Here is a 72,089-nt window from a genome sequence, read left to right as displayed (position 1 = left end):
CCTCTTGGATTCTTGGACTACTTCTGTTTGATGGGTTCTTTTTGACCTCATTCAGGATCCAATTTTATCATAAGGCCTCCTTTCACAGAGAACCTTGGGTCCCTCTTGGGAATATAAAAGGTTGTTTTTGTTTTTGTTTGTTGGTGAGCCCTTTCTGGTATAAGGGCAATGTCTGTCTGGTTTAAGTACTCTGCTTTCTACAGAATTTACATTCTGTCTGGGAGGCATGTCTTTCGGGGTGACTTCACGTCTGGTTCTGTGTACCTAGTTTAATACTTTGTTTCATCTGCACAGCTGGGCTAAAATTTTTGTGAGCACTCTGATTTTGGTTTCATTTTGGTTTGGTTGGTTTGGGTTACACATGTCTGGAAATGAATTGACTGTTTTTTTCCCTTGCTTGTTTCTGAACATCTTCTGAGAACAAAAATAAACATTCTTTCTTATGTATGTATTTATTTATGAGACATGGTCTTGCCATGTCACCCAGGCTGGACTTGAACTCCTGGGCTCAAGTGATCTTCCAGCCTCAGCCTTTCAAGTTGCTGGGTCTATAGTTGTGGCCTACCATGCTTGGTTCAAAAATAAACATTTTAAATGGTGGGCATGAGATGGCTAATTAAAATCCACTAGGGTGGTTGCTGCCATCTAAGATACTGATCCAAACTCCTTGATAGGATTTTCTTTCCTCTCAAGAGATTAACAATAAATGAAATGGGTTCCTCAAACATTAAGGAATGCCAACTTTCTAGGACTCCAGCTGGCTAAAAGTCTTTCCTTGTGCATGTTTTTAAGTCAGTGGCCATCATGGGGCTCATTCAAGTTCCCCAAGCTTGTTTTTCCCTTAGAACTGAATTTAAAAACTGCAACAGACTGTAGCGTCAACATGTAGAGACTTCTAACTTCTCTGTCTCCCTCTCCTTCTATTTTTTTTCTGTCTGCTTTGAATCTGCTAACTTTTTTGCTGGTGTTGAGATAATTTCCCTGCTTATGGCATTCCAGCCAAATTTCTTTTTTAATGTCTTAAAGGGCTTTCAAATTAATGGCTTTACAAATTACAACAGCTGTATGGTAACCAACAAACTAGATACCTTTTGGAAATGTTAATTTAGGTTTGCCTGACTCACAATTGCTTAGAGTGAATAGTTAATTGAAGGACTGATACTCTAAAATAAAATAACTAGATAAATGTTTATAAAAGTTGGGCTGTCTTAGATCAAACGGGTCAAAATCTTGGGTTCAGAGCAATAACATAAGCTATCTTTGTCCAGCATACAAATTGATTTGTCTGCTATATAGGGGCTACATGGCAAATGTTTCTCCATCTACATTGACTAGTCAAGCAAACCAGACTAGAAACAAAAGATAGATTAATTCAAGGCCACTTGGAGATTTTGCTTTTTGTATATAATTCAGCTAGTTTCAGCTGAAATATAAACATTTAAATATTTAACCATAAACTCATTTGGAACTGGAAAAAAAGGTTAAAAGAAGTATTTTTTAGTAAAAAATCCAAAATTTCGGTCCACAGCCTTTGTTAGACTATTTATCAGGAAAAATAAAATTTAGCCATGTGGACAGGTCCCACTTTATCAGAAATATAATTTAGATCTGACTGTCTTTTGTAAACTGATGTATTTGTATTATTAAGTTTTACGGTCTCATGACTAAAGTTCTAAAATTAAAGCTGTAAGATCTTTAATTATGTGTATGTGTGAGTGTATTTACACATGTGTTTAGTTGGCAAAATGTGGCATAGTCGGCCAGAAATCCCTTAAGGAATTTTACTCAGATTAGCTTAGATAAATGAGCACTCATGTAAAATATATATTAATTAACCCGAATGACTTTTAGTTCACTTGACTTAGGTAAATCTTTGAGCTAGTTGTAAATTTGTTGATAAGATGAAAATAGAATGTCTTCAGAATTATCAGCAGATGCTTTTGCCTGATTTTACTGGTCAGGCAGGGCTATATTTGTCTCTGCTACGTGTTTAAAGGTCACAAAACTATAAACCCAGCCTAAAAACAGGACAATTTTTGTGTAACTCTTTGATAAATAAGACCAATGAAATATTACTCATTTCATAAAAACAGCTGTATCTCCTGAGTTTTTGAAAAAATATCCATATATTTAACTTTCAGGTTTTTTCTTAGGTGAACACCTGGTATTCACAGGCTATAAAAATGGTTAACAGAGAAATAGCTTGAAATGATGATTAGCTTTGTTTGATATCTCCGTTTTCATAAGTAATCTAGGTAGAATTATTAAAAACAAATAACTTAGGTAAATGTAAATGGGATAAACATTTATAAATGAACTTTTCATGTCACTTAAAACCTTGAAAGTTATGTTATATTAAATTAAATGGTACTCATTAAATGTCTGAGTCATTTCCAAACAAGATAAAACACTGAAGCATAAGTTGCTGCCCATAAATGTTTCTTCTTGACTTTTAGTATTTCATAAAAAAGACTAAATATATTTTGTTCATCAATATACATAACAACTATATTTTGGGGAAATATATTTCAAAAATTACAAAATGGCTCATCTCTATAAAATATATGACAGTCTAACATTTCTTGCTTCCTTGGTTTTCACTGGAAATTAGTGTTACTACCAGTTAAAAATTCTAATTAATATACATGATTCTGTATACAAAGTGTACAAAAATGTTTTTGATATAAAAATGATAAGGAAAGCATAATATATGTTCTTTATTGAGAAAAAGGAATAATTTTGTCTAACTTCAGAAGTTATTAAATGTTGTTTCAAAATATGCACTTAGGAAGAAAATACAATAGAAACAAGATAGAAAGTAGGAGAGAGATGTGAAGAAAGTTATCGGTATAAGGATATATTATTGGTAAAGAATATTAGAAAGAGAATAATTGTGTATGATAAAGAATATTTCATGGTAAATTTTTGTCCTAAAGTAAACTGGTTAGTTATTTAAGAAAGAAGAAGTATAGGACAAAACTAAAATTCTAAGCATGTTGTGGAAGGTCTGTTAAATAAAGGAAGAAGACCTGTTCATAAAAGGTCTGTGTAGGATGAATTTATGAGAGAAATTTTTGCATGTGATCAAGTTGGCTACAATTAGAAGGAAATTGTTTATAAGCCTTTCTTTTCTTTTCTTTTCTTTTCTTTTCTTTCTTTCTTTTTTTTTTTTTTGAGACAGGTTCTCGCTCTGTTGCCCAGGCTGGAGTATAGTGGCACAATCTCAGCTCACTGCAACCCCTGCCTCCCGGGTTCAAGTGATTCTCCCACCTCAGCCTCCCGAATAGCTGAGACTACAGGCATGTGCCATCATGCTTGGCTAATTGTTGCATTTTTAGTAGACAAGGGGCTTAGCCATGTTGACCAGGCTGGTCTTGAACTCCTGACTTCAAGTGATCTGCCTGCCTCGACCTTCCAAAGTTCTGGGATTACAGACGTGAGCCACTTCGCTTGGCCATTTATAAGCCTTTCTAAATATTGAGCTTTGATATTAAGAATACACTAACACAAACATAAAAATTTGGTTCCGTATGATGCTAGAACAAGAAGGCTTTCTTGAACTATTGAACTGCTCTTAGTAAAATTTGCAAAAGTTTTGATTTAATTCTGAAACCTGTTTTTTAAAATACATTTTCAATCATCTTCCAAACTGTAGCTTTAGAGTTTGGAGCAATGTCTTTCTCTAGTATAACTTGAGTCTTACTCTTGGCTTTTTTTTTTTTTTTTTTTTTTTTTTTTTTAGACAGAATCTCACTCTGTCACTCTTGCTGGAGTGCAGTACAGTGGCAGGATCTCGGCTCACTGCAACCTCCACTCCCGGGTTCAAGTAGTTCTCCTGCCTCAGCCTCCTGAGTAGCTGGGACTACAAGCGCCTGCCACCACGCCTGGCTAATTTTTGTGTTTTCAGTAGAGATGGGGTTTTACCATGTTGGCCAAGCTGGTCTTGAACTCCTGACCTCAAAAGATCCACCCACCTTAACCTCCCAAAGTGCTAAGATTACAGGCATGAGCCACGATGCCCAGCCGAGTGTTACTCTTGGCTTTTCTTGATGTGTCAGAATTGTTCCATATAACCAGAAAATTTCCCATGCTTTTACTAAGAGCCCTGTATTCCCCTGCTCAAGCTGCTACCTTTCTTGTTTACATTTGTCTATAATGTGGCATACACTCATAATCTTTGGACATACATTCTTCCTGTGTCTGACTAAATTCACATATCTTTGTAATCAGGTTTGACTTCTAGGTTATCCAAACAGGCGCGCCATAAGAAGAAGCAATCACACTGCAGGAGGTTTTTCTTTACCTATTTGGTAACTTTCCTAAGAAAAAAATATTTTCTGACTTATTAAGATGATTTCCTGTGTTGCCTGTATTAAATTTTTTGATCAGTCAGGAAATCAAGCAGAACAAAAATAATTACATAAGATTAAACAACTGATGAAGGAAATGTTTTTATGACTCTGTTTAAGACATTGTTGGCTCGTTACTTAAATGTTTTGTTTTTCAGATTTCATAATTTTTTTCTCTTAAGCTCTCTATAGTTTATAGTAACTGGTAAAATACACTTTTGTGAACACAGACAGAAGCATTTACTTTTTTTTCCTACTTGATCTCACCAGAATTTGGAAACTATTCATGAGTATTCTTATGGCAATATGGTTATTTGCATACATTCAGTAAGAATTTGCTCTCTTTTTATAATAGGATACAGTTGGAAATATTGGTTGTATTACCAAGGCTTTGACTGGAATGTTATATCCAAGAATGTACATAGCATACTTACCTGGCTGGGAACAAGGGTTCCCAGCATTGCAGCAAATGAGTAAAAATTGCCACTTCCTGGAAAGGCCCAGGAATCTTAAGACTGTATGTAAAGTCTCAAATCTACCTTGGTTCAGCTTTCTAGCCTCAAGAGCCTTTGAAATCTGAGATTCTTTTGTGATCAACATAGAAAGAAAAAAATATGTTTCTAAATAAAAGCGATAGTACACCTGTAATTAGACTGTAGTCCTGAACACTGTTTTTGAGTTCTCATTATTTACCTATAGAGTAAGCTAGATCCTGAATTCTTCTAGATTCCTCCAATCCAACTTTCTTCCATGGAATTACTAAAAACAGGAACTGTTCTGTTCCTGGAGCATTATAAACTGAAATTAGATGAATTTTAATGAGTAAGTCTAGCGCCTGATGTATGGATCACACAGAAAGTTCACCAAACTGCCTGATACCGTAACCAGAAACGTTCACCCTGCAAGCCGGGGCAAGAAGCTGACAGCTTCACCCTGTAAACAGCTTTTCCCAAGATGCCCAAACTTAATGACTCCATATTATAATGAAACTCTTACCATTCTTAATGCCTACCTTGCCCACTTGGCAGGATAATGGTATCGTTGAAATTTTACAACCAGTGTCTTCTGCTGGTAACTTGACAGAACCTGGCCTAAGAGATCCTTTAGTCGGCCTAGTAGGTGACCTCGGCAACATTCCTAATACAACTGTTGCTTGCTCTGCTTTAATTCAATCCAGCCATAGGATACTAGATGCTAAAATTACTCTATAGGCCAGGTGCGGTGGCTCATACCTGTAATCCCAGAACTTTGGGAGACCAAGCGGGGAGGATCACCTGAGGTCAGGAGTTTGAGACTAGCCTAGCCAACATGGTGAAACCCTGCCTCTACTGAAAATACAAAAATTAGTCAGGCATGGGGGTACATGCCTGTAATCCCAGCTACTCGGGAGGCTGAGGCAGGAGAATCACTTGAACCTGGGAGGTGGACGTTGCAGTGAGCCAATATCACACCACTGCACTCCAGCCTGGGCACCAAGAGTGAAACTGTCCAATAAATAAATAAATAAATAAATAAATAAATAAATAAATAAAATAAAATTGCTCTACAGTATGTGTTGGTTAACTAAGGAAATGCCTGCACTATTGCTAATGCTACATGCTGTACCAGGATAAATTCCTCCGGGAAAGTTGAGACCCACATACACAAAATAAGAAAATGGACAACATACTTACTATAAATCTCACTTAATTCCCTGTGGTCATTTGATTTATTCAATTTGATTGTCTTTAAGCCTAGGTTTATGGCTCAATTATACAAATTGAGGTTATCATTTTACTTCATATTTTCCTTTTTAAACTGTGTACTTGTTACTTGTTAAATTTCTGCATAAGTACAGCAGAGTAATGCTGGCCCAGCACTTTGAGAGGAAGCAAACAACTACAGAACAGACAAAATTGAGCTGCACAGTGGACTCCGGGTCCACTGTGGGCCTAACATGAGATCCACTCCCTCCAACCTCTTTTGTTGCTCAAATGTAGCTAGAACGGTTTTGATGCTGACTCCTGGTTACTAATCACTTCCTTCCAACAGGACCAGACCAGACCAAACTGGGACAGGTCTGTCCCAGCACCAAAAGACAATCAAAATCTAACCACAATCCAGGCACAGTGGCATGTGCCTGTAGCCTCAGCTCCTCAGGAGGCTGAGACAGGAGAATCACTTGAGCCCAGGAGTTTAAGGCCATCCTTAGTAACATAGCGAGACCCTCATCTCCAAACAACAGCAACCTAACTACATGATGATTGATCAGCAATGCTTTTGGAGAAAAATTTTGATCAAAAGGGGAAAATGTGAAAGTTGTCAGACTCAAAGAAGAGTCACTTGTGTTGAAAACCTTGACAAACGGATCTAGGGAAGGCCACGGAGGGAAGGTTCTCATGCATAAATGTCTGATAACAAGAACTATCACAAGAGGTTCTACAATACCTGACATCTTACCCCAAAACTATTGCATCCAAAAAACAAACAAATACCTCTTCAAAGACATCTACCCAGCTATTGCCTGTTCAACCTTGGATTAGCACCACTCTTGTTCATTGATCCTTATAAGCCAGGTAATTATCTGACTCAACAATGATATGATCCTCCTAATTTTCCCTTTAAAAATCTTAGTCTTCCTTTACCTCCCTGAATACACACATAGTTTACTATAACACACATACTACCATTACAATGCCTATTCCCAATTAATCATTTTCTTTTAGAGCATCTCCCTGTCTGTTATTTAGGTTGACAAGACTAAACGAATACAGTTTACACACAATGCATAGGGTAGAGTGAGTGTGCAAAAAGTACCAGCTCGCATTACTGGTTATATTCCCCATCTGCTCATCCATCTCCTTCATCCCCACCTTCGTGAAGTCCACTCACACCTGTGCAACCCTCCTTTTTGCCCACGGTGTGCACACATGTCTGCAAAGGACTAAGCACTCTTCTGATGACTTTCGCCTGAAAGTCTCCATCTGCTTGTGTGTTATTTTAGAAGCAGAAGTGCTCAGGGAATAGAGTGAGACCAGCAGACTTCCTGGCTGGCGAAGACCTCTGAAGGATGTGTGGGAAACTCCCACTCAAGAGAACACGAGAAATAAAGGCATGGACACAGGAGATGGGATGGTACCATATTTGAGGAGTGGTGAGGACCCCAGTGTGAGCACAGCCTAGAGTGCAGGGCATGAAATTGGAGATGAACACACTTTCAGAGATGGTGGGGGGACTTGCAGAGATGGGGGAGTTTCCGACATGCCACATAAATGGAATCACACAGCGTATGGTATTTTCTGACTGGCTTCTTTTACTTGGCATAAGTGAAACCACTGGAACCACTTCAAGTTTCATCCATGTTGTAGTGTTATAGCTGAGTAATATTTCTTTTCATACTTTCTTTCTTTCTTTTTTTTTTTTTTTGAGACAGAGTCTCACTCTGTCACCCAGGCTGGAGTGCAGTGGCGTGATCTTAGCTCACTGCAACCTCCACCTCCCAAGTTCAAGTGATTCTTCTGCCTCAGCCTCCCGAGTAGCTGGGATTACAGGCGTGCGCCACCATGCCCAGCTGATTTTTGTATTTTTAGTAGATACAGGGTTCCACCATGTTGGCCAGGCTGGTCTCAAACTCCTGACCTCAGGTGATCCACCCGCCTCAGCCTCCCAAAGTGCTGGGATTACAGGCGTGAGCCATGGCATCCAACCAAGTCATATTTCATTGTATGTATAGACCACATTTTGCTTCTCTGTTTATCTGTTGATGGACATTTGTGTTGTTTCTGGGTTTTGACTTTTATGAATAATGCTGCCCTGAACATCCAAGTACAAGTGTGTATGTGATATATGTCTTTGTTTCTCTTGAATATATATCCAAGAGAGTAGAAGTGGCTGAGTCATATGCTGGGTCATATGGCAAAATGTTTAACTTTTTGAAGTGAGGCCGAATAGGATCTGGAGGCAAGGAACCTAAGGGTGATTCACCCTGACTTCCTAGAACTGAATCAAAAGAAAAATCCCAACTTTCCACGCCGAAGTAACAAAAGGACCAGAGGCTACTCCCTTTGCAAACCCCCACCTTCTCTGCCAGGCAGATGGAAAATTCAAAGTACCTCTAGTTGGTTGCTTTCTGCAACAAGACGTTTGCATAGGAAGGTAACTGTGTAACTTCAGACTCTGGTTGTGGGCTAAGTCTTCATTTGCATAGGAGTGCATCTTTGTAACCTCACTTTAGCTTTGGATTGGTTGCTTTGTGTACCTAATCAGACTGATTGCAGGCCACCACTTCGTTTACATGGGGTGAACGCCAAGCGGCCAACGGGAAACCTCTAGAGGGTATTTGGACCCAAGAAGATTCTGTATTCGGGGCCTTTGAGCTGCTGCTCGGGCTGCTCCCACACTATGGAGTGTACTTTCATTTTCCATAAATCTCTGCTTTCGTTGCTTCATTCTTTCCTTGCTTTGCTGTGCATTTTGTCCAATTCTTTGTTCAAAACGCCTAGAAACTGGACAACTTGCAGTCAAGAGCCTCCACCAGTAACAGAAGAACTACCAATTTTTTTCCCAAAGTGGCTGCACCCTTCAATATTCCCACCATCGATGTAAGACAGTTCCAATTTCACCACATCCTCACCAACACTTGATAGTGTGTATGTTTCTGATAATAGCCATCCTTGTGGGTGTAAAGAAGGCTTTCATTCTGGTTTTGGTTTGCATTGCCCTAATGACTAGTGATGTTGAACATCTTTCCATGTGCTTTGGCCATTGGTATATCTGCTTTGGATAAATGTCTATTCAAATCATCTGCCCATTTTTAAAATCAGGTTGTGTTTTCATTATTGAATTGTAAGAATTCTTTATATATTCTGGATATAAGTCCTTTGTCAGAGACATGATTGGCAAAGATTTTGATATAGACAACAACATTTTTTGTGCATTGTTTTTCCACTTTCTTGATGATATTTTGTAGCACAAAAGTTTTTAATTTTTATTTTTTTATAGAGACAGGGTCTTGCTATGTTGCCCAGGCTGGTTTTGAACTCCTGACAAAAGTTTATCATTTTGATGAAGTCTAATATATCTGTTTTTTCCCTTTGTTGTTTTGTGCAATTGGTGCCATATTTAAGATGACATTACTCAAAGTCACGAAGATTTATTCCTAAGTTTTATTCTAAGAGTTTTAGTTGGACCTATTTTGACCTAATTTATGTGTATTATGTGAGGCTGGGGAACTGACTTTATTCTAGACATCCTATCTTTACCAAATACTTGAGTATCTATTACTGAATGAAAATTGTTTTAGATTTTTGACAACTGTTCTTGAATTTCAGAGCAGGGACTTGGCCTCATTATCTTTGAGGCCAAAGGTAGCAAAGGATTCCTTTTCACAGTAAAAACAAATAAAACCCTGATCTCTTCATTTGTTGAACAGTTTCTTCTTTTCTGTCTTTAGTTCTCTCTCTTTGTCAAAATACTGAACTTTCCATCTTTTCTTTATTCTTTTTTTTCACTTGTCATTATACTGTAATATCGCAAGCACATTCCAATATTAGAACACACACACACCCACCCACTCTCACACACACACACACACACACACACACACACACACACGTGCATGGCCCCATTTCTCCGACTTCTTCATCTATCCTGTGCTTTCGTTACCATTCTCTAGGTCAGCCCAGGGTTCTGGTCAGCAAATGAGCCTGATGCCATCACTCTCTCATTCAACCCACATCTCTTTGGGGCAAACCAGAACCCCCACCAGACTGACCTCCAGTTTAGGCTCTGCCATGTGCTGAACGTGTAGATCTGGCGAAGTAGCATCCACGTCAGGCCCCATGCAGAAAAGGGAGGGTTGGATGGGATCGATCACAGATATTGGAAGGATATGATCCCTCTTCCGATCACTCACAGTGGGTCTTTGCTCACCTCAGGTGTGTATTGACCTTACAACAAACTGCACAATGGATCCCTCCCAACCCGAGGCTACCTTCCTTTCTCTTGGGTGAAAAATTGCAGTTAGCATGAAGCACAGATCCCTCTCCAAGGCCTGCGAGTCATGTGAGCCACTTACCTACCTTGGCCACTGTCCTCTGCTGGCCGGGGCACATCTGGCTGGCTTCTGCTCCCGAGCCCTGCTGGGGCCTGTCCCCTGGTCTTCTTGAGGCTGCCCTTCCCCTAATGTCTTGGCGGGCAGGCCTCTGTCTCGGGGGCGTTCTCTGAGCACCTAGGGAGGTCACAGCCCCTACCTCGGCTTCTTCACTTCTTCCTGTGGCCACATGTGCATCCCCTCAGGCCCCGCTGCTCCCTTGCACCTCCTGTCCGTGTCTCCTGCAGGTCAGCAGGTCAGCCTGGAGGACTGGGACCCAGCCTGCCTCACTGGCAGTGCCTCTCTCCATTCCAAGCTGGGACTGGCACTCGGAATGAGCTTAGATAACGCCTGTTAACAATCATTAACTAGGCTTTTTTTCCTAGGTACCCATGCAGCCTCTCTTTTCCTTTCCTTTGGCTTCCGCCTGTCCTGCAGGGACCACTAAGGGAGCAGTCAAGGTTGGGGAGCATGGGTGGAGGGGGAGGAGGATGACCCTTCAGATCAGCTCCATAGCACAGATGACAGGGGACAGATGGCAGCTCACTGCAGCTTGCCAGGCCGGACAGCGAGTAAGGACGCCGGGGACAAGTTAGCATGGCCAGTTGCAGCCTGGGTCCCGCACCTGCTCTCAAGGGCGTTGAGCGACCTCTCCTGCTGAGTTGAACCCACCTGCATGTAGGGGCGAGTTGGGGGGCAGCCGGTGCCAAGGGTGTCAGGAGTCAGTCACTGGCCATGAGGCCTGCACAAATCATCTCCCCTGTCTGCATCTGGGATTGCCTGTTTCTCAATCAGCATGAACAGTGCCCATCTCCTCGGTTATGGTCAGGGTGAAGTCACTGTGACACACGAAGCCCTGAGAATAACACCTAACAACTAAAGGGGTGAGTTTGCTGTTATTATCACATGAAGGTGTGAGTTCGCTGATATTACATGAAGGTGTGAATTAGCCGTTATTCCATGGAGAAGGAGAAAACGAGTAATATAGAAGTGGTGCAGGCAGCCCCTCTCCCCAGGCATCCGCCCCAGGGCCTCTGCACTTTGCATACAGCTGGCGCCTAGCCCCTTAGAAGTCACCGAGCTGACAGCACAATGGGGCAAAGAAAGGAGCGGCTGAGAATAAAGACTGAGCTGGCGACCGTGGCCCGGGGTTCCTATTGTCCAGGCACATTCTCCTCACGCCTCCTCCCTTCAATTTTTTTATTTTAATTAGCATAACTAAACTGAGCACCCAAGGTCTTTGTCCTCATCGCCAGCCTAACCTGCAGGCTCTTCGGGAACATGGTTGGGAGAAGCAATGGTCCGAATTAGAAACACAGGGTTTTGCACAAAGTGCCAATGCAAGGAGCATGTTCATTTTCATCATTTTCAAATCAAAAGCACTTTCCAGCCTCCTTCTGGGGGAAAGCAATGGGCACGCGTGATCCTTAAACAGGCTCCTCACAGAGGCAGATGCGTATCAGGTGGACCGGGTAGGACTGGGCACCCTCAATCAGCAGCAGCAGGATTGGATTAGCTTTCTGTCCTCCTGCGAGGTCACCCGAAGCCCAGCTGCGAATGCAAATTTGCAATGAGAAAGGGTGCGGTTTCCAATCTCCACCAGTCAGCGGGAGAGCCAGTTACCTAGGTGACAGGCTGTGCTGTTTTCCTGGTTAAATTCACAGGAAGGAGAGGAAGGGGAAAATATTTAAATGAGCCTGAGCCATAAGCTAACCCTCCTCCCTGGTGAAGGCTGACCTCCAGCCATCGCTGAGAATCGCAGAGTACATTTTAACCTGTTCTCTCACTTCCTAATCCTTCTTGCAGTCAATGCCATCGACTGCAAGTTTGATTGTTCCTGGTGGATTTTTCAATTTGTATCAATAGGCAAAAGAAAGCAAAAGGCATCAGGGCAATTTGTGTTTTCACAAGTGAGTTTTATTTGCTTCCTATGTAGCAATTAATGCTAAATTCTCAGGTTACAATATGAAAAAGAAGCTTGTATGAGAGAGTAGTGACTGCTCTTTCTCTGTCCCAGAGTTATAAAGAAGTAGCAATACTTGAATAACTGTAAGGTTGTGGTTTAAATGCATCTATGTATCTATTTATGTACCTACACAGACACATCATGGCTGTATACAATTTTCTTCCTTCGTTCCCTCCCTTCTTCCCTCCCTCCTTCCCTTTTTCTCTTCCTTCCTTCCTCTCTCCTGCTCTTTTTCTTGACAGACACATTTAGACTGAAATGTCCCCTGTCCTTAAACACTTCACAATCTAGTTGGAAGACAGACCAAGAAGTAGTTATATCTCAAATGTCAAGCAGCCTTTTCCAGCCCGCTGAGTCAGGAAAATCACATTAACATTGACAACCCACAGTTTCCATTCTCGTCCCCTCCTCCACCCACAGGGCTTCACTCCCAAGTCGCCTCCCCTCCAGTGTGGCTGATCAATGAGGCAGGCTGGACAAATCGAGGGACAAATAAATAAATGAACAAAAATTATATAGGGTCCAATCAGGTATGCCTTGATATAGGTATGAATATGTTCCTGAAAATTGATTTGATTCATTTAGATCATCTATTTTAAAACACAGGATGAGAACTTACTATCTAAAGTAACTTAATAGTGAATCATTTTGTAAAGCACAGAAATTACTTTCATTTTGTAATGATCATGATTAATTTTTTTTGGCATGGATTTTCACATATGGATTTTTCGTTTTCTTTTTGTTAGAGACAGGGGCTTACTGTATCACCCAGACTGAGTGCAATAGTGTGATCACAGCTCACTGTAGCCTTGAACTCCTGGGCTCAAGCCATCCTCCTGCCTCAGCCTCCCGAGTAGCGGGGACTATAGGCCTGTGTCACTAAGCCTAACTAAATTGTTTTATTTTTTGTAGAGACAGTGTCTCACTATTTTGCCCAGGCTTGGAATTTTCATATACAGGTCTCATAATATTCTAGAGACTCTGTGTACCCACGAAAATTAAACATATTTTAAAACATTCTAGAGACTCATCCAGGAAGCTATGACGAATCCCAGACAGTCAGAAGCCAAGGTCAGGAAATCCCACCTGAATTTGCTACTACAGTTACCCATCAGGAATTTGGTAGGAAAGCTTTTTTTTAAATTTATTTTTTATGTTTTTAAATGAAGTCTTCTCTTTCCATAAGTTAGTACTGACTGGCACCTGCAGGATGGTTAAGCTCGGTGAGTGAGCAGCTCACAGGCCGCCCATACCAGAGCAGGTAGGAACATAGCCAGTGAGTGTTTTGTAAAAGCCCAACCATGGGATACCTTGCGAGTCCACTTGTCTAATACTCAACAGCTGCAAAACTGGTGTGTGGTGGTAGAAGTCAGGAGGTATCTTTGGAAGAGAGGGAAGAGCTAGTCAAACCAGAACACGATTAACGCTTCAGAAGTGTTAATCAGATTAACGCTAACAGAAGTGCTTGCTGCGTGCAGGATGGGAAATACCAGATTGGATGAACGTGCGAGGAAAGCCTGGCGCAGGTGCTTATCTGAGCTCGGAGGGACGCGCCTGCAAACTTCGGTGGCTGGAGCTGGGAAAGGAGTCTGAGCTGCCTGTCGCTGGGTGACCCTGGGCACGTCCACGGCCACTTTGGAGTTCCCCTCTCTGTGAGGTGGGGCTGGTAAGCTCTTCCCGTGGACTTTTCAGGGTTTGGGCTCCCGGCGAACTGTTGGGAAGCGCAAGGCCAGGCGAGGCTCTCCCAGGAGCACCCACAGCCAGGCACGGGGCTCCAGCCCCAATCCCACAGAGCCGCTTGTCCTTCCTCTGACACTTCAGTGAAGGACTTATGCATGGCTAAAGCAAAGTCTTGAAAGCCAAGGGCCTGCCTGGATTTCTCTGGTCATCTGAGGAGGGTGGAGAGGGTGCTGACATGGGTGGGGGCTGTGCAGGGAGGGGACGTGCGGCCCCCTCACAGCCAGAGGAGACCTGGCCCCCCTGCGAGCTTGACCTGGAGCCCGCCTGGCCTCCGGGGAGCAGGACCTTCTTCGCGGCAGGAAAGGAGGGCGTTGGAACCTCTCAGCCCGCGTGGCTGGGGCGCTCACAGGTGCGTCTCCTCCCCACAATCTCATCTTACAGACAGAGGGACTGAGGCTTCAGAAAATCCAGCGCATTTTCCCAGTTCACAGTCAGGAAGGGCAGGCTTCCAACGCACATGGAAATCTGCTGGGGTCCAGGCGTCTGCCCCGGCTCGGGCGTTCTGCGCGGGGGCTGCGTCTCAGGCCAGCCCATCTCCAGCGGCCACTTCTGTCACGGACGGCCTGCGAGGAAGCCGAGTTTCCATCTGAGCGTGGTCATGGATATCAGCCCCGGGAGTCGCCAAGATACATGAGGGAAGAGTAAGTCCTTTTAACTTCATCATCTGCAGGTGCCCAGACGACTGTCTCGTCGGGTTGGGGGGGGTTTCTGGGGAGGTCAGGCTGGTGGCCGCGCCTGGCTGAGTCATCCAGGCTGCTGTGACGGCGCCTTTCTTCCTACCCCCTCTGCCCCCATTCTGTGGTGCTTCTCTCCTGGCCACTCTGCCCCAGAGCCTTTGTTACAAAGTGGTATATAGGTGATTGAGCCTGTTCATGATGTGTTCAAGCTCCTTCACCGAGAAGCTTTCCAGAGAGAAATTCCACAGTGGCGCCATAGAAACCCTTCCCTAGGACAAGCAGCTACTCCTATAGTTTAAGAACGGCAAGATGTTGAAACACAATACAAACTACCCTTGCAAATGTCATAAAATCTGTGTGGTTCCTCCCTGCCCCAAATTTCTTAGAGTCCTGTTCTCTTCCCTGTCCCCAACTAGATTCCTTATGAAGACACAGAGACCATCATTTCAGCTCAAAAGACATTCAGTCTTTTTTTTTTTTTTTTTTTTTAAAGAGAGGGCCTCACACTGTCACCCAGGCCAGAGAGCAATGGCACAATCATGGCTCACTGTAGCCTCAACATTTTGGGCTCAAGTAATCCTCCTGCCTTAGCCTCCCAAGTAGCTGGGATGACAGGTGTACATCTCCATGCCTGGCTAATTAAGTGCTAATTAGCCAGCTAATTAAGTGCTGCCTGTAATCCCAACACTTTGGGAGGCCGAGACGGGCGGATCACGAGGTCAGGAGATCGAGACCATCCTGGCTGACACGCTGAAACCCTGTCTCTACTAAAAAATACAAAAAAACTAGCCGGGCGAGGTGGCGGGCGCCTGTAGTCCCAGCTACTCGGGAGGCTGAGGCAGGAGAATGGGGTGAACCCGGGAGGCGGAGCTTGCAGTGAGCCAAGATCACGCCACTGCACTCCAGCCTGGGCGGCAGAGCGAGACTCTGTCTCAAAAAAAAATAAATAAATAAATAAATAAAATAAAATAAAATAAATAAATAAAATAAAAAAAATAAATAAATAAATTTTTTTTTAGAGATGGGGTCTCACTATGTTGCCCAGGCTGGTTTCAAATTCCTGGGTTCAAGTGATCCTTCTACCTCAGCCTCTCAAATTACTGGCATTATAGGCATAAGCCACCACACCCAATCTCATTCTTGACTTTGCAGTAAACCTACTCTGAGGACAGAGTGATGACAGATTTCTCTGCAGAGAAAATACAGAAAACTTTCTGCTGCCCTTCACCTGGGGTGATCTTCGTCCCCACATGTAACTGAGTCAGGACGGGTGAGAACTGAGAGCTGGTAGGATCCTTCCAGGACAATGAAGGCGCTATCTAAGGGGGTCATTTCAAGGCAGTGCTAAGGGAGGTTGGCTGCTGGACCAACTCCCAAGGCCAGGCAAGCATACCCTGAGCTTGCTGACTTGGCAGGTTGCTAGTTGCCATGGCAACACAGCAACCTCCAGAGATGGGCAGGATGGGGCCAGAAAGGAGGAAGGCCCAGCAGGTAGCTAAGCTATTGCATGGGGGTGCGGTGGGCTCAGGGGTTCCGGAAGGAGCTCCAAGTATATGTAGGACCTTACAGTTTATTTTTTTATGGTGAAGGAAAAATACCATAAATGGTGATGATGAAGAAAGTTGTGTGATAATGGAGAAAGGAAAAGGTCACCATAAACACTAGAAAAGAACCAAATGAAGGCAAGGGACAGTGAGAAAACAATACCTTGGTGGAGTTTAAAATCTTGCCGAGGAGGAAAGGTAAAGGAGGAAAGCAAGCAGCAACCTGGATCTTTGGAGCCGAAAAGAAAAGAAATGAAAGCATCTACAAAGGCCCCTGTGCCTGCAGCCTGGGGCAGTGCGTGACCAGGGAGGCCCAGGGAGTGACCTTGGTGATGACAAAGCCAGACTTGTGTCAGAAATGGAACAGCGGCAGCCGCCCTCCGCAGCCAGAAGCACACAGCAGTTTTATACTCAGTGCTGATGGTGGCTGGAGACTTTGCTCTGCCTTGAATTTAAAGCATTTCTTCCTATGAAATCAGACCTTTCCTATAATGGGAAAATGGATTTAAGTGGCAGTTTCAAGTAGTAGTCACAGGTGATGCCAGGCACAAAATGCAAAAAAGCGTTAGGCTGGTTCCGAGCAGGCAGACTTTACTGCTGGATTAGGCCAGTCGGCAGGTGCTCCTGGCTCTCAGGAAATCTGCTCCTACGTGCCTGCTGTCACCCACCTCGTCAGAGATGAGACCTTCAGAGGGCCAGTGGGTGTAAGTCATTGCCTTGCCCTGGGCCCTCACTGTGAAGTGATTAAGAGGATGTGTGGACAGCCTGCCAGGAGTGTAAACACACATTATGACTTGAGTCAGAGGAGCCACCACCAAGACAGTCCCTAGCCTTCCTGACGATCTCACAGGGACTACCTGAAAAGCCCTAACTTCTGAGTGACCACGGCCAGGGTTAACTTTCTCTGTAAATTCATCTGAGCAGAAAGTGAGCAGAACCAATGTTATTATTTCCAAATCAGTGAAAACAAGGTCAAGGTTCTGTGTAGCGCCTGTTTGCGCTCATTTGGTATCATTAGCCATATATGAATCATTCTTTTTTTTTTTTTCTTTTGAGACAGACTCTGTTGTCCAGGCTGGAGTGCAGTGTCACGATCGCAGCTCACTGCATCCTCTGCCACCAGGGTCCAAGTGATCCTCCTGCCTCAGCCTCCAGAGTAGCTGGGATTACAGGCACATGCCACCATGTCTGGCTAATTTTTTTGTATTTGTAGTAAAGATGGTGTTTCACTATGTTGGCCAAGCTAGCTTCTGATCCAAGTGATCTGCCCACATTGGCCTCCCAAAGAATCATTCTTGTTATGCCAATCAGTCATTTAGACCACAATCTGAAGGAACACTCTATTGGAAGATGCTGCAAACAGTTGTCCGGTAAAACACAAAGTCACGTATTCATTGGATTGAGTTTAACTTGAGCCTTGGTTCTTGGAATTGATCCTAGCAATGGTGTCGGCATCTGCTACTCTCTTCCAATGACTGTCCAGGGAAGCCCAGCTGCCAAGGAAGGAGGCTGGGCATGCCACAGCTTCCTGCAGCAACACGGGTGACTCCCACAAACATCACGCTGGGCAAAAGAAGCCGGCCCAGAAGGGCGCTCCATGTGTGGTTCATTTCTGTCAAGTTCACAACCCAGCAGCCGAATCCAGGGGGTCAGGAAGGCGTGCGGGGGCACTTCTGAGGTTCTGATCTCTTGTCCTGGGCGTAAGAAGACTCATCGTGAGGAAAATCTATCGGTTGAACAACTCATGATTTGCATTCTTTTCTTTATGTATATTATACTGCAACAACAGCTACCAATACAAAACAGAACCAAACCAAAATCCCCCAGGGGAACTTGCCCCCGAGACACCCTGGTTCCCCCAGCCCAGAGGATCCTGGGCCCCCGGGAGCCACAGCTGGCCTCCCTGATGGTTCCCCGCTAAGAGGCCAGGAGAGAACTGTCTTTTTCTCAACTCTATTTCTTACCACCTACCCCTGCTCACCCCACAAAGGCCTGTCTAAGCACACCCTCTGCCTAATCTCCATTGCCCAGGAAAGAAACCGGAGCAAAGTTAGTATCTTTCCTGACTTCCTAAACCTAATTATTACTTGCCTATCATTAGATAGCAGGAGAAATCATGCTCTCCTTTAGCTGGTGTTAGTTAGATCCCAACTCTATGGTATCCTCGCCCAGGCTACCTCCATACAGAATTCATCAGAGCATCTACTTGATTCTCCCTCTTTGTCCTTTGCAGAGACTTTTTGATACTCCCAGTCTCTTTGCTGCTGACACTGTACTTGAGAGTGCTGAGTCCTCCTCCTTCCTCCTCTTCCTCCTCTTCTTCTTCTCCCTTCTTACCTCTTCTCTCCCCTTCTCCCCCATTCTCCCTCCTTCTCCCCCCTTCTCCCTTCTCCTTCTCCTTCCTTCCTCTTCCTCCTCTTCGTCTTCCTCCTCCTCCTCCAGCTCTTCCTCCTCCTCCTCCAGCTCTTCCTCCTCCTCTTCCTCCTCCTCTTCCTCTTCCTCCTCCTCCTCCTCTTCCTCCTCCTCCTTCTCCTCCTCTTCCTCCTCCTCTTCCTCCTCCTCCTCTTCCTCCTCCTCTTCCTCTTCTCCTCCTCCTCTTCCTCCTCCTCCTCCTCCTCTTCCTCCTCTTCCTCTTCCTCCTCTTCCTCTTCCTCCTCTTCCTCCTCCTCCTCTTCCTCTTCCTCCTCCTCCTCTTCCTCCTCCTCCTCTTCTTCCTCCTCCTCTTCTTCCTCCTCCTCCTCTTCTTCCTCCTCCTCCTCTTCTTCCTCCTCCTCTTCCTCCTCCTCTTCCTCCTCCTCTTCCTCCTCCTCCTCTTCCTCCTCCTCTTCCTCCTCCTCTTCCTCCTCCTCTTCCTCCTCCTCCTCCTCCTCTTCTTCTTCCTCTTCTTCCTCCTCCTCCTCTACCTCCTCCTCTTCTTCCTCCTCCTCTTCCTCCTCTACCTCCTCCTCCTCCTCCTCTTCCTCCTCCTCCTCCTCTTCCTCCTCTACCTCCTCTTCCTCCTCCTCCTCCTCTTCCTCCTCTACCTCCTCTTCCTCCTCCTCCTCCTCTTCCTCCTCTTCCTCCTCCTCCTCTTCCTCCTCCTCTTCCTCCTCCTCTTCCTCCTCCTCCTCTTCCTCCTCCTCCTCTTCCTCCTCCTCCTCTTCCTCCTCCTCTTCCTCCTCCTCCTCCTTTTCCTCCTCCTCCTCTTCCTCCTCCTCCTCCTCTTCTTCCTCTTCCTCCTCTTCCTCTTCTCCTCCTTCTCCTCCTCCTCCTTCTCCTCCTTCTTTCTTCTTCTTCCTTCTTCTTCCTTTTTCCTCTTCTTTCTTCTTCCTCTTCTTCCTTCTTCCTCTTCTTCCTTCTTCTTCCTTCTTCCTCTTCTTCCTCTTCCTCTTCTTCTTCCTCTTCCTCTTCTTTCTTCTTTCTTCTTCTTCTGACAGAGTCTCACTCTGTTGCCCAGGCTGGAGTGCAGTGGTGCAATCTCAGCTCACTGCAGTTCCACCTCCTGGGTTCAAGCAATTCTCCTGCCTCCCAAGTAGCTGGGACTACAGGTGCCTGCCACCCACCCAGCTAATTTTTGTGTTTTTCATAGAGACAGGGTTTTACTGTGTTGGCCAGGCTGGTCTCGAACTCCTGACCTCGGGTGACCCACCTGCCTTGGCTTCCCAAAGAGCTGGGATTACAGGTGTGAGCCACCACGCCCAGCTGGGTCTTTAAACACTTTCCCAGTCTTGTGAGGACAGTGCCACTTTGTGGAAACTAGCCCTTGACTACTACTCATCTTTTGTGGATTCTTTATCTACAACCCTCCCCACTGTGTCACTGACAGACCCCCACTCCTGTCCTCAGCAGGTCCTGTGATATACGCCAAGGTCATGAGTCACCATCTTTGAGTAGAGTCCATGACTAAAGTTTAAAAAGAAAATGCCAAGTAGATTTAGTGAATAAAATAGTTTCGTCTTCCTTAAATGGCACCTAGAAAAAAAAGCAAACAAGAAATGTTATCAAAAGTTACCTTTAAAAATTATTGTACACTGTCTACATTTAACAATTCCTTATGCTTAAAAGTCTTCAGCCTTCTATTTAGGAAAATTCCCCTGAGTTCCCACTGAATTCATTATGTCTGTTCAAATTGCAGCTAAAATGTAGGGCATAATTTTTAAAATTTATATTCCTCTTCTAAATTATACCACATCCACATAGTCAAATGATCTATTTTACTTATATATGTTTTTTAAAATAATAAAGATTCTAATTTAGAAAATAATTGTACAACGTATAAATGAGAGTAACCTGAATTTTTATCATTGGTACTCTGGCTCCTCCTAGTGGAATCTTTTTATAATTGCACCTACTCTGCAATTATTATAGCACCAGAATTTTTTAGAGTCCATATAGTTTCCCAAGAGATTTGAGGTGGCTTAATGGACATACACACTATAACAAAGTAAAATGAATAAGTTGAAATGCAGGTTTACAGTGTGTTCACGAAAGGTAATAATGGATTCCATGAGAGGTTTCCTAAAGTTGTTTCATTTTAGATGAAGGCATGACACCAAGTCAAGACAATTCCTGGAGTCAAGACCATGGTTTCCTCACGCAGCTCTGTCCGAGCTATCTTGACCTGGGAAATAATGCTAAAAGAAAATAGCAGAGAGTGCGACTTTCAAACTGTGCTTCACAGGATTTTCGATAAAGTTGAGCAGCAGATATTTGAAGCTGGTATTCAATTTCAGCAGCTTGGAGTGTGGGCAATTTGTGTAGCTGATTAAGAGCAATCCGTATGTTTTAAAAGCACCAAACAGATGGTAGGACTGCTGTCATTTCTGGTGGAAAATTAAGAACCTAATGAAAATGCTAGACTCAAGAGATGACCAGCCTGGTCTTAGTATTCAGTTTATTCACAATCACTTGATACTTCCATTGCTTTGTCAAATAGGCTGTGGTAAGTTATTTTGGGATCGGTCATGGGGGGAAAGAGAAGGAAACTGACAAAGCAACAGATATTTAAAAGAGCAGGGACTGTGTTAGCAACCTGCATTTTCCTATCTCACTTATCATCGTAACAATTCTATCAACCTGCCTCACAAAGCCAAACGGGGTTAGGACTTTGCTGGAAGAAAGATTTCTCCGTTTTCTTCTAGAGGATTTTTAGCTTTAAGTGTCATGCTTAGGTCTGTGATCTTTTTTTTTTGTAGAGAGTGCAAGGCTTAGATTGAGGTACGTTTTTTTTCCATATGAATATCCAATTGTTCCGGCACTATTCACTGAAAAATCTATCCTTTCTCCATTGAATTGCCTTTCCAAACTTGTTGAAAGTCCATTTGCCATACATGTATGAATCTATTTCTTGACTCTATTCTGTTCCAGTCACCTGTATGTCTATCCTTCTCCACTATTTTTCTTCTTTTTTTCTCTTCTTTTCTTTTTTTTTTTTTTTTTTTTTTTTTTTTTTTTTGAGACAGGGTCTCACTATGTTGCTCAGACTGGTCTTGAACTCCAGGCCGTCTTTCTGCCTCAACCACCTGAGTAGCTGGGACTACATGCATGTACCACCATCCCTGGTATCCCTTATGCCTTGATTACTGTCGATTTTTAGTTAAGTCTTGAAATTAGATAGTGTGGCTCTTCCAACTTTGTTGTTCTTCAAAATTGTTTTAGCCTTTCTAGTTTATTCGCTTTTACATATAAAGTTTAGAATTAGCTTGTTGATTTCTACAAAAAATCCTATAGGGATTTTGATTGGATTGGTATATATCTCTCTACTTATTTAGGTCTTTGATTTCTTTAATCAGAATTTTGTAGTTTTCAGCATGTAGATCTTACATATATAATTTTTTGTGTGTGTGGGTATGTGCGTGCTATTTAAACAGTACTTTGAAAAAATCCAGCCTTCAAGTGTTTATTGATAGTAAATAAAAATAAATTTTTGTATATTGACCTTGTATCCTGTGACCTAGCTAAACGCACTTATTAGTTCTAACAGCTTTGCTGTAAATTATTTGTGAATTTCTATGCAGACAATCATGCGAATACTTTTGTTTTATTTATTTGTTTCCCTTAATTTCTTCTTCTTGCCTTATTGCAGGCTATAACCTTTAGTATGATGTTTAATTTAAAAAAGAAATCCTTGTATTGTTCCTATTCTTAAAGTTAAGGCAACAAGTCTTCCACCATAAAGGATAAGACTAGCTGTTGGTTTGTAGGTAACATTTACCAGGTTGAGAAAGTTCCCTATGTTTTTTTTTTTTTTTTTTTTAAATAGCTTTGGCAGTTTGTAGTCTTTAGGAAATTTGTCCATTTAATCTAAGCTGCTAAATTTATAGACTTAGAATAGTTTGTGCTGTTTCCTTCTTATTCTTTTTTTTTTTTTTTTTTTTTGCGACAGAGTTTTGCTCTGTTGCCAGGCTAGAGTGCGGTGGCACGATCTTGGCTCACTGCAACCTCTGACTCCCTGGTTCAAGTGATTCTCCTGTCTCAGCCTCCTGAGTAACTGGAATTACAGGCATGGGCCACTGCACCCAGCTAATTTTTGAGAGATGGGGTTTCACCATGTTGGTCAGGATGGTCTCGATCTCCTGACCTCGTGATCTGCCCGCCTCGGCCTCCCAAAGTGCTGGGATTACGGGCGTGAGCCACTGCGCCCGGCCTCCTTATTATTCTTTAGCGTCTGTAATGATTTCTCCTCTCCCATTGCAGTTATGGATAATCGTCTTCTCACTATATTTCTTGGTCAATGTGGCTAGAGGCTTATCAGTTGTGTTAATTTGGCTGGGCATGATGGCTCACACCTGCAACAGGCATTTTGGGAGGCTGAGGTGGGAGGATCACTTGAGGCCAGGAGTTTAAGACCAGCCTGGGCAACCCACTGAGACTCCTTCTTAATAAATAAATAAAAATAATTTTTTTGAAGGTCAAGTTTTATTTAATAAATTAAAATACATTATTTAATTTTAATTAATTTAAAATTTTAAATTATACTTTAAGTTTTGGGGTACATGTGCAGAACGTGCAGGTTTGTTACATAGGTATACACGTGCCATGGTGGTTTGCTGCGCCCATCAACCCGTCATCTACATTAGGTATTTCTCCTAATGCTATCCGGAACTCCTCTAGCTCGCCCCACAGGCCCCAGTATGTGATGTTCCCGCCCCTGTGTTTATGTGTCCTCATTGTTCAACTCCCACTTACGAGTGAGAACATGCGGTGTTTGGTTTTCTGTTCTTGTGATAGTTTGCTGAGAATGATGGTTTCCAGCTTCATCTATGTCCCTGCAAAGGACATGAACTCTTCCTTTTTTATGACTGCATAGTATTACATGGTGTATATGTGCAACATTTTCTTTATCCAGTCTATCATTGATAGGCATTTGGGTTGGTTCCAAGTCTTTGCTATTGTGAATAGCGCTGCAACAAACATATATGTGCATGTGTCTTTATAGTAGAATGATTTATAATCCTTTGGGTATATACCCAGTAATGGGATTGCTGGGTAAAATGGTATTTCTGGTTCTAGATCCTTGAGGAATTGCCACACAGTCTTTCATAATGGTTGAACTAATTTACACTCCCACCAACAGTGTAAAAGCATTTCTATCCTCTCCAGCATCTGTTGTTTCCTGACTTTTTAATGATCGCCATTCTAACTGGCGTGAGATGATATCTTATTGTGGTTTTGATTTGCATTTATCTAATGACCAGCATGATGAGCTTTTTATTTTTTTTCATGTGTTTGTTGGTCACATACATTGTCTTCTTTTGATAAGTGTCTGTTCATATCTTCACCTACTTTTTGATGGTTTTTTTTTTTCTTGTAAATTTGTTTAAGTTTCTAGATTCTGGATATTAGCCCTTTGTCAGATGAGTAGATTGCAAAAATTTTCTTTCGTTCTGTAGGTTGTCTGTTCACTCTGACGACAGTTTATTTTGGCTGTGCAGAAGCTCTTTAATTAGATCCCATTTATCAATTTTGGCTGTTGATGTTGCTTTTGATGTTTTAGTCATGATGTTTTAGTCATCTTTGCCCATGCCTATGTCCTGAATGGTATTGCCTAGGTTTTTAAAAAAAATTTTTTTTATTATTATTATACTTTAAGTTCTAGGGTACATGTGCATAACGTGCAGGTTTGTTACATATGTATACTTGTGCCATGTTGGCGTGCTGCACCCATCAACTCCTCAGCACCCATCAACTTGTCATTTACATCAGCTATAACTCCCAGTGCAATGCCTCCCCCCTCCCCCCTCCCCATGATAGGCCCCAGTGTATGATGTTCCCCTTCCCGAGTCCAAGTGATCTCATTGTTCAGTTCCCACCTATGAGTGAGAACATGCAGTGTTTGGTTTTCTGTTCTTGTGATAGTTTGCTGAGAATGATGGTTTCCAGCTGCATCCATGTCCCTACAAAGGACACAAACTCATCCTTTTTTATGGCTGCATAGTGTTCCATGGTGTATATGTGCCACATTTTCTTAATCCAGTCTGTCACTGATGGACATTTGGGTTGATTCCAAGTCTTTGCTATTGTGAATAGTGCCACAATAAACATACGTGTGCATGTGTCTTTATAGCAGCATGATTTATAATCCTTTGGGTATATACCCAGTAATGGGATGGCTGGGTCATATGGTACATCTAGTTCTAGATCCTTGAGGAATTGCCATACTGTTTTCCATAATTGTTGAACTAGTTTACAATCCCACAACAGTGTAAAAGTGTTCCTATTTCTCCACATCCTCTCCAGCAGCTGTTGTTTCCTGACTTTTTAATGATTGCCATTCTAACTGGTGTGAGATGGTATCTCATTGTGGTTTTGATTTGCATTTCTCTGATGGCCAGTGATGATGAGCACTTTTTCATATGTCTGTTGGCTGTATGAATGCCTTCTTTTGAGAACTGTCTGTTCATATCCTTTGCCCACTTTTTCATGGAGTTTTTTCTTGTAAATTTGTTTGAGTTCTTTGTAGGTTCTGGATATTAGCCCTTTGTCAGATGAGTAGATTGCAAAAATGTTCTCCCATTCTGTAGGTTGCCTGTTCACTCTGATGGTAGTTTCTTTGGCTGTGCAGAAGCTCTTTAGTTTAATTAGATCCCATTTGTCAATTTTGGCTTTTGTTGCCGTTGCTTTTGATGTTTTAGACATGAAGTCCTTGCCCATGCCTATGTCCTGAATGGTATTACCTAGGTTTTCTTCTAGGGTTTTTATGGTATTAGGTCTAACATTTAAGTCTCTAATCCATCTTGAATTAATTTTTGTATAAGGAGTAAGGAAAGGATCCAGTTTCAGCTTTCTACTTATGGCTAGCCAATTTTCCCAGCACCATTTATTAAATAAGGAATCCTTTCCCCATTTCTTGTTTTTCTGAGGTTTGTCAAAGATCAGATGGCTGTAGATGTGTGGAATTATTTCTGAGGGCTCTGTTCTGTTCCATTGGTCTATATCTCTGTTTTGGTACCAGTACCATGCTGTTTTGGTTACTGTAGCCTTGTAGTATAGTTTGAAATCAGGTAGCGTGATGCCTCCAGCTTTGTTCTTTTGACTTAGGATTGTCTTGGAGATGCGGGCTCTTTTTTGGTTCCATATGAACTTTAAAGCAGTTTTTTCCAATTCTGTGAAGAAACTCATTGGTAGCTTGATGGGGATGGCATTGATTCTATAAATTACCTTGGGCAGTATGGCCATTTTCACGATATTGATTCTTCCTATCCATGAGCATGGAATGTTCTTCCATTTGTTTGTGTCCTCTTTTATTTCACTAGCAGTGGTTTGTAGTTCTCCTTGAAGAGGTCCTTTACTAACCCTTGTAAGTTGGATTCCTAGGTATTTGATTCTCTTTGAAGCAATTGTGAATGGAAGTTCATTCCTGATTTGGCTCTCTGTTTGTCTGTTACTGGTGTATAAGAATGCTTGTGATTTTTGCACATTAATGTTGTATCCTGAGACTTTGCTGAAGTTTCTTATCAGCTTAAGGAGATTTTGGGCTGAGACAATGGGGTTTTCTAAATATACAATCATGTCATCTGCAAACAGGGACAATTTGACTTCTTCTTTTCTTAACTGAATACCCTTTATTTGTTTCTCTTGCCTGATTGCCCTAGCGAGAACTTCCAACACTATGTTGAATAGGAGTGGTGAGAGAGGGCATCCCTGTCTTGTGCCAGTTTTCAAAGGGAATTTTTCTAGTTTTTGCCCATTCAGTATGATATTGGCTGTGGGTCTGTCATAAATAGCTCTTATTATTTTGATATACGTTCCATCAATACCAAATTTATTGAGCGTTTTTAGCATGAAGGGCTGCTGAATTTTGTCAAAGGCCTTTTCTCCATCTATTGAGATGATCATGTGGTTTTTGTCTTTGGTTCTGTTTATATGCTGGATTACGTTTATTGATTTGCGTATGTTGAACCAGCCTTGCATCCCAGGGATGAAGCCCACTTGATCATGGTGGGTAAGCTTTTTGATGTGCTGCTGGATCTGGTTTGCCAGTATTTTATTGAGGATTTTTGCATCGGTGTTCATCAGGGATATTGGTCTAAAATTCTCTTTTTTTGTTGTATGTCTGCCAGGCTTTGGTATCAGGATGATGTTGGCCTCATAAAATGAGTTAGGGAGGATTCCCTCTTTTTCTATTGATTGGAATAGTTTCAGAAGGAATGGTACCAGCTCCTCCTTGTACCTCTGGTAGAATTCAGCTGTGAATCCATCTGGTCCTGGCCTTTTTTTGGTTGGTAGGCTATTAATTACTGCCTCAATTTCAGAGCCTGCTATTGGTCTATTCAGGAATTCAGCTTCTTCCTGGTTTAGTCTTGGGAGAGTGTAAGTGTCCAGGAAATTATCCATTTCTTCTAGATTTTCTAGTTTATTTGCGTAGAGGTGTTTATAGTATTCTCTGATGGTAGTTTGTATTTCTGTGGGGTCGGTGGTGATATCCCCTTTATCATTTTTTATTGCGTCTATTTGATTCTTCTCTCTTTTCTTCTTTATTAGTCTTGCTAGCGGTCTATCAATTTTGTTGATCTTTTCAAAAAACCAACTCCTGGAATCATTGATTTTTTGTAGGGTTTTTTGTGTCTCTATCTCCTTCAGTTCTGCTCTGATCTTCGTTATTTCTTGCCTTCTGCTAGCTTTTGAATGTGTTTGCTCTTGCTTCTCTAGTTCTTTTAATTGTGATGTTAGAGTGTCAATTTTAGATCTTTCCAGCTTTCTCTTGTGGGCATTTAGTGCTGTAAATTTCCCTCTACACACTGCTTTAAATATGTCCCAGAGATTCTGGTATGTTGTATCTTTGTTCTCATTGGTTTGAAAGAACATCTTTATTTCTGCCTTCATTTCGTTCTGTACCCAGTAGTCATTCAGGAGCAGGTTATTCAGTTTCCATGTAGTTGAGCGGTTTTGATTGATTTTCTTAGTCCTGAGTTCTAGTTTGATTGCACTGTGGTCTGAGAGACAGTTTGTTATAATTTCTGTTCTTGTACATTTGCTGAGGAGTGTTTTACTTCCAATTATGTGGTCTATTTTGGAATAAGTGTGATGCGGTGCTGAGAAGAATGTATATTCTGTTGATTTGGGGTGGAGAGTTCTATAGATGTCTATTAGGTCTGCTTGCTGCAGAGTTGAGTTCAATTCCTGGACATCTTTGTTAACTTTCTGTCTCGTTGATCTGTCTAATGTTGACAGTGGGGTGTTGAAGTCTCCCATTATTATTGTATGGGAGTCTGAGTCTCTTTGTAAGTCTCTAAGGACTTGCTTTATGAATCTGGGTGCTCCTGTATTGGGTGCATATATATTTAGGATAGTTAGCTCTTCTTGTTGAATTGATCCCTTTACCATTATGTAATGGCCTTCTTTGTCTCTTTTGATTTTTGATGGTTTAAAGTCTGTTTTATCAGAGACTAGTATTGCAACCCCTGCTTTTTTTTGTTCTCCATTTGCTTGGTAGATCTTCCTCCATCCCTTTATTTTGAGCCTATGTATGTCTCTGCATGTGAGATGGGTCTCCTGAACACAGGAGACTGATGGGTCTTGACTCTTTATCCAATTTGCCAGTCTGTGTCTTTTAATTGGAGCATTTAGTCCATTTACATTTAAGGTTAAGATTGTTATGTGTGAACTTGATCCTGCCATTATGATATTAACTGGTTATTTTGCTCGTTAGTTGATGCAGTTTCTTCCTAGCCTCAATGGTCTTTACATTTTGGCATGTTTTTGCAATGGCTGGTACCGGTTGTTCCTTTCCATGTTTAGTGCTTCCTTCAGGGTCTCTTGTAAGGCAGGCCTAGTGGTGACAAAATCTCTAAGCATTTGCTTATCTGTAAAGGATTTTATTTCTCCTTCACTTATGAAACTTAGTTTGGCTGGATATGAAATTCTGGGTTTAAAATTCTTTTCTTTAAGAATGTTGAATATCGGCCCCCACTCTCTTCTGGTTTGCAGAGTTTCTGCCAAGAGATCTGCTGCTAGTCTGATGGGCTTCCCTTTGTGGGTAACCCGACCTTTCTCTCTGGCTGCCCTTAAGATTTTTTCCTTCATTTCAACTTTGGTGAATCTGGCAATTATGCATCTTGGAGTTGTTCTTCTCAAGGAGTATCTTTGTGGCGTTCTCTGTATTTTCTGAATTTGAATGTTGGCCTGCCTTACTAGGTTGGGGAAGTTCTCCTGGATGATATCCTGAAGAGTGTTTTCCAACTTGGTTCCATTTTCCCCCTCACTTTCAGGCACCCCAATCAGACGTAGATTTGGTCTTTTTACATAATCCCATACTTCTTGCAGGCTTTGTTCATTTCTTTTTCTTCTTTTTTCTTTAGGTTTCTCTTCTCACTTCATTTCATTCATTTGATCCTCAATCACTGATACTCTTTCTTCCAGTTGGTCGAGTCAGTTACTGAAGCTTGTGCATTTGTCACGTATTTCTCATGTCATGGTTTTCATCTCTGTCAATTCGTTTATGGCCTTCTCTGCATTAATTATTCTAGTTATCAATTCTTCCACTGTTTTTTCAAGATTTTTAGTTTCTTTGCGCTGGGTACGTAATTCCTCCTTTAGCTCTGAGAAGTTTGATGGACTGGAGCCGCCTTCTCTCATCTCATCAAAGTCATTCTCCGTCCAGCTTTGATCTGTTGCTGGCGATGAGCTGCGTTCCTTTGCAGTGGGCGATGCGCTCTTATTTTTTGAATTTCCAGCTTTTCTGCCCTGCTTTTTCCCCATCTTTGTGGTTTTATCTGCCTCTGGTCTTTGATGATGGCAACGTACTGATGGGGTTTTGGTGTGGGTGTCCTTCCTGTTTGTTAGTTTTCCTTCTAACAGTCAGGACCCTCAGCTGTAGGTCTGTTGGAGATTGCCTGAGGTCCACTCCAGACCCTGCTTGCCTGGGTATCAGCAGCAGAGGCTGCAGAAGATAGAATATTGCTGAACAGTGAGTGTACCTGTCTGATTCTTGCTTTGGAAGCTTCCTCTCAGGGGTGTACTCCACCTTGTGAGGTGTGGGGTGTCAGTCTGCCCCTAGTGGGGGATGTCTCCCAGTTAGGCTACTCAGGGGTCAGGGACCCACTTGAGCAGACAGTCTGTCCCTTCTCAGATCTCAACCTCCGCGTTGGGAGATCCGCTGCTCTCTTCAAAGCTGTCAGACAGTCGTTTGCCTCTGCAGAGGTTTCAGCTGCTTTTTGTTGTTGTTGTTGTTGTTGTTTAGCTGTGCCCTGTCCCTAGAGGTGGAGTCTACAGAGACAGGCAGGACTCCTTGAGCTGCTGTGCGCTCTACCCAGTTCGAGCTTCCCAGCTGTTTTGTTTATCTACTTAAGCCTCAGCAATGGTGGGCGCCCCTTCCCCAGCCTCGCTGCTGCCTTGCCGCAAGATCGCAGACTGCTGTGCTAGCAGTGAGGGAGGCTTTGTGGGCGTGGGACCCTCCCGACCAGGTGTGGGATATAATCTCCTGGTGTGCCCGTTTGCTAAGATCCTTGGTAGAGTACAGTATTGGGGTGGGAGTTACCCGATTTTCCAGGTGTTGTGTGTCTCAGTTCCCCTGGCTAGGAAAAGGGATTCCCTTCCCCCTTGCTCTTCCCAGGTGAGGCGATGCCTCACCGTGCTTCAGCTCTCGCTGGTTGGGCTGCAGCAGCTGACCAGCACCGACTGTCCCGCACTCCCTAGTGAGATGAAACCAGTACCTCAGTTGAAAATGCAGAAATCACCTGTCTTCTGTGTCACTTGTGCTAGGAGTTGGAGACTGGAGCTGTTCCTATTCTGCCATCTTGCCGCCTAGGTTTTTTTCTAGGGTTTTTATAGCTTTAGGTCTTACATTTAAGTCTTTAATCCATCCTGAGTTAATTTTTGTATAAGGTGCAAGGAAGGGGTCCAGTTTCAGTTTTCTGCATATGGCTAGCCTGTTTTCCCAACACCATTTATTAAATAGGGAATCCTTTCCCCATTGCTTGTTTTTGTCAGGTTTGTCAAAGATCAGATGGTTGTAGATGGTGTGGTATTATTTCTGAGACCTCTGTTCTGTTCCATTGGTCTATATGTCTGTTTTGGTACCAGTACCATGCTGTTTTGGTTACTGTAGCGTTGTAGTATAGTTTGAAGTCAGGTAACATGATGCCTCCAGCTTTGTTCTTTTTGCTTAGGATTGTCTTGCCTAAACGGGTTCTTTTTTGGTTCCATATACAATTTAAAGTAGTTTTTTCTAATTCTGTGAAGAAAGTCAGTGGTAGCTTGATGGGGATAACATTGAATCTGTAAATTACTTTGGGCAGTATGGCCATTTTCACGATACGATTCTTCCTATCAATGAGCATGGAATGTTTTTCCATTTGTTTGTGTCCTCTCTTATTTCCTTGAGCAGTGCTTTGTAGTTCTCCTTGAAAAGGTCCTTCATATCCCTTGTAAGTTGTATTCCTAGGTATTTTATTCTCTTTGTAGCAATTGTGAATGGGAGTTCACTCATGATTTGGCTCTCTGTTTGTCTATTATTGGTGTATAGGAATGCTTGTGGTTTTCGCACATTAATTTTGTATCCTGAGACTTTGCTGAAGTTGCTTAACAGCTTAAGAAGATTTTGGCCGGGCGCGGTGGCTCAAGCCTGTAATCCCAGCACTTTGGGAGGCCGAGACGGGCGGATCACGAGGTCACAAGATCAAGACCATCCTGGCTAACACGGTGAAACCCCATCTCTACTAAAAGAAAAAAATACAAAAAACTAGCCGGGCGAGGTGGCGGGCGCCTGTAGTCCCAGCTACTCGGGAGGCTGAGGCAGGAGAATGGCATGAACCCGGGAGGCGGAGCTTGCAGTGAGCTGAGATCCAGCCACTGCACTCCAGCCTGGGCGACAGAGTGAGACTCTGTCTCAAAAAAAAAAAAAAAAAAAAAAAAAGATTTTGGGGTGAGGTGATGAGGTTTTCTAAATATATAATCATGTCATTCTGCAGAGACAATTTGACTTCCTCTTTTCTTAATTGAATACCCTTTATTTCTTTTTCTTGCCTGATTGCCCTGGCCAGAACTTCCAATGCTATGTTGAATAGGAGTAGTGAGAGAGGGCATCCTTGTCTTGTGCCAGTTTTCAAAGGGAATGCTTCCAGCTTTTGCCCATTCAGTGTGATATTGGCTGTGGGTGTGTCATAAATAGGTCTTATTATTTTCAGAGATGTTCCATCAGTACCTAGTTTATTGAGAGTTTTTAGCATGAATTTTATCGTAGGCCTTTTCTGTATCTATTGAGATAATCATGTGGTTTTTGTCACTGGTTCTTGTTAATTGTCTCTCTTGTTGATCTGTCTAATATTGACAGTGGGGTGTTAAAGTCTCCCACTATTATTGTGTGGGAGTCTAAGTCTCTTTGTAGGTCTCTGATAACTTGCTTTATGAATCTAGGTGCTCCTGTATTGGGTGCATATATATTTAGGATAGATCTGGCTGGGCGCAGTGGCTCAAGCCTGTAATCCCAGCACTTTGGGAGGCCGAGACGGGTGGATCACAAGGTCAGGAGATCGAGACCATCCTGGCTAACACGGTGAAACCCCGTCTCTACTAAAAAATACAAAAAACTAGCTGGGCGAGGTGGCGGGCACCTGTAGTCCCAGCTACTCGGGAGGCTGAGGCAGGAGAATGGCGTGAACCTGGGAGGCGGAGCTTGCAGTGAGCTGAGATCCGGCCACTGCACTCCAGCCTGGGCGACAGAACGAGACTCTGTCTCAAAAAAAAAAAAAAAAAAAAAAAAAAAAAGGATAGCTCTTCTTGTTGAATTGATCCCTTTACCATTATGTAATGCCTTTCTTTGTCTTTTTTTGATCTTTGTTGGTTTAAAGTCTGTTTTATCATAGACTAGAATTGCAAACCCCCACCCCCCGCTTTTTATTTTGCTTTCCATTTGCTTGGTAAATATTCCCTTATCCCTTTATTTTGAGCCTATGTGTGTCTTTGCACATGAGATGGGTCTCCTGAATACAGCACACTGATGATGGGTCTTGACTCTTTATCCATTTTGCCAGTCTGTGTCTTTTTTTTTTTTTTGGGACGGAGTTTTGCTCTTGTCTCCCAGCCCATAGCCCTCACCTTCTCTCACCTGAGTAGTTTGTACTTGTTGGGTCTCTGCCTATGGGGCTCTTCCCCGCTGCTTACTTGCCTTTCTTCTTCTTTTTCTTTTTTTTTTTTTTTGATGGAGTCTCACTCTGTCACCAGGCTGGAGTACAGTGGTGTAATCTTGGCTCACTGCAACCTCTGCCTCCCGGGTTCAAGTGATTCTCCTGCCTCAGTCTCCTGAGTAGCTGGGATTACAGGTGCCTGCAACCACACCCAGCTAATTTTTGGTATTTTTAGTAGAGACAGGGTTTTGCTGTGTTGCCCAGGTTGGTCTCAAATTCCTGACCTCAGGTGATTCACCCACCTCGGCCTCCCAAAGTGCTGGGATTACAGGCATGAGCCACTGTGCCCAGCCCAGTCTGTGTCTTTTAATTGGGGCATTTAGCCCGTTTACATTTAAGGTTAATATTGTTATGTGTGAATTTGATCCTGTCATTATGATCAGCTAGCTGGTTATTTTCCCATTAATTTATGCAGTTTCTTCATAGTGTTGATGGTCTTTACAATTTGGAATGTTTTTGCAGTGGCTGGTACCAGTTTTTCCTTTCCATATTTAGTGCTTCCTTCAGGAGCTCTTGTGAGGCAGGCCTGATGGTGACAAAATCTTTCAGTATTTGCTTGTCTGTAAAGGATTTTATTTCTCCTTCACTTATGAAGCTTAGTTTGGCTGGATATGAGATTCTGGGTTAAAATTCTTTAAGAATGTTGAATATTGGCCCCCACTTTCTTCTGGCTTGTAGGGTTTCTGTAGACATCCACTGTTAGTCTGATGGGCTTCCCTTTGTGGGTAATTCTTTCTGGCTGCCCTTAACATTTTTTCCTTCATTTCAACCTTGATGAATCTGATGATTATGTGTCTTGGGGTTGCCCTTCTTGAGGAGTATCTTTGTGGTGTTCTCTGTATTTCTTTAATTTGAATGTTGGCCTCTCTTGCTTGGTTGGGGAAGTTCTCCTAGATAATATCCTGAAGAGCGTTTTCCAACTTGGTTCCATTCTCCCTGTCACTTTCAGATAACACAAATCAAACTAAGTTGGCCTTTTCACATAGTCTCATATTTTTTGGAGGCTTTGTTCTTTTTCATTCTTTTTTCTCTAATCTTGTCTTCATGCTTTATTTCATTAAGTTGATCTTCAATCTCTGATATCCTTTCTTCTGCTTGATTGATTCGGCTATTGATACTTGTGTATGTTTCACGAAGTTTTCGTGCTGTGTTTTTCAGCTCCATTAGGTTACTTATGTTCTTCTCTAAACTGGTTATTCTAGTTAGCAATTCCTCTAACCTTTTTTCAAGGTTCTTAGCTTCCTTGCATTGGGTTAGAACATGCTCCTTTAGCTTGGAGGAGTTTGTTATTACCCACCTTCTGAATCCTACTTATGTCAATTCATCAAACTCATTCTCTGTCCAGCTTTGTTCCCTTGCTGGTGAGGAGTTGTGATACTTTGGAGAAGAGGTGTTCTTGTGTTTGGAATTTTCAGCCTTTTTGCGCTGGTTTTTCCTCATCTTGGTGGATTTATCTACCTTTGGCTTTGAAGCAGGTGACCTTTGGATGGGGTTTTTTTGTGGATGTGTTTCTGTTGCTGTTGATGCTATTCCTTTCTGTTTGTTCGTTTTCCTTCTAACAGTCAGGCCCCTCTGCTGCAGGTCTGCTGGAGATTGCTGGAGGTCAACTCCAGACCCTGTTTGCCTGGGTATCACCAGCAGAGGCTGCAGAACAGCAAAGATTGTTGCCCGTTCCTTCTTCTGGAAGCTTCCTCCCAGAGGGGCACCTGCCAGATGCTAGCTGGAGCTCTCTAATACAAGGTATCTGTCGACCCCTGCTGGGAGGTGTCTCCCAGTCAGGAGTCATGGGGGTCAGGGATGACCCACTTGAGGAGGTAGTCTGTCCTTTAGCAAAGCTCGAACGCTGTGCTGGGAGATCCACTGCTCTCTTCAGAGCTGGCAGGCAGGAAGTCTGCTGAAGTTGCGCCCACAGCCACTCCTTCCCCCAGGTGCTCTGTCCCAGGGAGATGAGAGTTTTGTCTATAAGCCCCTGACTGGGGCTGCTGCGTTTCTTTCAGAGATGCCCTGCCCAGTGAGGAGGACTCTAGAGAGGCAGTCTGGCTTACAGTGGCTTTGCAGAGCTGCGGTGGGCTCCGTCCATTCCAAACTTCCCAGTGGCTTTGTTTACACTGTGAGGGGAAAACCACCTAATCAAGCCTCAGTAATGGTGGACAGCCCTTCCCCCACCAAGCTCTAGTGTCCCAGGTTGACTTCAGACTGCTGTGCTGGCAGCAAGAATTTCAAGCCAGTGGATCTTAGCTTGCTGGGCTCCGTGGGGGTGGGATCTGCTGAACTAGACCACTTGGCTTCCTGACTTCAGCCCCTTTTCCTTTGGAGTGAACAGTTGTGTCTTGGTGGCATTCCAGGCTCCACTGGAGTATGAAAGAAAACTGCAGCTAGTTCAGTGTCTGCCCAAACAGCTGCCCAGTTTTGTGCTTGAAACCCAGGGCCCTGGTGGTGTAGGCACCCAAGGGAATCTCCTGGTCTGTGGGTTGCAAAGACCGTGGGAAAAGCGTAGTATCTGGACCAGAATGCACCATTCCTCACAGCAGAGTCCCTCATGGCTTCCCTTGGCTAGGGGAGGGAGTTCCCTGACCCCTTATGCTTCCGGAGTGAGGCGGCACCCCACCCTGCTTCTGCTTGCCCTCCGTGGGCTGCACCCACTGTCAAACCAGTCCCAGTGAGATGAGGTGGGTTCCTCAGATAGAAATGCAGACATCACCTGCCTTCTGCATTGATCTCATTCATAGCTGCAGACTGGAGCTGTTCCTATTTGGCCATCTTGTGAGCCACCCAATAAATAAAATTTAAAAGAAAAAAAAAAGTTTCTTTTTAAGTCTGAATAATTAATATTCCATTAATTATTGTACATGTATGTACATGCCAGATTTTTTTACCCATTCATCCACCAATCGACACTTTGGTTGTTTCTACCTTTTGGCTCTTTTGAATAATGCTGCTATGAACGTGAATGTATAAATATCTTTTTGAGTACCAGTTTTCAGTTCTTTTGGGTATATACCCAGAAGTGGCATTGCTGGGTCATATGGTAATTCTATACTTGATTTTTTGAGGAATCACCATACAATTTCCACAGTGGCTACCTATTTTATATCTCATTTAGCAATACATAGAGTTCCAAATTCTCTACATCTTCACCAACACTTGTTATTTTTTCACATATAATAGCCATCCAAATGGGTGTGAAGTGGAATCTTGTGGTTTCATTCTGCATTTTCCTAATGATGAGTGACGTTGAGCATCTTTCCATGCACTATTGGCTATTTGCATATTTTCTTCAGAGAAATGTCTATCAAGTCCTTAAACATTTGTTAATTGGGGTTTTTGTTGCTGTTGAGTTCTTTGGATAGTTTTGGTTTTTCTCCATTATCATGTTCTTAATTTCATTGAGTTTATGCTTCATCTTTATTATTTCTTTTCTTCTACTTCAGATACATCATACAATTTTTTTTTTTTTTTTTTTGAGACAGTTTCACTCTTGTCGCTCAGCTGGAGTGCAATGGCACAATCTCGGCTCACTGAAACCTCCACCTCCTGGGTTCAGGCGATTCTCCTGCGTTAGCCTCCCAAGTAGCTGGAATTACAGGTGCCTGCCACCATGCCCAGCTAATTTTTGTATTTTTAGTAGAGACGGGGTTTCACCGCGTTGGCTAGGCTGGTCATTATACAAATTTTGATATATTGAATTTGGGTTTTCGTTCCATTAGAAATACTTTAAAATTTCCCTTTTGTCTTCATTTTTTCCCACATGGGTTATTTGAAAGTGCACTGTTTGTCTGCTACATATTTGGAGATTTTCTAAATATTTTTGTTATTATCCCAGTTTAATTCAGCTGTGGCATAATACATGCTTTATATGATTTTTTTTAAAGTTTGTTAAAAATTTATGGCCCAGAATATAATCTATTTTGGTGAATGTTTCATGTGTATTTGAAAAGGATGAATATATTCTGCCTTTTGATAGTGTTCAATTAAATTGAGTATAATTAGGCCACGTAAGTCAAATAGGTCTTCTCTACCCTCACAGATTTTATATTGACTTGTTCTGCTGACTGACAAAGGAGCATTGAAATCTCCAACTGTAATTCTGAATCTGTCAACTACTTGTAGTTTTATCAATTTTTGCTTCATGTCTTTTGAAGCTCTGTTGTTAGGTGCATGCACATTTAAGATTACTGTCATATTAGTGAATTGACTCCTTTATTATTATATAATGCTTAGCTTTTTCCTGGAAATATTTCTTGTTCTGAAGTCTACTTTGTCTGATAGCAATAGAACCACTTCAGCTTTCTTTTGATTAGTGTTTTCACGATACTTCTTTTTCCATCCTTTTAACTCATCCTTATATTTAAAGTGGGTTTGTTGTAGACAGCATATAGTTAGGTCTTTAAAAAAATACAGCCGGGTGTGGTGGCTCAAGCCTGTAATCCCAGCATTTTGGGAGGCTGAGGTGGGTGGATCATGAGGTCAGGAGTTCGAGACCAGCCTGGCCAACATGGTGAATCCCCGTCTCTACTAAAAATACAAAAATTAGCTTGGCATGGTGGTAACGTGCCTGTAATCCCAGCTACTGGGATTCAGGAGAATGGCTTGAACCCAGGAGGCAGAGGTTGCAGTGAGCTGAGATCATGCCACCATACTACAGCCTGGGTGACAGAGCAAGACTCCATCTCAAAAAAACAAAAACAAAACAAAACAAAATCAACAAAACAATATGACAACTTTCTTCTTTCAATTTGTAAGTTTAAACTGTTTATAGTTAATGTAATTGTTAATACAGTTGGGTTAAATTCACCATCTTGGCCAGGTGTGGCAGCTCACGCCTACAATCCCAGCACTTGGGAGGCCGAGGTGGGCAGATCACTTGAGCCCAGTTCAAGACCAGCCTAGACAACATGGTGAAACCCCATTTCTACCAAAAAAAAAAAAAAAAAAAAAAAAAAGAAAGCTGGACATGTTGGCACATGCTTGTAGCTACTTGAGAGGCTGAGGTGGGAGAATCACCAGAGACCAGGGAGGTCGAGGTTGCAGTGAGCTGTGATCATGCCACTGACTCCAGCCTGAGCAACAGAGCGAGACCCTGTCTTAAAAACAAAACAAAACAAAAAAAAAAAACAAACAAAAAAACCATCCTGCTAATTGTTTTCTGTAGATATTTAAAGCCAGTGCTCATCTTATAATGATTTGTGCTTATAGTGATTTCTAGCAAATTAAAATGACACTAAGAACATAAGCCATTTGGGCCATCTTCTAGTTGGTGGGAAGCCAAAAGCCTGCTTGGTTATTAGAAATAAATAAGTAACATGCTACTATATACTTAAGCCAAAACATTAGTAAATCTTTTCAGACTGTGAGAAGACAGCAAGGAGTCTAAAGACCTGGGGCTTCACCCAGCTCTATCCCTTGCTAGCTATAGAGATTTGGGCAGTTGCCTAATCTTCCTGAGACTCAGTTAAATAGGCAAAATCATACCATCTACAAGCAATCAGAGGAACTCTCTCTAAATCTTGGGCACAGTTGGGGAAAAAAAATCTCTCCATTTGGGGAAAGTCCAGAGAAAAAGGAATTTCTGAATCTGGATGACAAAGGATGACAAATGGAATTTCTGAATCTGTTTGATGACTAGTCACAGTAAGCTTGGGAGTATTTTTGTAGACAGGGAGAATAATCACAATATATGCACAGACCAGTGACTGCTGCAAGCATGCAAATGAGAAACTAGGGACTTCAATTAATGCAGAAGGTTGGAGAAGAGGATTTAATTCAATGGGGCTTGAAGACCAATGGGATGTAGGGAATAGAAGAGGTCTAAGACCACTCCCAAGTTTCAGATTTGGGAAGCTAGGTAAACAGTGGTTACTTTCACTGAGGTATGAAATATAAGAGGACAAGTTGGAGGGGGCTGGTTTTTAAATAGAAGGTAATATTAGTTTTACTGTCAGTTGATTTAGAGGTGTCTATACAACCAAGGCGGAGATGCCAGTAGGTCGTCTGATGGGTGTATTTGGAGTTCAGGAGTAGTCTGCACTACAGTCTTGGAAGTCATCAGTGTACAGGTGGAGGCTGGGCCATTGTACACTGACAGTCGGACCTTGACCTCTGTCTTCTCTGAGCTTCCCCAGGACTTCGTGCGTCTCCTGTGGATTCACAGAAGCTGCCCTGCTGCATGTTCCAGTTAGGGATCCACCATCCCTTGCACCTGAAACTCAAGGGTTGTTGTATTGATCTAGGCCTTGCACAAAGCAACCATGCAGCAAATTTCAACTGTGACTACAGTGTCACAACAAAAATAACGGGTTCCTTCTATCACATCCTGACCTACTCTTATCACTCTTATGCAACTTGTAAGCTGAGTTACAAATTCTAGGCAACACGTCATCTATACACAAGGACTTTCCCTCTCCCTGGTAATGTAAGTCACTCATGGAAAAAGCCCTAATTTGAGGAAGCTTGTTTGAGAGCTGGTGACACGCGAGGCAAATCTCCTGTTCTGTTGTCATCAACGAATATTCACCCTTCACATTTCATTTTAAAGAATTTAAGCAATTAGTTAAATTAAACCAGCTGCCCACTAGTGACTCCATTTTGAAGCCCGAGGAGATAGAAAGAGAATGAACCTGTTGTTTCCCCACTGCTTGACAAGAAATCCACTGTAATTCATGAAGCCGCTCAACTCCAGGATGTTTAGCATCCAGTTCACAGACTAGAAATACAACTTTGTGGCCATAACAACATCTGCAGATCTTGTGGTCTTGGGTGGTTTTTATTTGTTCTTTCTTGGATTATGTTTCTGTCTGCATAGATGACTGAAAATTCCTTTTATATCTGGCTCTACTTACTTCAGAGTCTCTGTGAGAACCAAATAAGACGCTAACCTAGTACAATGAGCTATAAACGTATAAAATATTACTTGCAACTGTTCTTCAAAAAGACAGTTCCTAGCTGGGCATGTTGGCTCACACCTGTAATCCCAGCACTTTGGGAGGCAGAGGCAGGCAGATCGCTTGAGCCTGAGCTTGAGACCAGCCTGGGAAACATAGTGAGACCCCCATCTCTACAAAAAATAGAAAAGTTAGGTGGGCATGGTGTCGTGAGTGCACCTGTAGTCCCAGCTCTCAGGAGGCCGAGATGGGAAGCTCACCAGAGCCTGGGAAGGTCGAGACTACAGTGAGCCATGATTGCACAAGTGCACTTCAACCTGGGTGACAGATTGAGACCCTCTCCCAAAATTAAAAAAAATGACAGTTCCCTTAAAATATCTAGAGGAGTGGCCGGGCACAGTAGCTCACGTCTGTAATCCCAGTACTTTGGGAGGCCAAGACAGATCACTTGAGGTCAGGAGTTCAAGACCAGCCTGGCCAACATGGTGAAACCCGTCTCCACTAAAAATACAAAAATTACCAAGCATGGTGGGAGGCACCTATAATCCCAGCTACTTGAGTGGCTGAAGGTGGAGCATTGCTTGACCCTGGGAGGAGGAAGTTTCAGTCAGCCAAGATTGCACCACTGCACCAGCCTGGATGACAGTGAGACTCTGTCTCAAAAAACAAAACAAAAATCTAGAGGGATCAAACTGCGTTTCAGTTGATCAGACAATGGACTGCTGGGCTGTCCAAAGGTGAGACAGGCCACTGACAGCATGAGAACCACTGCCCAGATACTGAATAACCAGCCCCTAAGACAATGTGGGGATTAACAGTCTAGAAAATTTAGCCCTAGTCCCACTCTCATAAATCGCATTCATTGGAAGAAAAACCCAAAAGTATACTTACTGGAAAACCTAAGAATAAAAATTTAATCAGTTTGGGCCAGTGGCTTATGCCTGTAATCCCAATACTTTGGGAGGCCAAGGCGGGTGGATCACCTGAGGTCAGGAGTTCGAGACCAGCCTGGTCAACATGGTGAAACCCTATCTCTACTAAAAATACAAAATTAGTTGGGTGTGGTGGTGCGCACTTGTAATCGCAGCTACTTGGGAGGCTGAGGCAGGAGAATTGCTTGAACCTGGGAGGTGGAGGTTGCAGTGAGCCGAGATCGCGCCATTGCACTCCAGCCTGGGCAACAAGAGCGAAACTCAAAAAAAAAAAAAAAAAATTAAACTCAGGGGCTACCAACCACACTGCCTTCTTGCAAAGTCCAACTTTAACCCGCAAACTATCCTACTAAACAAGAATAGCACTTTTGTTAATACTACAGTTGACAGACTGAAAACGCAGATACCAAGATTGAGTTGTAAACATAAAATAGACCACAGATTGCTGAATGAGCTACAAACGACCATGCCAAGCACCACCTCTTTTTTGTTGAACTCATGTTTGAGGATCTGTTTCCTGAGATCACTCCTGGTTCCAGGTCCTCTCTGTCAGGAAGACAGACACGAATGCGGGATATCTAAACAGAAGGATTTAATACAGGGGACTACACGGTTGTTCAAATTCTAAACCAATGAAGAAGTGAAGGAAGCAGCCACCATCCCTAGGGCCCTGGGGTCAAAAAGAGGAGGGCACTGCCACAACTCAGGAGCTCAGAGGAAGGACGCCGGCAAGGCTGGATCCAAGCTTCTGAGAGGGGAATGCAGACTTGGAGGAGCGGGATCCCAGGGGGCAGAGGGACTGCTGAGGGTACAGTCCAGCAAGGGCTAGGATGACCTGGCTGGCAAGACACTGACAAGCCCCGATGCCACTGGTACCTCTGACAGGTCACAGTGAGGTTGGAGCCGGGGGTCCCGCAGGAAGCTGGAGGCTAGAGCTGGTGGTCTGATGTTGCTCCAGGGAGGCTGATGAGAACGGAAAAATGGCAAGCAAGCCACTTCCTCCGCCCTCCCAACTTCTAGCTCCTCCACCAGCAGATTTTCGCAGGAAGAGGAAGAGGGTTTGGCGAATCTAGTTGGGAGTCCCAGCCCCAGCATCACAGAGCAGAGCACAGAGGGGCAGGCTGGGAGGTAAGGGTCATAAATCACCGGCAGTCGTGATCAACTGTGGCTGATAAAGGCACATACACGAACTGAAACACTTTTCTAGAGGACACGACAATCCACAGTTTGCTACAGTTCAGTGGCACTAAAGTCCCTGCACACTGCGGTGCTGCCATTGCCACTGTCCATCTTCCCCAGCTGAAACTCTGTACCCAGAAACAATGCCTCATCGCCTCTCCTGCCTGCCTGGGAACCACCGTTCTACGTTGTCTCTACGAATCTGGGTGCTCCATACACCTCATGTAAGTGGCATCAGGCAGTATCAGTCCTTCTGTGACTGCTTATTGCACTCGGCGTAATGTCAAGGTTCATCCACGCAGCACATGTGATAGGATTTCCTTCCTTTTTAAGGATGAATATCCCATTGTTTGTATAACACACATTTTGTTTATCCATTATTTTCCTGCTGGACATTGGGGCTGTCTCCACCTTTTGGCTCTTGTGGACAGTCCTGCTGTGGGCACTGGTGTACAAGTACCTGTTTGAGTTTCTGCTTTTGATCTTTTGGATATAAACCTAGAAGTCAAATTGCTGGATCATATGGTAGCTCTATGTTCAGCCCTTTGAGAAACCATCAAACTCTTTTCCCCAGTGGAGGACCAGGCTTTCCCTGTCTGAACACTCAAAAGGATTAAGCTGTGGAGCTCATGGAGAATCCTGTCATATGTACAATTTATAACTGGATAAATATGGCAACTCAACTTCATTCATAAATACAAAATTTTATTTGCACTTCATTAGTGTAGAAAGACCACAATGCTTTTCATACCACAACACTCAAGACACACCAAGTTATTCAAATACATAATTACTTATTTACCTTGACTAAACAAAACAGTGCAGTTTAATAAAAGATATACCAAAGATAGAGTTCACAAATTCATTATCAGACCAAAAAAAAAAAAACCAAAAAACACACACACACAGTCTAAGCTTAATCGGAATAAGCTTCCCTGTAAAGGGGGAGTTTCATCATTACAAAGGTACAGAGTGTTTAGGCAAATACACATATGTTCTCTGATATAGTAAAATGCATCTCTTTAAAATTCCTTTAAACAGGATTTGTTTAGGACAGCAGCGTGTTTTAAAATCTTTTTCTATAGGTTCAAAAACACTTCTTTCTTTCTTGAATCTTTGTAGTTCTTAAAAGCATAAAGGTGCGGCCTTAGGACCAAGTCAAATCCAACCCTCTAACTAGTCATATTCTACTGTTACGTAACATTAATAAATAACCTTCAATGACGGCCATGAATGGAGCTTTGCTTCGTGGCAGAGACACTCCAATACTTCAGATGCTACCACGGGGGGAAATGTCTTGTAAATAAAGAAAAAGCACTTAAGATAGCTTTTTTCCAAAAAGTCTTTAGTTTTACAAATTTTCTTTAAAACAGTAAGCAAAGCACCACGTTCTCTCTTATCAGAGTATCTTCTGTCCTCATAATATAATGAACAAGGACAATTATATTATTTATTTCAAGAAACATTATACCTTTCATTTCTCCCATTCTTCATATTAGAAGTACTAGGTTTCCCAGTGTATGTACACTAGACACTGGGGTAATGAATGAAATATAATAATTTGGAGGGAAATAGGTAACTTATAACCAAAACTTACCCAGGATTGCATATATGCATATTTACAAGTTAGTGTATAGCTCTGACTTGGATTACAAAGTGCGAAAGGAAATTGTCAAAATGATTGTAGTGCAGAATAGAACGTTTTTTCCCCTTTCCAGGAATCGTTTCCACTTTGTCTCCAAAGTAGGAAATCAACAGCATCGGACGTGTGGTCTTGGTGGAGGCAGTTCTGGCGGTATCTCGGGCTCTGGTTGTAATGAGAGGATACTATTGGACAACTCATTCCTTAAAATATCCAGAGGCATCTGAAGGATAAACAGAAAAGACAAATCCATGTTAACCTTAGAAGGTACACATACAGCTGACCCTTGAACATGGGTTTCAACTGCACAGGTCCACCTATATATGGCAGCAAGACCAACCCCACCCCCCACACTCCTACTCAGTGTGAAGACGACATTGCTTCATGAAGACCTTTATGATGGTCCACTTCCACTTAATAGTAAATATATTTTCTCTTCCTTATGATTTTCTTAATAACATTTTCTTGGCTTACTTTAAGAAAGTCAAGTTATACTCAGATTTCTGACTATTTAGGGGGTCAGCACCTCGAGCCCCCTTGTTGTTCAAAGGTCAACTGTAAATGCTTTCCAAATTATACAATTATATATAAAAAAAGTATTGTTATTGAAAGTCCTCTGATCATTAAAGATCATTAAAATATTAAGCCAAAAAAAAAAGCCACGTTCAAGACACTTCATATCAACATAACAACGCCCAGCCTACTTAGTACCCTATGGTAGAAGAGACCAGATCAACCTCATAAACATGGATTTTCACAGAACCAAGTAAAATAAAAATCCATTAATAAATTTTAAAAATGGTCTGCATTCCAAGGAGTAGTTGTATACTTAGAAAGACATAACCTATGTTGGCAATTATATAAACTTTTTTTTTTTTTTTTTTTTGAGAGCATCTCATTCTGTCACCCAGGCTGAAGTGCAGATAAAATCATAGTTCACTGTATCAAAAACTAATTTTTTAGTTTTTTTGTAGAGATGGGGTCTATGTTGCCCAGTCTGGTCTTGAACTCCTGGCCTCAAGTGATCCTCCCACCTTCCAAAGTGCTGGGATTATAGGTGTGAGCCACCACATCCAGCCTGAACAATTATTTTATTAGAAGCTTCTGAATTATGTTTGAACTGAGCAAATTTCACTTAATAACATAAACTTCAGTTCTTATTAACAGTTTTTGAATGTAAGCCTAAAGATGCCTGAAGAAATCGCTGCTGCTCAATGAAGCTGTCCAGCAATTTTCTTGCAACTCAGCATCACGGAAAGGTCTTTGTAAGGAAGTGGCTCCCACTAGGGAGCAGAGCTGGAAGGGACGCGAGCGCGGCACCACAGGACTCTCTTCTGCTAAGACACCTGCAGACTCGGCTAGGTCTCCAACTGAATTCTCACAGGAAAACGGGTGGAAAAAAAGCAAATGTCAAATAAACACAGCACATTGCTACACCCGGTTTAAGTCTACCCTGCCATACCTTACGGCGAAGCGAGTATGCCATACACCAACTCCAAGCACACCAGAGGCCCCGGGCGGGAAGCGGCTGTCGGTACAGCAGGCCGGGTGCCCGTGGCCGAGTTAACAACCACACCTGGTTCTTGCGCCTGAGCACGACTACTGTACTTTGGTTTCTAAATACAATATTCTTAATAAAAAAGTAACAAAGGAAACAACAGGTTTCAGATGATATACTTTCATAATGTAGACTCCTTGGTTTCTAAATACAATATTCTCAATAAAAAAGTAATAAAGGAAACAACAGGTTTCAGATGATATACTTTCAAAATGTAGACTCTTCTTACCTTTTTCAGAATGTCATCGACAAGTTTCAGAAATATCTCGTCCACATTGAAGTTATCCTTGGCACTTGCTTCACAGAACCGCATCCCAGTTATTTGCTGTGCAAACTGAAAGAAACACACACCTATTTCCTCTGTGTGGGCGTCACACAGACCAGCGTGCGAGCATGAGGCCTCTGGGTTCAGTTTCAAGGGAAGGGCTGGGATTAAGGGGTAGAAAAGCCCACTGATGCTCAAATATAAAGTTCACAAGTGTAGCACATTCTTACATTATAAGCAACTAGCAAAACAAAAGACAATCAAAATCCTTAAGGTGATGCCAGAACCTTCCAGTGAAACGACTTGCCTAAGTTTCTAAAAGGGTAACATATCTGACATTTAAAATGTGAATAGCATCATTTCTCCATGATTCAATCCTTAGCAAAAACCAAGGAAGTTTAAAGTACATTGAAGTAAATTATACAAGCAACTTTATGGCTTAAAATATGTTTCTCTGTATAAAACGTCAGGTTAGGTAATAATGCTGTATACACTAATGTGTTTTTTTCTCCCTCCATTTCAGAATGAATTTAAAGGAGCAGGAAGTCAAAACAGCACAAACAAATGAGGAGGATATGACTGAGTTATCACTGTATCAATCATTTCTTCGTAATTTTTAAAGTAAGTAATTTATTAAAAGAAACAGTACCTCAAGCGCTAAGCACAGTGTGTGGCAACCGTGCCTCCCGCTCCCTCTCACCTTTTCCCCCTGCTGCCTGGTGATTTCTCTGTCCGTTTCACAGTCCAGCTTATTTCCAACTAAGAGAAGCTCTGCATCTTCTGAAGCATACTGTAGAATTTTAAAAGAAGCCACATTTCAAAGATGGGCATCGCCATACACTGACAGCAGAAATGTAAACCAATACGGTATTTTTCATTAATTTACATTTGTCCATTCACTTCCACTGTCTTTGAGGGTCTACCAGGTCCCAGGCAGGACTGGGCAGGGTGCGAGGCAGGGCTCACTACGTCTTAGAAAGAAATGGGGCACAAGCATTAAGAACCACAATGCTCTTGGCTGTTGACCCAACAATTCCCAAGACCTCTTCCTAAGGAAATGATTCAAAATGCAGGCAAAGCTCTGTACTCAAAATGGTTATCAACTGAATAAAACCTAAAAGTCAAACAAAATGGCTGAAGAATCAAGTTATTTCAAAAACACAGGCATTTAAAAAAACACACGCTGCAGAGGAACATGGAATGACACAGGAAGGACTCCGTGACAGAATATTCACAAATAAGCAAGACGTAATGCTAAACAGAGTGAAGCCAATTTGCTTTTTCAGGATGCCAGAGCTACAGATTTTTAATTTACGTTTGTGCTTTTCTTCACTTTCCAAATTTCTATAACGAAGGTATCATTAATTTTATAACCAAGAAAAAAAGTTAAGCTACACTTTTAAGTTTAAAAATACATACAGGCACAATAAGATTTCTCTCTTTAAAAATGAAGTTAAAGTCTCTTGAGCAACTAATTGCGTATTTCTAGAAAGTTCTTTGAAACCGATTGCAACAAAAGGCACCTGAATGGTGTGGCCATCGCCCAGTCATGCAGCCAGGTGAGGAGTGCTGGCCCCTTATCAGGGAGCTGTGGGTCATAGTGACAGCACTTGCCGCAGGGCTGGGGCAGTGGGCCCTGCGCTCAGGAAGCACTCAGGAAATGATGCTGTCACTCAAGTAAGGTGAAAAGCAGCAGTTGATGACAAAAGGAGACAGCATTAGACCTCAAGACCTGGGCACAGACTTACTCAAGTACCAAATGGGGTAGGATTTAGCCCATTTCTTTTGGTTTTGTATTCATCCTATTCTAAAAGTTTTAGACTATCAGGACTGTTCGCTTCTAATTTCCATAGGACTGCACTCTGTGACTTCCACATGAAGGGACATCAGTATCCACTGACATGCCACTGGAGAGCCCAGTATGACTGATGCCCAGTGCACAGCAGGCTGGGGCAGGCAACCCACCTCAGGTCTGATCCAACCTTGCAACCCTGATCATAACACTTTTTTTTTAATTAAGAAAAAAAAAAGAGAGTGAGATGGAGTCCCACTATGTTGCCCAGGCTGGTCTCGACCTCCTGGGTTCAAGTGATCCTCTTGCTTTAGCCTCCCAAAGTGCTGGGATTACAGGTGTGAGTCACCACACCCGGCCACCAATCCTAACGCATTTTAAAGAGGCATACATCATCAATGACATGCTTGGTAAAGCTGCCAAACAAACATCCTCCAACGTTATCTAGCAGACAGGTTTAAATGCAATGTGTAGACAAAATCCAATTTATATTGCATATGCTTGTTATGCAAAGGAACTAAACATGAAATTACTGCACAAGGGGGAAAAACTCAAAATGTGGTCAACGGTATATCATCACATCCCACTCCCAACTGCTCTGCCTTCTAAATGTGTATTTGGGAACACGTTTCTTAGAGGAGAACCCACGGTTTACATTAACCACAGGGACGCAGGCTATCTGTATGATTCAATCATGAGCCAAAGGAGAACGCGAGCTCCTCTTGTTCAAAATGAGGAGCTAAAGGGCATCTGTAATTGCAAGGACAGATGTCCAGTGGGTGACGGAGGCGCGTGGGACATCCACAGGCACCGTGGAGAAGGCCATCTCTTCCAGGCTGCCACTCAGTGGATGTGCATGAGATGAGTGTCCACGTGACCTTTCCGCAGAAATGAAATGTCCTGTAACTATTCCACGAAAGCGCTGGATGTAGTGGAATGAGCATGTTTGGCCTCTGTAGTCTAGACAGTCCATGCTACCAGAATAAAAATCCTGATTCTGGATAAATTTAATTCTTCTTTGCCTCATCCACAATACAGGACTACATCCCTATCCCGAAGGCTATAATGGGCTACATGATGTTTAGTCTGTATAAAAACATGCTCAATAAATGTGTTTCTGCCACTTCTTTTAATAATGATTAAGACTCACAAGCAGAGAGTTCACACTGGACGGAAAAATGTAACATTTACCTTATCAATCATCTTCATCCATTTTGGCAAATCATCAAACGTCTCCTTCTTAGTGATATCATAAACTAATATGATCCCCTTGGCACTTCTGTAATAAGCTGAGGTAATGCTGTTGAATCTCTCCTGACCTGCTGTATCCCTAAGAAAAAGCAGCCAAAGTTAGTTCCCAAACAACGCCCAAAGTGAGCACCACCACACTGCAAAGCAAACACAGATCATGCTTCAGTTTTTCTGCGACAAAAGAACAAGAGTAACCCCTATTTCTCTTTGGCCTGATGACTACAATTAAAGTAGGAAAAATTCAGGTTGACTAAAACTATGACACACAAAATACCTTTGTATTTAACAACTAAATTAGATGAATGGAGATGAATTATGAACCGAGATCAACATACTCTCCTGAATAACTTTTTCCCTTAAGACAGAAAATCAGCAATAGGAATGCTAATATAACATCAAAATATATGATGTTTTTCTAAAATAAAATGGGGGAAAAGTTTTTAAAATACAAATTTCCAAACAATCCCTAAGAATTCACACTGTAGGTGATTTACAAAACCATTTGTTACACCCAAGAGCAACAATGTCACACAAGGAGCACACACTTTATACACATGCATGACCGACTCCACGCACACACACACACAGTAAGTGGTGCGGATCCTAGGACTATGAAAATGAATGCCCTCCAAGCCACAAAGAATTCATTTCTCGCTCACTAGCCACCACCTAGAGTGCTGGGGGCAGGCGTGGGGCACATGTGGCAGCTTACAATGACCACTTCAGATGAGAAAAGATCCAGTTACAACCCCAGCAGGCACAGTCAGGCTAGCAGCACTGGGTCTGTGGAGACAAGCAGGGCCAGCTCTTGAGAATGCCTCTGTCTGGGTCCGGCCACTGGGAGCTCCTCACGTCTGCAGTGACATCTGTGCACACCCACTCCTGTCAGTGAGAGCAGCTTTTCTGAACTAGTTACACTCAAACAAAAACATCAGTAAGTCCCAATTACTTTTTTTTTGAGACGGAGTCTAGCTCTGTCACCTAGGCTGGAGTGCAATCAATTATATGATCTTGGCTGACTGCAACCTCCGCCTCCCTAGTTCAAGTGATTCTCCTGCCTCAGCCTCCCAAGTAGCTGGGATTAAGGGTGCCCGCCACCGTGCCTTGTTAACACTGTATTTTTAGTAGAGATGGGGTTTCACCACGTTGGCCAGGCTGGTCTCAAATTCCTGACCTCATGTGATCCACCTGCCTTGGCCTCCCAAATTGCTGGAGTAATAGGTGTAAGCTACCAGCCCAGTCTCCAATTACTTTCAAGATTTCGAAAATTAGAAAACAAGAATTTTCACAGCAAAAAAGATCTGAAAATCCTGTACACAGTAAAACTTTAAATTTTTTTTTTCAAATGAAATATCTTTCCAGTGTGAAATTTTGTGCAGAAATAAAGCATAAAGTAATTTTTTATTTCTTACCTCATACCTGAAGGACTAATGTAAGCCAACATTAGCTTTGTAATCAATGTGCTGGCCTTCTAGAATAAATCATAAGGGTACAAGGAAATTTAATACTCTAAATTACAGATGTGTACTTGACCATATTTCTTCCCCTTACAAAACCATAACTTCTGTTCTAGAAGGTTCTGAGTCCCCAATCTACTGCACTCAGAGGGAAACGGACATGGAGGGAGCCCAAGGAATAGTGAAGATGTGCCGGGAACTGGGCAGTAGGCTGCTTTTTCCCAATTTTCTCAGCTGGGCGTGTTGGTAGGAGCCTGTAATCCCCGCTACTCAGGAGGCTGAGGCAGGGGAAGTACTTGAGCCCGGGAGGTGAAGGTTGCAGTTAGCTGTGATCGCGCCACTGGTAAGAAACATTTAGTCTCTTCTCTCTGAAGCCAGCTACTTGGAGGCTTCATCTACATGATAAAACCTAGGTCTCCACAACTCTTTAGAGTAACCCAGACATTCCTTTCTATAGATAATAACTCTTTAAACCAACTGCCAATCAGAATATGTTTAAATCTACCTATGACCTGGAAGCCCCAGCCCTTTGAGCTGTCTCACCTGTCCAGATCGAACCACTGTAAATCTTACATGTACTGATTGATGTATTATGTCTCCCTAAAATGTATAAAAGCAAGCTGTACTCTTGCCCACTTTGGGCACAGGTTGTCAGGACCACCTGATGCTGTGTGATAGGTATGTCCTAAGCCCTGGCAAAATAAACTCTCCAATTGATTGAGATCTGTCTCAGATACTTTTTGGTTTATATCTTGTATTGTGATAAGCCTAGAAACTGTTTGAGAACCACTGCAAATTTCTAATTCCAATAAGGCTCAATGGAGAAGGCTTCCAATAGGAAGGACTGACACTCGCAAAGCGATTTCTTTAAAGACCATCTATGATTTAGCTTTACCCAAAGAACCCCAACCAAGTGCGCCACAGTGGAGTAAGCTGGGGGGCAACAGGCTCTTCCATGCAAGGCCACCAGAGCCTCTCATCCCACAGCAGGGAGTTCCTGAAAGGGGAGAACACTTCCCTTAGGCATTTGTGGGACTGGGTCCCTAAAAACACAACTTGACCATGTTGCTATAATTTATGGCTTTCTTCAGAGGAGACCTGCCACCAAATTAGTTTACATTAGTGACGCCTTATCATCAAACAAGCAGAAAAGCTCACTGGCAAATTCATTTCCACATAACGCGAAGCCATTTGCTTTGCTCAGATGATGAGGATCCCCTGCTGCCCTGACTGGAAGGTGAGGAGGGCAGAGGCAGGTATGTTCCTGTCTACCCAGGTCTTGCAGTACACCATCAGTAGATATGCGCTGGTAACATGTTTAAAAATCAGAAAGTTGACGCCACGTCAGGCAAGACAAAGAAACTTCATATGCGCTGGTAACATGTTTAAAAATTAGAAAGTTGACGCCACGTCAGGCAAGACAAAGAAACTTCATATTTTGACCTCAGAACTGGAAAAAAAAAAAAAAAAAAAAGGAAATCTGAAGAATATGATAGATGGAGACTGAATTTTTCAGGATTTCTAAAAGCAACTTAAAGACTATACTAATAGTCACCTTCAAGGCGGCTGAGAAGGAAGAGAGTTGATCCCATTTGGTTTCCATAAAGGGTCAGTGAGTAAGATTATTTCTCTAATCCTAAGCATTTAGGGGTATACTTTACTGGTTCCAAACCAACTAAGAGTTAAATCTTTCAGAGGGTGGTTTACCATCCTCACAAGTTATAGCTTGTCTAAATCAGGCTTCAATCAAACGTTTTTAATGTTGAGAAATATTTTGTGCTATTTGATTACTGTTACGAAACATTTTCCATTTCTTTAAAAAGTTAAAAAAAAATAACCATTTTTTCTATTCTGAAATCGGTGGTTAACACAATATAGCTGAATCACAAATTTAAATAACAATCAGATTTAAGATCTTCAATAAGCATTTTAGGAATTACATACTTTAATAAACTTTTATTCTAGGCAATTTAAATCTGGTTTTCGGTATAAGTCAACTCACATGCACTTCTATACACATCGAATGACTTTAGAATCCAGAAACTGGAGGCACAAAACCAGAGAAATTACAGATAATAGGTGTTTTAATAAAAACAATCGAAGAACAGGGATAGTCAAAGCCAATTTTGATGTAGCTTAAAATGTTTTTGCATGAATAGCACACTTAGGAATCGTAGAAATATTAAGAACCTCAACATGAAGAAGTCAGCTGCCTCTACTGACTTTAAGTCCAATGTAAGGAAAGAGGATAGAAACCTCAAAATTCAAACCCTGAGGCAATCGTTCTAACGCAAATGAGCAGATTGGTTTAGTTTACAAAAATCCCAATGAGGAAACATGAACTAGTTCAGCACTCCCCATTTAAGCCCATTCCTTAAATGCCACTGTCTGGGCCTGGCTCTGAAGGCTGGGGGTAGAAAAGCATGTTTCTTTGAGAGACGATTCCATACTCCCAAAATATTTGAGCTGAGAAAGCTTTTATTTTCTATTCCTCTCAAAACTGCCTTTGCTTGATTTATTTCCCTTACATACTAAATTATCTGCTGTCATGTAGAGCCAAAGAATAATAAGTGAAATGCTAATTCCATTCAGCAAGTATTTCTTAAATATCTACTATGTGCCAGCACCATAAAAATCCCACACAAATCTCTACTTTTCAGAAAATTAGATCATATCAATGCACTGATCATGCTTTCACCTTTCTATGAAAAGGCAGAATCCTACTATTTCCCTCTTTTTCTTCACAAACCTGAGTTTTCACTGTAATGATAAGGAACGGATTTCTAGAGGTTTGCAAGTTTTTAATGTCAGCTCAATCATCGTTTACCACAGTTAGCATATGCCACCTTATTCTGATTTCTCTACCTGCTTTTTGTGCAAATTGAAAAATCCTGCAGTTCTGTTTTCCCAGTTTGGTAATACAATGCTTGGAGAATTCAAAGCCTCTTATTTGCTGTATTTAATACATCCACTTAAATTATTTAATTACTAATTTTCAGGGCATACACCAATTTAGGGTATGAAACATTCCCCCTCTTCCAAGCGGACAACAAAAGGAACGATGCCAACCTAAGAACGCTGGTTAAAACCAAGTCCCCCAACACTGGACTGGTTCCACAGGCAGAACAAAGGGCCCTTATACGAAGCATTTCAATTCTGTGTTTGCCTAAAGGTAAGAGGCAACTTTCATGGCTTCAAGTCCATCTCAACACAACTCCAAGTTCAGTGTAAATAATTTCCAGGACACCATTTGGATATAAATTCATCAAACTACATTCTAGTCAACACGTTTTATTTTAGTTACTTACACAGAGTTCTAATATTCATTAGAAATACTTTAAAGTACAGAGAAGGGAAAAATGGTCCTTTTTCTGACCACAGATAATCAACTAACTGACATACGTGGCAATGACATAAAACGTGACGGAAAAATGTAACAGACACTTGCAGCTTTTCGTACTTTTAGCTTTTAGGAATCTACAGTGAATAACGCACTTCTTTCAACAAGACCCTCCTATGAAAACCGAATGGCAATGCTTTCATGGCAGTCTAGAAAATCGGAACAGAGCTATCTATTATTAGCATAGCACAATCCATTGCACCTCCTTGAGGGACCGTTTCCAGCTACACAGGCGCCTCTACGCCCTCAATGGATGAGAGTGAAACGACAACATGCCCACAACGAAGCAGATTACGCCAGCAGCAGCACGAGGGCTGCGCCTCACTCCAAAAGAAGCCACCCATTACTTTAAAACAGTAAAACAAGATAGAATCATGATTCTAACACTTCTTTTTTACCTACTGCATAGCAATAATGAAGAAAAAAGTTTTCATCTTTTACATAAAATATTCCAGAAGATAAAAATCTTATTTTGAGTATTATGTGACCAACAAAGCGGCTGGCCTGTAGTAGATATATGAGTCACTGTTCAAAACCTCCCTGCAGGAAAAGACAACTCTGCAGGAAAAGAGTCACTGGAATATTCCACGTAGAAAACTTGCAATCAACCATTCCTTAAGTCCAGTGCATGTCATTCTTCCTCCCTTAGTTACGCTCGCTGCCAGTGCCGAGCTGCAGATTTACAGAATGAAAAAGTAGTCAAGAGTCAGGGGAGAATCAGGAGAGGGAGGGGTCATTTGGAGAATGCTGTTCCATACAAGAGAAAAATGGTTTCTGAGTGCCCGCTGCTCTTCGCAGGACCACAGCATCTCACTTTTCACGTGGGCGGGATTCATTTTCTACACGGGAGGGGGCGGGATTCCATCAGGTAGGGCCCTCTTAGCTCAGAGTCCAGGGCACTGTAGTCACATTCCAGGAGTGATCAATGTCACCAGCACAGACGTAGTGGGCAGAGCTCTAGGGAGGCACCAGGACATGTGGACATACTTTATAAACCAGAATACTGCCACCAAAGATGAAGATGGACGTATTAGTGCATTAATTAAGACATGTGCCACAGTCATCAGGCATGGCTGTCACCCATTAAGGCAGGTGTCACATATTCTAATACTGTTTACATCACTTTTGTGGGGCAATATTCTCATCAACAAGTACCTCACACAGGTACTAGGAACAGAGACAGGCATATCCCAAATCCTTTTGAAGATGGTTTTTACCTTACAGAGCTTATCATTAGAAACAGCAGCGTTTAAAAGCTGGGCTGCAATGTACAAAAAGTCTGCAGGACTAGCACAGGAAGAAATATCTATTTGCTATTTATTTAAGTATTTAGACAAGGCTTAATGTTTCATAATCAAGCCAAAAACAAAAATATGCAGACCACACAACACAAAAGAAAACAAACAAAAAACCCAAATCGAAAAATCTCTCAAGTGTGTCATACAGTGAAGGGCGACCAAATGAAGATATTACCTCAGACACCTCCAGTAGGCAGGCACTGCGGCTCGGCTGCAGCTGCGGCCCAGACAGGGACACGGATGAAGAATGAAGACATGGCACTAACATTCAAGCATTAGGTGACCGATGATGCCACAGATGAAGCAGCAATTAACGCAGATGAAAGCAAACACACACATGGTGGACAAACAATCAGAGCTGAGGGTGACCTGCCAAGAGGAGTTAGTAAGCTGAGTACACCGCAGCTGTGGCATTCAAAACAAAACGGCATTCTCAGAGGACCTCAATGGGGCCACTTTTAAGCCACCGCCAGACCACCAGACCAGATCTTATCCCTTCTTCCACAGAGAGGTCGCTAGCACCTGCGGGCTGTTAACAGGTTAATAGCGAACAGAAAGCTCTTAGTGCTGAGTGCAGTTGTAACACAGCTGGTTGAGCCTCTCATTCCAACTGTGATTTGAGAAGGGGTCTGGATTCATTTCTGGTAGGCATTAGTGGGGGCTCACGTCCCGTGGAATCAGCAGCACAGCCAGAAGGAGTATGCCCACTCGTAGTAATAGTCACACTGTGCCAAGAAGCTCTGGAACGGTCTGCAGGGACCTGCCTTCAGATTGCGCAAATCTGGTTATGAACATATTGGGCTTTCTTTGACTACTATCATACAAAACGAAGACATGAAGACAAGCATCTGAGCAATCATTTTAGTAGTGACACTTTTGATATCACATAAATGATTTGAAAATAGAGGCAAAAAGTTACCATTAAGGTAACATTCTTCTGTCCACAACTGCTCCCCATGTGCAAGTGGCATATAACGTAACAGCCTTATCTAAATTCTCTCTCTTGATGGAAACACTGTCCATTTAATTTTAAAATGAGCAAAAGAGGAGAAAAGTAGGAAAGGCAAATCAGCTCAAACAGTTCATTTTATTAGACAAGTGCATGGACTGTTAAACACACAAAGCACATTACTGGGTGCAGACTCTCCCACTTACCAGATCTGTAATCTAATTTTCTTTCCTCTTAGCTCTACAGTTTTGATTTTGAAGTCAACACCTGTAAATAAAACAAATAAATGTGAAGCAAGAACAAAGATGCAATTTGTCATATAAAATAATCCTACTCGTGTATTTTGATATCATTATCAGAAAAAAAGAAAACCCCACGAAACTTGACATCACTTAATTCCAAGGAAAAGGAACTCTGCACCGGTATCTGTGACCTCCCATCTCTCACGCTTCAGTCCACACTGGGAAGGTCGGCCCATGTTACGTCTTATCCTGAGTAATTGGTCTAGTATTTGCTGTTCATAACACAACTTATTACTACCACAGTTCAGCACAGAAACCAGTTTAAAATTACATTTAGTAACTATATCAACAAATAAGTGGCTTTAAAAGGGTTTCTCAGGGCAAATTCTTACATGGAACACTGGAAACTTAATCAAACTTAATCAACCTTAGTCAAACAGCCTTAGTCTGAATTTAGAAATTATTGTACTAAAAATTTCAGTCCTCATGAAAATTTTAGGTAAATATAAGCATAACATTATATTATCAACAGTGAGATTTAAAAATTTACTTTTATACAAATTAACATACCCAACTTTAATTTTTATTCGTTTCAATATTGCTAAGCCAATCATTATGCATCTTTCCTTTTCAGTTTAGCCTGTAAAGCTTCAGATATATTTTTAAAACCAAGTTTTCATTTATGTATGCTACCTTATATGCCTTCCAGTTATACAAAACGTAAATATTTCACAACAATATTTTATTACACAATTTTCACAACTAAGGCAAACAAAAGGGATGCTGGCTGAATTTAGAACTAGAGACACCTCCCCTACAGAAACGGCTTCCTGACAGCTTCCCTGGGACCCAGGGTGTAGATGATCCCAGTTCCCCGGGCCAGCAGGTGCCCACGTTTGTGAGTGGTACGGTGGCCGCAGAGGAACAGGCCCTGGCCATGCTCTGACTGCCCATCTCTGGGCACTGATGAGGTGCTGCAGTCAGATGGGGTTCTTGAGGGGAAGTGGAAGACATGTGACGGATTTTTGTAATTAGTAACACTGTGGACATCAATGCCACACAAAAGGCATGTTTACAGCCCTGGGGCGGTGTGTGGCCAGGGAGGCAGCCCTCCTGCCCCAGGAGAGAAGCTGCATGAATATAAAATGTTACAAGAAAACAAAGCCAGAGAGCACTACTCCATGTCAATTGTTAACCTCTCACATAACACATAATTTCAGATGTCCCTGAAGGAAAGCTAGTTAATTCAATTTCACTTTCAGTTCTGGAAATGATTTGCTTTCCAAAGTCAAAGGAAGCTCAGACACTGCCTTGACCCAGGAGGCAGGTTCTGCATGATGGAGAACCTTGAAGAGAGTTAACTCAGCTGCAAGGAAACCGCAATTTCAAGTGTTACTATACAAGACACACAAAATAGCGTAGATATTTGCTATCTGGTTTAAAGCAGCACACTTTAATGACAAAACACTGTCTTCTCTATGTCTTCTTATTAACATAGAGTTAGGATTTCACTGCTGTCATGCTACTCTGTGATGGAATTTACTAATCAAATGCATAATCTGTGATGACTACTAGTCTATTTCACTTTTGTTTCCAATTACTTCAAGTAAGTTTGTTTTTAAAACGTAATTAAAGCAGCTGTAACTTTTGTAAACCTTGTGGCAGTGGCTGGTACTTTATTGAAACGAACTGGCAGATGATACTTCTTTTGAGCTCTGCTTCAAACTGAGTAAGAGTCCCTGAAAGGGCTAGAGCAGATAACCTTTGTTTTGACTACACTGTTTTCTCTGCTAACAATGGAGTCTGAATATGTCAGACCGCCTTTTCCAACCAACTTGAGCAACTTATCCAACTCCAGCAGTCCTACACTAGGACTATTTTGTAACCACAAAATTTAATGAATAAAAAGAAAAGGCTAGGACATTAATATTCCAAATCAGGAAATAAGTGGTAGCATTATCACTATGTGATTATAAACACATTATGAGTTCTAATAGGAAAACAAAGCAAAGATTACCTGACAGTAAACAGGGCTAAGAACCTGTTTTAGTACTGAGTACTCACACACAAAAAGAAGGGAACAGACACCGGGGCCGACCTGACGGTGAAGGGTAGGAGGGAGAGGACTGAAAAACTACCTGTCGGGTCCTATGCTCACTGCCTGGGTGACAAAATCATCTGTACACCAAACTCCCACGACATGCAATTCACCCATGTAACAAACCTGCACATGTACCCCCTGAACCTAAAATAAAAGTTGGAAAGGAAAAAACAAAAGAAAAAAAGAATCCGTTTAGCCAAAATGAAGACTATCTTACAGTGAATGACAATTAACAACACAACAGGAAAACACCCAGGGGCCAGATCTACGGTTCCGTGAGTAAAACCAGTTCCTTAAAACAGTCCTCGCTCTTACATGAAACACCCTATACCTATACCGTATCTAACAGCCATTACGTAGCCTGCAGTGACTGGAAACTTAATCCAATTTTTGGCTTAGAAACATACACCTGTATCAAAGTACACAACTAAACATTTCTAAAAACTTTCTTACATTAAAAGTCAAAAATATCCCTTAATATTGTCTATTTTAAATATTGGGATGTCATAGAAGTGATAATGATCCTCAATAAAAGGAAAAAAGTCGTCAATAACCTCAAATATCTGGCAGATTATTTAGGAAAAATCGACAGAGTTCTTGTCACAGAAGAGGAAATGTTTACAAACAACCAAGGGACAAAGAGGGTGGTGATTTCACTACTGTCTCCAACCCTGTAGAAAACCGGCTTCTCACAGGTATCTTGACGAAGGGAGGAAACACCATGCCCTCACTGCTCAGCTGACGGGGACAGTTCTTGCCTTCGCAAACCTCAGTCATACTGACCTAACGTAACACACCATGCACTTGGCAGAGCGTCTTTCTTTGCTGTTCTCTCTTCTTCGAGAACCTCCTTGTCTGCCCAGAACCCTCTGAAGCCCTAGATTTCCCATCTGAACTCTTCTGATTGCACCCGCCTTTACTCTTGTCTTTATCTGTGTTCCAGTTCTTGGCCCTGAACTCTCTTCTAGCCCATATCACATTGTTCCTTCTGTGCTGGCCTCCCCCACAGGCTATGTGCCTACCCTCTGAGGATGCAGTCATCTTCAGCCCCCTAAAGTCTAGGACACTGCCCGGCACACAACGGCAACTCAATAAATCTGATGGCTGGAAATTGCTCCTTCTTCTCCATCAAATGCTGTATATGTAAGAAGAAATGTGACTTATTTTTGGAAAAAACAGGGAAATTCAGGACTGATTAGTTAAAAAAAAAAAAAAAAGGCATCTGAGTAGCAGGTGTGGAATGGAAGCAGTGAACACAGGGGTGCCCAGCACACAGGAGAAATATGAGTGCGCAGCAACACAGCCTCTTTCCTCCTCCAGTTCCTCACAGGATGGGGCAGCCATCCTTGCTCACAGCCTCTCCCTACACACACTGATCCCAGAGGATTACGGTAACAGTTTCTCCATCCAGTCCCTTAGACAGAGAACTGGTCTACTAGGTGAATTATTCCGGTGAGAGGAGCTTGCTTTTCTTTAGGCTTACCAATTTTACGGAAGTCTTTCTAAAAGTATTTTAACAATGCTATCGAAAAGCACGCAGGCTACAGAGTTACACTATTATCAAAGGTCTTAGACTGCTCTATTTAAGTCAGTCTTTTTTTTTTCCCCCTTGAGTCCAAAAAAACAAACAAACAAACAAAAGAAGGCTTTGTCACCCAGGCTGGAGTGCAGTGGCAGGATCATAGCTGACTGCAGCCTCCAACTCCTGCGCTCAAGTGATCCTCCCACCTCAGCCTCCTGAGTCCCTGGGTCTACAGAAGCGCACCATTGCCACTAACTGATTTTGGTTTCTGTAGAGATAGCATCTCACCATGTTGCCCAGGCTGGTCTCAAACTCCTGGGCTCAAGTGATCCTCCTACCTCAGCCTCTCAAAGTGCTGGGTTTACAGGCATGAGCAACTGTGCCGGTGTCTTATTCTTGACCTTAATTTCCTTTAGTACTAGACATTGGACATCAGTCAAATACTCCATATCCAAGCCTCACAGCAGCCCAGTGATGGGGAAACTATTACCCCCTTTTCATACAGACATCATCATGAGCAGAGACAGGACAGGGTAATTTGCCTATAATCCTACCACAGGCCAGAGAAGCAGCAGCACCAAGACTCAAATTTACATCACTGCCCACAGTGAAAGGTTATTATAGTAGAAGTCAGATGGGTGAAAAAACAGAAAAGTGTAAGATGTTCTCAAGTGGCTCATAGTTCCCACAGCCAAGCTGTGAAGACAACGTCTGACTGCGCTCTGCCTTCTTGCTGGCTGTCTTTCACATACACGTTGTAGCAACAGCAGGAGGAATCCCCGGACTTAGTGCTTGTAAGATTTCTATGTTCCCCTTCACGCAAAACATTTGCACATTACTGTTTCTTTTTGCTGGGCCATAAGAAGTTACAAAAGTGAAAATGGCAAAAACACACAGAAACTTCTTTCTTTACACTCCTTTCAGGTAAAAAGCCTAAACACCACTGTGGTCCAAATCTAGGAGTACGGCTGAGTGGACTGTGCCCTCTTCTTCCATGCCCAGGTCACTTCTCCTCGTTCCACCAAAGATCTGGAGTTTGGACCAGACCACAGATTTTACTTAATACTTTGGAGAAGTTGAAGGATTTCCATATACTTGAAGGTAAGTCTCAATACAAACAGTGGTTGTGATGTCACTGCCAATTTATAATAATGACCTTAAGTTTTGAACAGTGGCTTTTCTTCGAAGGATGTATCTTACACAATGTTATCTAAAATTGGATGTAATATTCTACTAAGGGATTGGATTGTAAGCATTTTCAGTGAGTTGTGAGAAAATAAATTAAGGAACATGTTAAGGTTACAGAGACAGGCAAATCTAGCATTAAAAACAAGTTGTGTGGGCACTGAAAGGAGCTGGGCACATTCCTCAGCCCCCGGGCTCGAAACTCCCTGAGCCTAGCACAAACACATCCCATCCTCCCATCCCACCACCATGTATCTCTCAAACTCCCTGAGCCCAGTATAAACACCACCTGGAAAGTCTCCGATAAGGGGACAGCCGTTCAAGGTTACTGAAAGCGCAGGAGCCAAAAGAATTTCTTTGTTCCCCTGCAACTTTCGGGCTATAAAAAGCAAACGCTCGCATTGTTTGGGGCCCTCTTGTGTACTGTGTAAAGGAGGGACCAGGTTCGAACTTGTAGTAAAGATCCTTGCCGCTTGGCTTTGACTCTGGACTCTGGTGGTCTTCTTTGGGGAACAAACAGTCTGGGCATAACAGGCACAAGGCCGGTCTTCTGCCCAAACTCTACCACCTACCAGGGAAGAACTCAAAATGAATTCTCGTCCCATATAAGGAAAAGGGAATGTGGCCAGGCGCAGTAGCTCACGCCTGTAATCCCAGCACTTTGGGAGGTCAAGGCGGACAGATCACGAGGTCAGGAGATCGAGACCATCCTGGCTAACACGGTGAAACCCCATCTCTACTAAAAATACAAAAAATCAGCCAGGTGTGGTGGTGGGTACCTGCAGTCCCGGCTACTCAGGGGGCTGAGGCAGGAGAATGGCGTGAACCCAGGAGGTGGAGCTTGCAGTGAGCCGAGATCGCACCACTGCACTCCAGCCTGGGGGACAGAGCAAGGCTCCATCACAAAAAAAAAGAAAAAGAAAAAAAAAAAAAAGGAAAAGGGAATGCAAACTCACTGCTAGTAGACCTGTCTTGTGACATCCTACTATTTAATATTATCTGGCTTTTCCTATCTAAGCTGTGTGGTAAGGATTTAAATAGAAACTAAGTACCATAACTGTAAAATATTTTGATCAACTCAGAAGCAGGTACTATTAAAATCCTAATGTTACCATGTGTCATTAAAAAAATGCTTATCCAGGCCTGAGGATGTCAAATGTGCATCCAGGTGTAAGCAGCTCCGTCCCCGCTTGCACTCCAGGGTTGGCATACTCCCACCGAGCAAATAAAGGCCACCCTGTACACAGCAGCACAAGGAGACAGCCTTGCACTTGACTGCAACAATGACCCACGGACTGCATCAGGGAGGGGAGGTCAGAGGGACAGTTGGAGGTCCTGGGCCTCCAAGGAGAGGCACGGCTGGAGCCCAGCAGAGCGAGTGGACAGTTCCTCTCACGGAAGTATATACGTATGAGAATTCCACAGAAAGGTGTATGTTCTCTTCACAAATCAAAAGATTAAGAACTTGTGGTGTTTGCTGTATTTCAGATAATATTCTAAGGGCCTTCATTAACTTACTGCAATGTATATTCATTAACAGTATTATGAGATAGATATTACTGTCTACATTTTATAGATGAAAAAACGGAAGTCAGGGAAGCTGGTAGACTGCCTAAGGTAACCAAGCTGGTGAGCATGAGGGCACAGATTTGAACCTGGGCTGCCTGGCTCCGGGCCGTGCTCCCCCCTGTGCACTGTGCAGCCCCACCTGATGAACAAGAGGTAGAGGCTGGAAGGGAGCTAAGAACATACACCTAAGGCTGAAAAAGAACTCTGCATTGCTAGGCAAGTATATAAAATTAACAGTAAGGCACGGTGGACGGCTGGCTGGCTGGGACAGACTCCATCCCTGTGCCAGGCGGCCTTCTCCACTCCTTGGCTTCAGACAAACTCCGATCTGAAATGCTACCATGTTATTTTGAGTTCCTGGTCAAAAGAGGAGAAGAATATTTAAAGGGTAGAGAAGAAAAAACTCATGATCAAACAGTGGATTGTTAACATTTTCTTCATACGCAAAAACTTGAACTTCGCTACTACTCAGAATGGATCCATGAAAACGCAGGGACTGTCAAACAGATTATGTTTTATCCAGGACATGTGATTACATTTTGAAATTTGTATCATCTGTATATATCAGTGTAAATCATTAAAGGGTAAGGATTTTTTTATGGAGTATTTCAGAGTTTTCAGATCTACAGGATAAATTAGGAGAAGAGAATTATAAATTGCCTTTTCTATGCCAGACATGTAAGATATTTTAACTTCATTTATGCCTATACTGTGACATGTGAAGAAAGTGTAAATCCCGCTTTGTTTTTCTTCTTGAGTTAAGACACTGAGGTAAGTTGCTTGCCTAAGGACAGCTGGCAGCCTGTCATGGAGCCGGAACTTACATGCAGGACTCTATGCCTGCCTCTGAAATCTCTTTCCACAAACACCATGGCTTGGGAAGACAGTGGTGGCCAAGGAGAAGGTGGAGCGTTTTTTGTTTTGAGACAAGGTCTCACTCTGTCACCCAGGCTGGAGTACAGTGGCACAATCACTGCTGGCTCATCTCCAGTACAGTGGCACATCTCCCTGGCTCAAGCGATCCTCCCGCCTCAGCCTCCCAAGAAGCTGGGACCACAGGTGTGCACCACCACACCAGGCTAATTTTTGTATTTTTTTTGTGGAGATGGGGTTTCGCCATGTAGCCCAGGCTGCTGTTTTTTCAAGTAAAAAATTAAAAGTGAAAATTTGATTGCAGGTGTGATTGCCAGTTGACAAAAGTGTCGAGATCCTACCACACACAGCTTGAAGAGGGGAGAGGAGGCATGTGAAAAACACAAAAGCTCCTCATTTACAGGGGCCCATTACTTCGCCCAAGTGCTGACATGGAGTTGGAATTGCAGGTTGTTTGGTTCACCAGGCACCAGAAACCAAAGGTTGGAGTTTGTCATAGTTAGAGGGAAAACATTTTCTATGGAATCCAGTGCTCTGCTCAGCTTGTGTTGTGTTTCCCAGTTTTAAAAGTTTTTTTTATTTTTTTTATTTTTTTAACAATCACACTCAATTAAGGGCACAATTTTTGGTCTGTAGTTTTGGCTTTCCAAATACTTTCCAAATGTCAAAGATGTGAATTAAAGGACAAAAGGACGATAAATGTCTTCCTCAGCTGAAGCAGGAGGCGCTCTTTTCTAACACTTATTATTATGGCTAGCTCCGTGACTCCCCTCCTCTCTGAAAAGGGTAAACCAGGTGTGAGCTTTGTGCCCAGGGGAAGGTCGAGCAGGACGGTGTCTTACATAAAGAGAAAATGCTTCTTAAAACTCTTTGTAGAATGACTACTGTACAAAGCTGTTTTCTTTACAAACTAACGCTTATTTGGAACAATGTATCTGGCACCCAAGGATAGAGAATAATTTGGACCTATCAGTTCTCAAAGGAACCTACTCTGCCTTCTACAGTCAGTTCCAAGATCCATTAACAGATGGCTTCTGGCAGATTCCACAGAGCAGAGGGAAAGAGGCAATCTCTAAGAATCTGGATCTCTGTCATGCATAATAAAATCTTTCTTCTTTAGTGTAAGTGCAGACAGTGAGAGAAAGGCTGAATGCACTTCAGCCAGGTCTTTAAATAGATTTTTATTCAACATAAACAACCTAACACCAACTAAATCTGCATGCTTTCTCTGAAAGATGGCTACTTTAATCCACAAAAGGGGACGTTTTATCAAGCCTCCCGGCTTGCATTAAGTTCATTAAATAAACCTGATCACACAACACACAGCATATGTGGGTATAAGAACTAAATGTTGGTTCCTCTCATGCTCACATCCCTGAGTCATCATGTTACATCATTTTGGCAGGGGAATCTGTGTGAGGTTCTCTCCAGACGGAGCGAAACCACACTGCAGGGCTGCAGAGCTTGGGCTTTTGGACTGGAAATTCTGGACGATTTTCCTCAATTCTCTCTTAAGTGAAACATGGGCAGATTGGTCATGGCTTAGAAGACTGTGTACAAATACAGAAGAGCAAAATAAAATACAGTTAAGCATTTAAATCCAGTATGAGATGTTCATTTTGGGTTTTCTAACAAAAATCTCTGCCCTAAGTTTCCAGAATAAAGTACAAGTAGTCAATTTCCAGGTGAAGACCCTGGTGGACTGCACTTGACCTGTCATGTGACCTAACATTCAAGGGCAGACCTCCAGAGAGCATTTCTGCAGGAGATTCACACTCACCTGTTTCTCGGACCTCTCCATTCTGTTGCCAGCTCAAGCGCAGGTCCAAAGAAACAGAGTCGCTCGCACTACCCTACTTCCCCAGCGCAAGCAGTCTCAGGCCAAGGCCCCAAAAGTGGGCATCCTGAGTGCACCCTCGTGTCAAGACAGGCCAGAGGGGAGTCAGGCAGAGAGCACACAGGACTGCGGCCCGCAGCAGAGTTAAAGGGCTTCACCGAAGGGCTGCCATCCTTTAAGGGGGCCGGGCTGTGAAGTTTAGAGCATTGCCACACAATGAAAAAAATGAAGATAAATTTAAAGAAGTTTTGGCTGGGGGCGGGGGCTCACACCTGTAATTCCAGCTCTTTGGGAAGCTGAGGAGGGTGGATCACGAGGTCAGGAGTTTGAGACCAGCCGGGCCAACATGGTGAAACCCTGTCTCTACTAAAAATACGAAAATTAGCCAGGCGTGGTGGTGAGCGCCTGTAACCCCAGTTACCTGGGAGGCTGAGGCAGGAGAACTGCTTGAACCTGGCAGGCAGAGGTTTGCAGTGAGCAGAGATCGCACCACTGCACTCCAGCCTGGGTGACAGCGTGAGGCTCCATCTCAAAAATAATAATAATAAAAAATAAATAAAAAACCTTTAAACTGTGATATCTTATCTTTCCTAATTTTTAAAAGTCATTTTAATTTTTTTTTTTTTTTTTAATGTTCTAACTTGGTAAAATAAAGAACTGGCAATCCTGTCCTGGCCTCCAGCATTTTAAGGGAAACTTTACTACCCAGAAAAATCAGAATTCTGGTCAGACTGCCTTACTTTGACTTCTCCTGTATTCAAATATACCTATTTTGGTATGTAAAAGGCTTAAGACATTTGAATTTGAATGATGGAATATATAGATTAAAAAGCAGTTCTTGGAGCATTATTTTAATATCCAAAAGGCAAGTGACAAGCGATGACAGGGACACACTTAAAGAAAATCAGTTTCACTAATACCATAGGATAATTACGTCACTATCTTCACAGTGCTGTAACAAGGACCAAATTCTAAAACGAGGAAAGGGCTCCATCACGTCTGACCTTTATGTGTGTGAGCCATCAGTATTTTCAACAAAGCAAAGTCAATCTACCTAAGGAACAGACAGAAAGATAGTTAAAAAGAATTCACTTGCAGCCCTGGCCCTGACCACATGTTGAGCAGCTGTGCCGCAGCAGATAAATTTCTACCTCTGTGAGACTTCGTGTCCTCATCTGTAAAATGGGGATAACTTTCAGGGCTGTGATGAGGCCTTCTGCTGGTGTAGTTAAGTGCTCACCATGTAGCAGTGACTACTAATACAATATTCTATTTATATGCACAGACAACTAAATCACTTATCCAAAGTCACAAACTAGTTAGTGGCAGAGCCTGGAGCAAGAATCCACATTTCTTATTACTCTAGTGTTCTTCCTAGCATGCAATGCTGTTGGAGCAAGGGTGGGGGTAGGTTTTTAACAGGTAAAACCATTTCAAACTAAACAAAATTAAACAGCTTCCAACAGTAACACAGAAATAAAACAAAGATGGACAGATATATAATTTTATGGAGTTTTTTGAAATATACTTTAAAAAAAGCATATTTACCTGTTTATGCTAAAACTAGTGGGAGTCAAACAGAAGGAATCAAGATCAAGAATTCGGCATTACTAGATAGAAATGGTTTCTACAGCTTCACTTAGGAAGTAATCATGTCAACTTGCGAAAGCACACACAGATTCATGGAGGATACGTATGCTTGTGATACAGGCACTGCTATGAGAAAAACAGTGGACCAGGCACGTTAGTTGTAAATTTCTTTGGTCAATTACTTTTTCTGTTTCTCAAACTTTGAAAAGCTACTCTTGTACTTTTAAAAAGAACTTGTAAATTATAATCAGACTAATTAAATTCCATGAAAACAAAATCCCATTTGAAAATAAGAGACAATTCCATCATACAATTTCCATTAAATAGGCCAATTAGTAAACACAATCTCTGTTTTTCATACCCTTGTGAATTTTGTGTATCTTTTAAACCAGTTTCTGATGTGATTAACAATAAAAAAAATCAACATTTTCTTCATTTATAATTGTACATAATAGTTCATCATCTCGAATCCCTAAGGACTTCCACTACAGATCTTTTATAGAAAGTTCAAATGAATCCCATTTACTTTAAAAGGGCACTTACTGGTCAGCAGGGGCTCACTCACGCCTGTAATCTGAGCACTTTGAGAGGCCAAGTGCTTGAGACTAGGAGTTTGAGACCAGCCTGGACAACATAGCAAGACTTCATCTCTATTAAAAATAAAAAACGGGCTTGGTGGCACACACCTGTACTCCCAGCTACTCAGGAGGCCGAGGCTGGAGGACTGTGTGGGCCTGGCAGGTCGAGGCTGCAGTGAGCCATGATCATACCACTGCACTCCAGCCTGGGTGACAGAGCAAGACTCTGTCTCAAAATAAATACATAAATAAAAATAAAAAGGCACTTACTGCAAACACTCTCCTAGCCTCGGAATTACAAAATACTACCACTTTAGTGAACCGTCTTGGTCCAGGCACACTCGGGGACTCTTCTCTGGGCCATGCTGTGAGGCTCACCATCTTTCCCAGACGGCTGTCGTGAGCAGCACACATCCATAAGCCCTGACAGGGTAGGGAAAACTCCCACTGTGGAAGAGACTCTTGCTCTATATGGAACTCACTGTACTACATGAAGATCAAACTAGAAAAACCAGCCTGGGAAGAACACTGTGAGCTAACTGCTCAAACGATAACCGTTCAGGTGAGGCAAGCACAATTCTACACCACACCCGCTACCATATTTAATTTGCATGTTTCTAAAGGAACTAGAGGAACAAAGTTATCTTCAAACATTCCAATGACGAGGAAGCCTTCTGTGCCCAGGCCTCATCCCTAGCCCCGACTGGAGATGCTTTCACTGTGCTCCCAAATATCCATACACATCTGTCACTGCCCTGACGAGCGGTCATGCAGCTCCCAGAAGCTCCGATCCACTTCTGGGCAGAGCCCGTGTCCCATTTAACACTGAATCCCCACTGGGTAGCGTAACACCCAACACACAGTAGGTGCACAACAAACGATCTGATGAGTGGAGGGGAAAAGCAGCTCTGAAGCAGAAACTGAAGCGGAGCTGGTCAGCTTTCTCACAGTGTCTTCACGCTCTGCGGCAGGCCAGGGGCCATGATCATTCTCTGAACATCCCACAGTTAGAAGCATGCACTGAGTACTAGAGTACTCCAGTATTCCAGGTATTATAGGCTACATGTGAAGCAAACAAAAATGAACAAGACAGAAATTCAACCACACTCAGTAGGGAGTATGTGCTCGGGTAAGTGCATGTTTGTTAAGGGACACAGAAACAAACTGCCTGGTCTCCTTGCCTCCTGGTTTCTTCCTTATTCGCAAACATCCTATGCAACTCTGCCAAATCAGTTTCACTGTTTTCGTGGCAATGCCTTACTAAGAAGATTTTGGTTCCAGGTGCCCATAGGATAGGGTCCACTCTCCTCAGCATGGCAGTGAAGGTCTCGCAGCATCCATTCCCAAGTCCCCTAAGGACCCCTCCCCAGAGGTGGGGGGCTGCTCCACTGCTGCCAGGCTTAGAAAATCCTTCTTCCTCTCTCCTCTTGTGCATTCTAAAGCACACCTTTGCTCATCCATCTCACCTTCCATCCACTGAAGCTTTCAGTTACCCACCTGATTTCTCTTCATCACACAGCGCAACTCTATTATCCCTCATTTTTATATACTGAAGTACGCAGCCATAAAAGATTGACAATTCTAAATTGAATTTAACCCTGCTTTATTTATGTCAGGTACTAAACCACCTCTCATTTGATGGTTTAACAACTCCCTGTTCTCTGTATGATCTACGACTGGATATTTGAAACAGGTATAGTTATGCGACTCATTTTAATACCATATACCCAATGCCAACATTTTTAAAACATACGGTACAGACATCACAAATATTTCCAAAATGATCCATTCCAAAAAAGCATTAAGGGAAGTAAGTTCTTGAAAACAAAACAAAAAGACAACACAAAAATTGGAGGTTTAATTTTCCAATAAGACACTTTGAATGTAGTACTGTTTTGTTACATGACAATTTCAAACAAAGTCATCTCAAAATCGTACTGACAGCCTTGGAACTAACACTGGTTATAACACTATTAATAAACAGAATTACATGAAATTATACTTTCAATTCTGTCTATCAAATCTCCTGACTACTCAGTTTCTTGGACCGCCCCTGGGGAAATCTCTCACTTCCTATCACAGAAGGTGACTGCCCTTTAAAGAATGGGGTTCTCCTAGTTTGGACATCTTTTAAGGGGTTTTCCACAGAAGGAACTGCTACCCACATCCAAGTGACAAATCTCAATGTCAAGTCCTCTAAGCATGACTTCATTAAAAAAATTTCCCCTGCAGTTTCCATTTCAGATACGCGGCTATTCTCCTCCTTGACCCTGGAGCGTTCCTGTATTTACTTTACTCCTGTCCTTCACCGAAAAGAGCCGCACTGGACGAATCAGCCCCACGCCCGCCAGTCACCGGGTTGTTTGAGGTCATGGATAAATACAGCTGAAGTTCCTCTGCCCCGTACTTACGGCTAGCATGAGAAACTTACTGTAGTTTTAGTCTTAACGTTCTCCATAGGTGACTTTAAACTTCATTACTTCTTGAAAATGGGTTCAAAATAAGAAAACTGCCCTGGTTGCGAAGGGATCACACCCGCAGTAGACGGCGCGCGCTGGCGTTAGTGGGCCGGGGCGGCCCGGGCAAGAGCGGCCTTCGGCGTTCACTCCCCTGCCTGCCTGCGCCCCACTCGAACCCAGCCTTTTCTTGGGCGAGGACGCAAAGGGTCGAAGTTTCCATGGAGAGCCGCCCCCACAGGCCCCAGGGGCTGCCAGGACCTCTGAGGCAGGGCCGGGGGCCAAGGGCAGGTCTGCACGGAGGCGGCACGAAAACCTCTGCCAGGCTTTGGGATCGGGATGCAGGGCCCTTCAAGGAGACCCCCGCCCCCAGTTTCACCGAGAGGCCCATCCCCGTCTGAAAGGCTCCCAGGCTCGATGAGACCCGAAGCCCCTGGGGCGAAGGGCACCGGCCCGGGCGCCAGGAGGCCCGGCCCGGGGTCGCCGCGGCGCCCTTACCCACGGTGGACTTGCAGGCCTCGCAGAAGGTGTCGTCGGTGAAGCGCTCCATCAGGCTGGTCTTGCCCACGCCGCGGGAGCCGATGATGATGACCTGCAACTTGAAGTCGGCAGGCCTGGGGGGCTGCTTCCTCCGGCGGCCCTGGCCGCCCGACAGCGCCGGGGAGCCCGCGCCCAGACCGCCGCCGCCGCCGCCCCCGACCCGCCTCTGCAGCGCGGCGCCCGGATCCATGCACGCATGCGGCTCCCGCTCGGCCCGCCGCCCGCCGCCGCCCGCCCCCCGGCCGCGCGTCCCGGGCCCCGGCGCCCCCTCGGCCTCCGCCGCGCGCGGGGGGTCGGCCCCGGGCTCGGCTTCCGCTCGCTCGAGCGGCTCCGGCGGCCCGTGGGCTCCGCGCTGCAACTGCGCCGCCGGCCGGCTCTCGGCGCCCTGGTCCCCTCCTCCTCCTCCTCCTCCTCCGCCGCCTCCGCCGCTGCCGCCGCCGCCGCCGCCGGGAGAGGAGGAAGGGAAACAGCTACTCCGCAGTAGCGGCAGCAGCATCCCGGACGAGGAGGGGCAGGAAGCGCAGGCGCGGGCGGGGCGGCGGGCCGCGTGGGACCGGAGGCGGGAGGGCGGGCGCCCCCTGCCGGCGGGAGGACCGCGCGCCCGGGCCTCGGCTGGCTGCTGCGCGCGGGGCTTTCCCGCAACCGGCGCTGCTCTTTTCCTGCCTCCTCCCTTCTGCCCGCCCCCGCTTCCCTCCCTCTTCCGTCGGCTCTTCCATCTTTTCTTCCTCTTACCTCTTCCCTTTTCCCCCTTTTCACTCCTCCCTACTCGGCTTTCACTCTGACGCGCATTTATAGTTAACACAAGAAACTTAGTGTCGTTTTAGTCTTAAAATTCTCCGTAGGCAATTTTAAACTAAGTATTTCAGTGCATCATGAAAATAGGTTCAAAATAAGAAAAAGAACCCTGGTTGACAGTGAAAACACTCCCATGCGCACAGTCCCCAAACACCATGCACATGTTTTCGCCCCCACGCACTCGGTGTAGCTGGAACGCTGGGAAGGCCTCCCCCCCAGGCCTGCGCCCCCGGGCCGCCCGCGTTGCGTTCGTGTCTACACACGCGCTCTCGCACAAACACCCCCACACCCTCCATCACGTCTGTTTCCCATTTTCCACGGAAACGCACGAAATCAGTTATTTTTAACTCTGATTGCTGTCTCAGATTCAGAAGTTTTTATGCTGTTTAATTTTTAAATTAAGTAAATGGCATACCCTTTTGGGGGAATAAACGAGTTAAAACTCAAACAGTGCGAGGAGATCGAAACTTTGGGAATTATGGACTCGGGTCGTATGTCTTGCCATTTCTATTTGGAAGGATTTAAGGATACAGAGAATCACTGCTGATTCCTTGCCAGAGATTTGTTTAGCAAATTCCTCAGCTTGAACTTGAGCACCTCAGAACACAGGGTTCTGAATATGATAGGGGCTGGCAGCGTTTGCTGGATGATCACGTTACCCACCAAATTTCAGCTGTACTGTATTTAGAACTAGGTTTAGTAATGCACAGTACATGCGTGTGTTACACAGCAATCCTGATGTGTAAAAATCTAGCGTTTCCCACAGTGTACAGTAGAAGTTTACATCTATGAGAGTATTCTTAACAGTGCAATCACTGTAGGGATCTTTATAATATGAATTCTGAGAATATGTAAAATATGATCCCTCTGTATTATTTGAAACACAGATCCATCACTTACCATCACGGAATTTACTTTCTTTCTTTTTCTTTCATTTTGTTTTGTTTTGCTTTTGAGACAGCCTTGCTCTGTTGCCCAGGCTGGAGTGCAGTGGTGCGATCACAGCTCAGGGCAGCTTGGAACTCCTGGGCCCAAGTGATTCTCCTTCCTCAGCCTCCTGAGCAGCTGAGGCCACAGGCACGTGCCACTACGCCTGGCTAATTTTAAAAATTTTTTGTAGAGATGGGGTCTCGCTGTGTTAACCAGGCTAGTCAACAGTGTGAGACCCTAAACTGGCCTCAAGTGATCCTCCCACCTCAGCCTCCCAAAGTGCTGTGATTATAGGCATGAGCCACTGTGCCCCGCCG

General features: G+C 43.1%; 1 protein-coding gene and 1 long non-coding RNA gene across 3 annotated transcripts; one reads left to right on the top strand and one right to left on the bottom strand.

Moving 5' to 3' along the window:
* Positions 1-13,913: 13,913 nt before the first annotated feature.
* On the top strand, positions 13,914-46,538 carry LOC135968287 (uncharacterized). The gene is made up of 3 exons (XR_010582950.2): positions 13,914-14,051; positions 14,507-14,766; positions 45,931-46,538. It is a non-coding gene; the product is annotated as an uncharacterized lncRNA (long non-coding RNA).
* Positions 42,627-70,550, bottom strand: RAB12 (RAB12, member RAS oncogene family). 2 transcript variants are annotated; one of them, XR_012427323.1, is made up of 7 exons: positions 70,006-70,550; positions 55,761-55,821; positions 54,781-54,974; positions 48,391-48,529; positions 46,108-46,197; positions 45,372-45,476; positions 42,627-43,807 (listed from the first exon to the last, which is right to left on the bottom strand). XR_012427323.1 is itself a non-coding variant. In XM_005587165.4 (6 exons), the coding sequence occupies exons 1-6, from the start codon at positions 70,541-70,543 to the stop codon at positions 43,694-43,696; spliced, it is 1,047 nt and encodes a 348-aa protein (XP_005587222.3). In that variant the 5' UTR covers positions 70,544-70,550; the 3' UTR covers positions 42,627-43,693. The 2 variants fall into 2 exon arrangements, 1 of the variants encoding a protein (XP_005587222.3); XM_005587165.4 differs by lacking the exon at positions 54,781-54,974.
* Positions 70,551-72,089: the final 1,539 nt, after the last annotated feature.

Source organism: Macaca fascicularis, chromosome 18, assembly GCF_037993035.2.
Source record: "Macaca fascicularis isolate 582-1 chromosome 18, T2T-MFA8v1.1".
Taxonomy (NCBI): Eukaryota; Metazoa; Chordata; class Mammalia; order Primates; family Cercopithecidae; genus Macaca; species Macaca fascicularis.
The sequence above is the reverse complement of the archived record's forward strand: the minus strand, read 5'-3'. Positions and strand labels throughout refer to the sequence as shown.

Bases quoted from the DNA above. Each gene is read 5' to 3' on its own strand.
- RAB12 (XM_005587165.4), bottom strand. From the start codon at position 70,543: ATGCTGCTGCCGCTACTGCGGAGTAGCTGTTTCCCTTCCTCCTCTCCC. The intron at 55,822-70,005 runs GTAAGGGCGCCG...TTTTATTTACAG, and splicing joins GGCCTGCAAGTCCACCGTGG to GTGTTGACTTCAAAATCAAA. The intron at 43,808-45,371 runs GTAAGAAGAGTC...TTTATCCTTCAG, and splicing joins TCGATGACATTCTGAAAAAG to ATGCCTCTGGATATTTTAAG.